Source organism: Nicotiana sylvestris, chromosome 9 (genome assembly GCF_000393655.2).
Source record: "Nicotiana sylvestris chromosome 9, ASM39365v2, whole genome shotgun sequence".
Classification (NCBI taxonomy): Eukaryota; Viridiplantae; Streptophyta; class Magnoliopsida; order Solanales; family Solanaceae; genus Nicotiana; species Nicotiana sylvestris.
Window position 1 is genome coordinate 128160219 of NC_091065.1, and position 72089 is coordinate 128232307.

General features: G+C 40.4%; 2 protein-coding genes and 1 long non-coding RNA gene across 4 annotated transcripts; 2 read left to right on the top strand and 1 right to left on the bottom strand.

Moving 5' to 3' along the window:
- Positions 1–2680: 2680 nt before the first annotated feature.
- Positions 2681–17999, top strand: LOC138877096 (uncharacterized). Its single transcript, XR_011402412.1, has 3 exons — positions 2681–3492; positions 10956–11020; positions 17932–17999. It is a non-coding gene; the product is annotated as an uncharacterized lncRNA (long non-coding RNA).
- Positions 18000–23978: 5979 nt separating this feature from the next.
- LOC104226465 (ADP-ribosylation factor-like) lies at positions 23979–36022 on the bottom strand. 2 transcript variants are annotated; one of them, XM_009778479.2, is made up of 7 exons: positions 35887–36022; positions 34880–35037; positions 33455–33525; positions 24751–24870; positions 24521–24639; positions 24324–24405; positions 23979–24248 (listed from the first exon to the last, which is right to left on the bottom strand). In XM_009778479.2, exons 2-7 carry the CDS (start codon positions 35025–35027, stop codon positions 24243–24245), a joined length of 546 nt encoding a protein of 181 aa, XP_009776781.1. In that variant the 5' UTR covers positions 35028–35037; positions 35887–36022; the 3' UTR covers positions 23979–24242. The 2 variants fall into 2 exon arrangements, with proteins under 2 accessions (XP_009776781.1, XP_009776782.1); XM_009778480.2 differs by lacking the exon at positions 35887–36022 and adding an exon at positions 35126–35256.
- Positions 36023–61204: 25182 nt separating this feature from the next.
- On the top strand, positions 61205–63559 carry LOC138878204 (uncharacterized). The gene is made up of 3 exons (XM_070157870.1): positions 61205–61340; positions 62937–63180; positions 63262–63559. Exons 1-3 carry the CDS (start codon positions 61205–61207, stop codon positions 63557–63559), a joined length of 678 nt encoding a protein of 225 aa, XP_070013971.1.
- The last annotated feature ends 8530 nt before the right edge of the window (positions 63560–72089 follow it).

Here is a 72089-nt window from a genome sequence, read left to right on the forward strand (position 1 = left end):
AAAGAGTAATTGAGTTCGTACCTTAGTAGTAGTACCTCTTTAAGTGCATCACGTTCCAATTGTTAGGTAGTTGTACAGCGTTTCCCGCTTGGAGTTTGTACGAGCCTTTACTAGTAATTCTGACGACTCGATATGGTCCTTCCCAATTCGGTCCTAGCTTCCCCTCGTTCGAGTTCTGGGTGTCCAATGTTAATTTTCTCAACACCACGTCCTCGGTCTTAAAGTGTCAGAGATTGGATCTTCGATTGTAGTATCTTTCTATTCGATGTTTCTGGGCGGCCAACCAGACTAGGGTAGCCTCTCATCTTTCATCCAATATTTCCAGGCACGTGATCATGGCCTCGTTTTTGACTCTTTGGTTGCATATCGAAACCTGAGGCTCGGTTCTCCCACTTTGACTGGTATTAAAGCTTCAACCTAGTAGACTAAAGAATACAGGGTGGCCCGATACTAGACTTCAAGGTCGTACGGTATGCCCACAGGACTTCGGGCAGGATTTCCTTCCATTTTCCTTTGACATCAGCCAAACACTTTTTCAAGTTTTGAAATATGGTCTTGTTCGTTGATTCCGCCTGTCTGTTCCCACTAGGGTGGTAAGGTGTTGATAGTATCTTCTTAATCTTGTGATCTTCAAAGAATTTTTTTACCTTGATGCCGATGAATTGTCTCCCATTATTGCAAATGACTTCGGCCGGTATCCCGAATTGACACATTATATTGTCCCAAATGAAGTCAATGACTTCTTTTTCTCAGACCTTTTCGAACGCTTGAGCTTCGATCCATTTGGAAAAATTATCGGTCATAAAAATATGAATTGATCCTTACGGGTGCCCATGGTAGGAGGCCAACGATATCCATTCCCCACTTCATAAATGGCCACGGGGACAGGATCGAGTGGAGTAGCTATTCCAGTTGATGGATCATCGGTGCGTGTCTCTGGCAGTCGTCACATTTTTTTACAAAGTCCTTCGCATCCTTTTCCATTTCGGTCCAGTAGTAGTCGGTCCAGATTAATTTTCAAACCAAAGAATCTTCACCCGAATGGTTCCGGCAAGTGCCTTCATAAACTTCTCTCAAGGCATATTCGGTATCTCCCAATCCCAAGCATACGGCTAGCAGGCCGTCGAATGATCTTCTAAACAAAGTACCTTCGACCAAGCTAAATTTAGCAACCTTTATGGGTAGGGCCCTCAATTCTTTGGGATCTGAAGGAAATTTTCAATTTTTCTAGTAATCTATATTTGTTCCTCCAATCCCAAGTTAAACTCATTGATTTTACTTTGGCATGCCCTTCTTCTATCACCAATTTCATGAGTTGTACTACTATTCCCGAGCTGACTTCATCAACGTCGACCAACGACCCTAAACTAGTCAGAGCATCAGCCTCACTACTCTGATCTCGGGGCACTTGCTGCAGGGTCCATTCCTGAGTTGATGCAGCGTTACCTGTAATTTGTCTAAGTACCATAGCATTCATTCCTCGTTTACTTCGAACGTTCCATTGACTTCATTTACCACAAGGAAGGAGTCACATTTGGCTTCGATCACCTCAGCCCAAAAGCTTTTAGCAAATTCGAGACCTGCAATCATGGCCTCGTACTCGGCCTCATTGTTAGTCAATTTCACAATTCTAATAGATTTCCTAATTACACTATCCGTAGGTGGTTTCAACACGATGCCGAGTCCAAACCCCCTTGCGTTCGAGGCTCTATCCATAAAAAGGGTCCAAATACCCGAGGTAGTCCCGAAGTTAACAATAATTCCCTTTCGACTTCGGGTATTAAGGCCAGCGTAAAGTCGGCCACGAAGTCTGCCAAAATTTGAGACTTCATGGTGGTCCGGGGTCGATAATCGATATCGTACCCGCTGATTTTGACTACTTATTTGGGCAAACGACCCGAGAGCTCGGGTTTGTGCATGATGTTCCTCAGTGGGTAGGATGTTACGAGACATATGTGGTGATATTGAAAGTACGGTTTTAACTTTCTGGAGGCGCTTTGCAAAGAGAGCACCAATTTTTCCAAGTGAGGATACCTTGTTTCGGCCTCGCTAGAGTTCTACTGACATAGTAAATAATAAATTGCGTACCTTACTCTTTGTAGACATGTAATTTGTGACCCTCCCCAAGATTTTACACTTTTTTAGCGTAAATATTTAGTTTAGGTTTAGTATCACTATTCTAAATAGTTTTGACTCTTTTACTTTATTTTATCACAAAAATAAAAATTACAAAAAAATATTTTTTCTTTTATTTAACTAATTAATATTTTTATATAGTTACTTTTAATTTATCTACCTTACATAAAATTCAAAAATACAAAAATATTTCCAGGGATATTATCTTAATTTTACAATGATTTTTCCATTTTTTTATCTTTTAGTATGATATTTTAAAAAAAATACCAAAAATAGGTTTGTTTTAACGGATAGTTTTATTTTAATAGTTATTTTACTTAAGTAGGATTAGTTGGTAAATGGTGTAGTATTTTTAGTCTTGTTTTAGAAGAAAGAGTATGAAATTTGAGGCTAATTTTGTTTGGTCTTAATTGAAGAGGTCCAAAGAGATGGCCCAATTTTAAAAGTCCAAACCCTAAGACCCACTTCCCCTTCTTCTTATACACCCTAACACACATTTTAAAAACCTGGACCTAGCTAAAACCAAAGGACCTACACCCTAAGAGATAGCAGCCGAGACCATTCCCCTTCATCTTCACCAAACGCTGCTGCTCCTTCACCAAAAATCAGCCACCACCCCACCACCCCTAAGAATTCCAAAATTTTAGAGCTTCACCCACTTGACTACAAGAAAAAGAACGGAGAGACACTCAAATAAAGCTTAGCCGCAACAGGCAACAAAAAATGAAAAGGAAGAACGGCGACCCAATGCAAAGCTGATGTCTTTGTTCAATCTTTGCATTTCTCCAAATGAGCATTAGGACATAGCTGCACAATTTCTGTCACAGTCCACTGAAAAGTTACCCTTCCTTTTCAAGTTTCACTTACCAAAAAATAATTATTCTATGAAATCATGTGAAAAGCTAAAAAGTTTTGGGGTAGTATTACATTTCTCGTGCTCTTCTTCTTTTTTCCAGTTGTACCATATTTTTTGTATTAGAAAAATGAATAACCAAGTTTAAATTATCAAAAGTGATGACAAGATGACTGAATTGAAGTTATAATCTTTCAATTATATCAATCACAAAGTAGAAAAATACACTTTGTCTATAGTTGTTGTATCTTTTTACTGCTCGCAACGAAAGTCACTCCAGTGAAGCCTCATTTTTTCAAACCCATCAACCAGGTTTCAAGCAGGGTCTATTGTCAGATATTTGGAGGTTTTAGTTTATCGTCTGACTGAGGTCGATTTGGGTTTCGAGCTTTCCGGTGTCAATTCGATGTTCCGATTTGTTAATTTCGGTGTTTCAGTCCAAGGATCGTTGCTTTGTTTAGCCCGATTGATTTACAATTTTCAGCTTTGTTCATCAATAAAAGGTCCATTTCTCAATTTTCATTCTCATTTTATTGTGTTATGATAGCTTGGTGCACTTGTTGGTTGATTTGTGATTCTACGTTGTTTGAGTAGCATGTCTTAGTTTTTATTTAAATTGTTTTAATTAGTTTCTATTTCGATTGTGATGCATGTAGTCTTGGTTCTTGAATAAATGTTTTTAATCGGGTAGATGGAAAAATTTGAGTTGTTTCTTTCTTGGAAAGGAATAAGAATGGGTCATAAGGTGGGTCTTGAACTATAAGGAATCTGGCCAAGTAATAGAACATGTCAGTTAGCCTATTTGCTCCCCAATAATATCGTGTCCATAAATTCAGCATCACAACAATCTCAAAAGATAAGGAAAATAATTCAAATGCGCTAGGTTCTTTAGGCGCGAATAATAAATCATCGTGATTATGGGTATGGCTCCCGTGGCATAGTCTCGATACATAATCCTTAATTTGGGTGCACATTTCATGTGACCCGACCACAACTTCGAACAATAAAATAAACATGTTGTAAATTGCGGGTGCATTTCATGTGATGCGGTTCGCAACATGTACAAAAACAAACAAGTCTACGACAATCGTAACTGGTTCCAGAAATAACTCCATAAATAATTAAAAGCGGTCGAAAAGCTAAAAATGCACAATATGTTTAAAATATATAATTAATCAGATAATAGGCCAATTATTAATAGTTAAGTGATCGTGCTCGAACCATGGAACTTGGGATTGTCTAACACCTTCTCCCAGGTTAACAGAATTCTTTACCTAGAATTTTTGGTTTCGCAGACTTTTAAATAAAGTCAAAATTCTCCTCGATTTGGGATTTTTAAAATAAACCGGTGACTTAGGACACCATAATAAATTATTCCAAGTGACAACTCTAAAATTAATTAAATAATCTTATTTCAATTAATGTCACTTTAATTGAAAAAACTCCCCTATATCCTTTCGGGTAGAAAAAAGAGGTGTGACACTCTTCTAAAACCAAGACTCGACTTACTGCCACCTCGAAAATCGCCAAGTAAAGGTACAGCCGTTCATCCGCCTTTGGGGTGTGGAGCAAGGGCAGACCTGAAAGGTACTATTTGAGTTATTCCAAAGCTTGTTGACATTCTAGAGTCCAGGAGAAGTTATTTTTCTTCTTCAATAGTGAGAAGAACCGATGGCTTTTATCCGAGGATCTCGATATGAATCGGTCCAAGGCGGCTATGTGCCCAGTCATCCTCTGAATGGCCTTAACGTTGTCCACCACGGTGATGTCTTCTATGTCTTTGATTGTGGGGATTAATCTTGATTACCCGATTGGATACCATGAACCCAAGGAATTTTTTCGATCCAACCCCGAATGAGCACTTCTCCGTGTTCAGCTTCATAGTGTATTTCTTCAATATGTCGAAGGTTTCCTACAAATGTTTCAAATGGTTCTCTGCTCGTAGGGACTTGACTAACATATCGTTAATATAAACTTCCATTAATTTTCCTATCTGATCTTAGAACATCCAATTTACTAGGCATTGATAGGTGGCACCACCTTTCTTTAATCCGAATGGCATTACATTATAACAATAGGTACCGAATTTAGTGATAAAAGAAGCCTTTTCCTGATCGCTCGGGTCCATTTTAATTTGGTTGTACCCAGAATTGGCATCAATAAAGCTAAGTATCTCATGTCTGGCAGTTGCATTGATCATGCGATCGATATTAGATAAAGAAAAAGAGTCCTTAGGCCATGCCTTGTTCAAGTCCTTGTAATCTACACACATTCTTAGCTTATTTCCTTTTTTAGGCACTACCACTACATTAGCTAGCCAGTCCAGGTACTTAACATCCCAAATGGACCTATTTTAATGAGCTTAGATATCTCATCCTTAATGAATACATGCTTGACCTCAGACTGAGGTCTCCTCTTCTATTTAACCGGGTGGAACTTCGGGTCCAAACTCAGCTTATGAGTGGTTACCTCCGGTGGGATCCTTGTCATGTCAAGATGGGAACAAGAGAAACAATCTACGTTAGTTTTAAGAAAATTAATGAGTTTTTCCTAAGCTCGAGGGCTAACCCTGTGCCCAGGTATACCTTTCGATTCAGTAGGTGCTCGATCAATGTGACTTGCTCCAACTCTTTGACCGTCGATTTGGTGGCGTTGGTATCATACGGAGTTATGAATGATCTAGGAACTCCATAATCATCCTCCTTATCGATGCCTCATCCCTCCAATCTGACCAGGACTGGCATCGATGATTGCTATTTAACTTCGACCTTTCTGGTCGGCTCCGTGCTCTTTAATGTTGAAACGGCAGGCACCGGGAGTACTTCATCGACTGTGAACATCTCTTTTGTAGCTGGATGTTCTCTGTACATCGTCTTGATTCCTCCTGGTGTGGGGAACTTCAACGCTTGGTGCAAGGTCGAAGGAAGCGCCCTCATGTTGTGAACCCATGGTCTCCTGTATAGAGCATTATATCTCATATCCCCTTTGATCACATAGAACTTTGTTTCTTGGATAGTTTCGGCGATGTTCACCGGTAGGGTTATCTCCCCTTTACTAGTTCATATGATATGTTAAATCTGTTCAACACCCGGATTACGGGCACTATTTGATCTTGTAACCCCAATTGCTATACAACCCTCGACCTAATGATGTTGGCCGAGCTACCTTGATCAATCAACACACGTTTAACTCGAGTTTTAATGATAAGTACAGATATTACCAGTGCGTCATTATGAGGTTGCACGATGCCATTGGCATCCTCGTCATTGAACGAAATGGTTTCCTTTGGGATATAATCTCGAGTGTGTTTTCCCTCGTGATAGATACTTTAGTGCATTTTATTATCGGCCCTTGTGGGGCATCGGCCCCTCCAATGATCATGTTCATGATGTGTTGAGGTTCCTCTTGTTTAGTCTGTTTGTTGGCATCCCTATTTCTGAAATGGTTCTTATCTTGATCACTCAGAAATTTTCGTAGGTGCACGTTATTAAACAACCGGGTAACTTCTCTCAATTGCTGGAAATCCTCGGTCATGTGACCATGAATGCCACCATACTTACACATCAAGTTAGGATCTCTCTGGGTGGGTTCGGACTGCAATGGTCGAGGCCACTTGGTATTCTTGATGAGCCCGATGGCCGATACGATATTGGCAGTATCGACGCTGAAGTTATATTCCAACAATCTTGGTGCCTCCCTGGCCCTGAGTGGCATGTTGAAACTATTTTTGCTCATCATAGCTAGTCTATTGGGCCCTCGATCACTTCTCTTTTCGTTCCTCGTAAAGTGGTGCCTGAACCCGTTTCCCGTACAATCTCTACCATATGGTTGATACCTGTCTCGAATTGATCTTGATTCATGATCAACGACTCTCTTAGACCTGTCATCGGTTCTAACTATATAAACGGACACAAAAGGGGCACCGAGTTGGTCGCCCTTGACTTTGATTTTTGATTGATACCCGTTGTAGACGTCGGCCCAAGTTACCACTGGATATTCAAATAAATTTTGTTTTAGTTGTTGCGAAGCCAAGGAACTTCGGGGGTTAAGTCCTTAAGTGAATGCCTGAACGGTCCAATCATCCTCGACTGGAGGAAAATCCATCCATTCCATTAGAAACCTTGACATGAACTCGTTGAGCATCTCGTTATCTCTTTGCTTAATCTTGAAGAGGTTTGATTTTCTAGTCTCGACCTTGATGGCCCCGGCATGAGCCTTTACAAATGCATCTGCAAGCATAGCAAACGAATCAATATAATTTGGGGGTAAACTGTGATATCATATCATTTCCCCTTTTGATAGAATTTCTCCGAACTTCTTTAGCAGTACCGACTCGACTTCATCATCTTCCAAGTCGTTCCCCTTGATCGAACAGGTATGGGAGGTAACATGCTCGTTTGGATCCTTAGTCCCGTTATACTTTGCAATGTCGAGCATACGAAACCTCTTCGGTATCCGTTTCGGTGCAGCGCTCAGAGGGAAAGGCTTTTGGATAAACTTCTTAAAAGTTGGTCCTTTTAATATTGGGGGCGCTCCCGGAATTTGATCGACCCTAGAGTTATACGTCACCACCTTGTTGTTGTTGGCCTCAATTTTATTCTCATCTGATTCTATATGTTTTGTCAATGCTTCCAGCATTTTCAGTATCTCGAAGTTGGCCCCAGGCTCTGCTTCACCTGTCCTCTCTGCGGTTTGCTCGTTTCCTCGGGTGTTCTCCCGGATCGTTCGGGCTCGACCCGACTAGGAGGATGGCCTTGATTCTATAGTTATGCTATCACCGCCTGTTGAGGCTGCAACATTTCAAAAATTAGCCGCAGGCTTATCCTATCACCCTCGCCTTCGAGGTTTTTTTGAACGGTTGGTTGAGGGCCTCCACGAACATTGTTTTAGGGGTCAGTTGGCAGGTGTGTGTTGATAACAACCTGTGAATTACCGTCGATTCGATCAGTAGTTGGGACTCCATTGGGATAAGCAAGGGGCACCTCATTGCTAGGCACCAGGTTGTTATATTCAACATGATGGCCCGACTCAGCCTCAACATTCAAGTGAGCAGACTAAAAATTTGACATTTTTAGGCTGGACTAAAATTGAAACCTTAAAGAACAAGCGTAAAATAGGGTGTGTTATGAAAATTTGTATCAAATCACCACTATTATCCTTAGCTCTACAGTGGGGGCCAAACTATTTACCCTTAAAATGGATAACAGTTCAATTTATATGTGGCTTTAAAGATACGTGGATTCATTCAACACAATCAATTAAGAACATTAGATAAACGAATTAAAGACACAATGAATAATCAAACTAGTCGTGACGTTATGGCCTAGATTGAATTTGGATTAGGCAATACTTCTTTTGCCCTCGGTTAGGTCTTGGGTTCGAAGCCAATCAAGAACAAAGAATAAAAGTAAGGCAAAGACCTTTCAGTAGCCAAACCATAGAAATAATGTTTTATTGCTTTGGTAAGCATGTTACAATGTGTCTTATAAAAGAAAATTTCTCCTTTATATAGTAGGAGAGTTTCATTCCTAGTAAAATTCTAAAAAAGATAAAAATCCTCATTTCTCATCAATTACTGATCCACTGCCGATGTCGGGCGAGATCTGTGTCATGCTATCCAGTAGGGTGCGGATATCACGGCCCTCTATTAGTCGTGTCCAACCATTGCTATGTTTTTCGAGGTCTCGGAGTTTGTTCCGGGTTTGGGGAAGTGTTGTCTTACCAGGCCCAATGGCAAGCACTCCATTCGGGCCTTAGAACCAAAAGTTTCCAGCTTCAATTTTGTAACGACCCGGCCGGTCATTTCGAGAGTTATAGCCCAGTTCCCCCATTTCCTAGTTGTTTTGTGTTCTTCAGCTGTATTTTACTTACCAGGTTAGTCGATTCGGGTCTAGAGTAATTTTGGAGTGAATTTAGACATTTAGTCTCTTATGAGAAGGTTTAAGTTGGAAGAGTTGACCGGATGTTGACTTATGTGTAAATGACCTCATATTTGAATTTTGATGGCTGGATGGCTAACGGGGAGTTTGGAATTGGAAGAATGCAGCTGAAGCTGCTGCTACTGGTTTTTTCGCACCTGCGGAGTGGGAAAGGCAGGTGCGAGGTCGCAGGTGCACTTGGGGAGAAGGAAATGCGGACATAGAGGACTTGGGATGGAATCGCATGTGCATAATAGAGGTTGCATGTGCGAGTGCGCAGATGCGAGACTGAGTCGCAGATGTGGAAGTGAGGAGATTGGCATATTTCGCAAAAGCGGAGGGAGTTGTGCAGGTGCGCAACCGCGGGTGCGAGAGGTTGGTCGTAAATGTGGAACCTGGTGTATTAAGTGAGTTCTGCACCTGCGATGGAAATTTCGCAGGTCCGGTGTCACAGAAGCGGACAAGTGGACCGCAGGTGCAGTTTCACTGGGCAGAAGGTATAAAAAAGGGACTTCGTGATTTTTGCTCATTTCCACCATTTTCAATTCAGACTTTGGAGTTTTGGGGGAGATTTTTGAAGGTGATTCAAGGATATTCACTGAGGTAAGTTGCTTGATCTCTAATATCATTAGCTATGGTGTTTTCCCGTTGATTTCCCACCTAATTAGTAGGATTTTCGAAGTGAAATTTGGGGGTTAGGGCTTGGGATTTTGGAGAGTGGACTTTGGCGATTTTGGGGAGCAAATGATGTCGGATTTTGATGAAATTGGTATGGTTAGACTCGTGATGAATGGGCTTTCGTGTTTTGTGATTTTTGTCAGATTTTGAGACGTGGGCCCAAGGGCCGGGCTTGAGTCGATTTCGGATTTTGGTTAGAATTTAGTATTTTTCTTGTGGAATTGGTTCCTTTAGCCTATATTGATCGTATTGTATTGTGTGTGGCTAGATTTGGGACGTTTGGAGGCTGATTTGAGAGGCAAAGGCATCACGGAGTAGGAGTTTGCTTGGTTTGAGATAAGCAATGCTTTCAAACTTGGTTTTGAGGGTTCGAAACCCTGAACTACGTGTTATGTGGTTAGTATTGAGGTGACGCATATGCCAAGTGATGGGTGTGTGGGCGTGCGGGTGTGCACCGTGATAATCATGAACTGGTTCATTCCATGGCACCGTTTAATGACTCTTTCTTGTTGATATCTATGTTTCCATTATGTGATAAAGTAATTGAGCTATAAAGCATTCTAGATATCATGTTAGAGCTTCACGTTGATACTATTGGGACCCCTAGGGGTCGTTTCTTGCTGTCATTCACTGATTTCACTATTATTTTGTACTCGTTCATATTCATGCATTTCATATCGTATCTTAGTCTCAGTTGTTATTATTGGCATAGCATATCATTATTTCCGGGCTAGTTTCCATGACATTGTGCGCATGTGGGTGAGATTGGAGTGTGATGACTGAGTTAGGTTGAGAGCCTGATTATGAGTGACAGATATAGGGTCGGGCTACACACTACAGCAATTATATTGATTATGATAGCGCTTGGGCCGTAGGATCCCCTCCGTAGTCTGCACACCCATAGTAGGCGCGGATGATATTATTGGGGGATAGATTTCCCTGGACATGGGTTTGTCCGAAGTATTGATATCTGGAGATGGATTTCTCTACGGGGTTGGATTACCCTTTTTCCTCGGTACTGAGTGACTTACAATTAGTGTTGTATATGTTCCGGGATGGATTTTCCTACGCCGGATGGCCATATCCAATACCGAGTGGCTGAGCACTTGAGATTGGGAGCACATTGTGCATTTCATACAGTCTATGCATTGGTATGTAGAGGAAGTTGAGTTATATATCTTAAACTGTTCAGATCTATATTTACCTTATTACTTTGAGCTGTCTATTTAACTGAAAGCATGTTACATTTCTGTACGTTGTTTCTATTATATCTATTGAGGTTGAGTTTGTCACTACCTTTCAGTCCATAGTTTGGACTCGTTACTTACTGAGTTGGTGTACTCACGTTACCCCCTGCACCTTGTGTGTAGGTCCAGGCACTTTTGGACCCAGTGGTAGTTGTTGATCGAGGCTTCAGGCTTAGTAGATTATTGAGGTATGTGCACGGCGTTCGCAGGCCTTGGCTCTCCTTTTTATTCTCCAGTTGTATTTCAGTTGCTCCTTTAGACATTGTAATAGACCATGTATTTCCCTAGACGCTCATGCACTTAGTGACACACTGGTTTTGGGCTGGATTGTATCTTATCTTGGAATTTCTTATGTTTCAAATAGTTTCTTTAAATGTTAAAAGGTTCTGTTAATGTTTTCAAACTTATTGTTGTTGTGTTCGTTATTAAGTTGGGGCTGGCCTAGTTCCACGATAGGCGCCATCACAACGGGTCAGGTTTTGGGTCGTGACAAGTTGGTATTAGAGCCTAGGTTACATAGGTCTCACGAGTCATGAGTGAGTTTAGTAGAGTCTTGCGAATCGGTACGGAGACATCTGTACTTATCTTCGAGAGGTTGCAGAACCCTTAGGAAACTTCACATTCTTGACTTCTTGTCGTGCGAATCTGTTGATTCTGGTAACTAAATTTCTATTATTCTATTCTCTCACAAATGGTGAGAACACGTGCTACCGGTCAGGACGGACAGCCACCAGTACCACCAGTTGGGGGCGCGAGAGGCCGAGGTCGCGATAGAGGTCATAGCAAGGGCAGGGGTGCAGCCCGATCAGCATCTAGGGCAGCGCCTGCAGATCCACTAGTTGCCCTAGTTCGGGATCGGTTCCGGTTGTAGATGTACCATCGGGACCAGCTCAGGAACCAGCTGTGCCCTTCATGATTCCAGGTCTTCAGGAGACCTTGGCTCAGATTCTGACTGTGTGTACCAGTCTTGCTCAGGCGGTCTCTATTTCTACTACAGTAGCCATTTCCTAGGTCGGGGGGCACTCAAACTCCCACCGCCCACACACCTGAGTAGGTTGTTCCGGGACTTCAGACACCGGGGGCACCACCAGCCCAGTTGGTTGCGGCTGCTCAAGACTATGTGGTTCCTTCCATGCCTGATGATGAGCAGCGTAGGTTGGAAAGGTTTGGTATACTTCAGCCTCCAACTTTCAGTGATGCAGAGGGCGAGGATGCCCAGGGTTTCTTGGATAAGTGTTAGAGTATTCTCCGTACAGTGGGTATTTTGGATGCCAATGAGGTCTCATTCACTACTTTTCAGTTCTCTGGAGCTACCTTCACTTGGTGGGAGGATTATGAGAGGCATAGGCCGGTTGGTGCAGCGCCCTTTACATGGCAGCAGTTCTCCATTCTCTTCCTAGAGAAGTATGTGCCACAGTCCCGTAGAGAGGAGCTGCGCAGGCAGTTTGAGCAGTTGCATCAGGATGATATGACTGTGATGCAATATGAGATGAGATTCTTTAAGTTGGCCTGTCATATTATCTGGTTGGTTCCCACATATAGGGAGAGGATCAGGAGGTTCATTTATGGCCTTACATATCAGCTGCGGATTCTTCTAACTAGAGAGAAGGTGTCTGATGCTTCTTTTGAGGATGTTGTTGACATTGCTCGGGATATAGAGTCGGTTCACTGCCAGGAGTGAGTAGAGAGAGAGGCCAAGAGGCCTCGTGGATCTGGTAGTTTTGGTGGTGTTCCTTCGGGAGGTCAGTTTCACCACGGCAGGGGTCGTCCCTTCGGGCATGCTCAGATGGCTCGTCCATCTCACCGTGGTGCATCATTTGGCTATGGTTCTCATAGTTCACATCAGGGCCACTCATCTCTCAATGCCCTTCTAGATCAGAGTTCGTCTCATACACCATCAGGTCAGGGTTCATCTATGCCTGGTCCTTCTAGAAGGTATCCTACTGCTTGGGGCTCCCTTTAGTCCCCATTGCCAGTGGCCAGTAGAGGGTGCTTTGAGTGTGAATATTTGGGTCATATCAAGAGGTTTTGTCCCTTCCTTACGGGAGGTTCATCCCAGTAGAGGAGTCACTCTTTGGCTTCAGCACCAGTTACTTCACCACTCGCCTAGCCATCTCGGGGTGGAGGTCAGTCAATTAGGGATCGCCCTAGAGGGGGAGGCCAATCAAGTAGCGGTCAGGCCCGTTTCTATGCACTCTCTGCCGGACCAAATGCTATTGCTTCAGATGTTGTGATCATAGGTATTATCTCAGTTTGCTATAGGGATGCCTCTGTATTATTTGATCCTGGTTTCACTTTTTCATATGTGTCGTCTTATTTTGCTCATTATTTGGATACGCACCGTGAGTCCCTTGTTTCATCTGTTCATGTATCTACACCGATGGGCGATACTATTATTGTGGACTATGTATATCGATCATGTGTAGTGACTATTGGGGGACTAGAGACTAGAGTGGATGTGTTGTTGCTTAGTATGGTTGACTTTGATGTGATATTGGGCATGGATTGGTTGTCTCCGTGTCATTCTATTCTGGACTTTCATGCTAAGACGGTGACATTGGATATGCCGGGAGTGCCACGGATTGAGTGGCGAGGTTCATCGAATTATTTTCCTAATAGGGTAATTTCATTCTTGAAGGCCCAGGGGATCGTTGGGAAGGGTTGTCTTTCTTATTTGGCCTTTGTGAGGGACATTAATGTAGAGACTCCTACTATCGATTCAGTTCCGGTGGTGAGGGATTTTCCGGATGTGTTTCCTACAGACCTGTCGAGCATGCCGCTGGACAGGGATATTGACTTCAGTATTGATTTGGTGTCGGGCACTCAGCCCATTTCTATTCCATCGTATTGTATGGCACCGGCGGAGTTAAAAAAATTAAAGGAATAGCTTCAGGAACTCCTTGATAAGGGGTTTATTCGACCTAGTGTGTCACCTTGGGGTGCACCAGTTCTATTTATGAAGAAGAAGGATGGCACCATGAGAATGTGCATTGATTACAAGCAATTGAACAAAGACACAATCAAGAACAAGTATCCCTTACCTTGTATTGATGATTTATTTGACCAGCTTCAGCGAGCGAGGGTGTTCTCCAAGATTGATTTGAGGTTAGGGTATCTCTAGTTGAAGATTAGGGACTCGGACATTCTTAAGACAGCTTTCAGGACCCGATATGGTCATTATGAGTTTATTGTGATGTCTTTTGGGCTAACCAATTCCCCAGCAGCGTTCATGCATTTGATGAACAGTGTGTTCCAGCCTTATCTAGACTAGTTTATTATTGTATTCATTGATGATATCCTGGTGTACTCTCGTAGCCAGGAGGAGCATGCACAGCATTTTTGAATTGTGGTGCAGCGGTTGAGGGAGGAAAAGCTTTATGCTAAGTTCTCCAAGTGTGAGTTTTGGCTCAGTTTAATGTCATTCTTGGGGCACATGGTGTCCAGTGAGGGTATTCAGGTGGATCCAAAGAAGATAGAGCCGGTCCAAATTTGACCCAGACTGTCCTCAGCCATAGAGATTCGTAGCTTTCTTGGTTTGGCAGGTTATTACCGCTAGTTCTTTTATGGTTTCTCGTCTATTACATCACCCTTGACCAAATTGACCCAAAAGGGTGCTCCTTTTAGGTGGTCAGATGAGTGTGAGGCGAGCTTTCAGAAGCTCAAGACTGCCTTGACCACAACTCTAGTGTTAGTTCTGCCATCAGCCTCTGGGTCTTATTTAGTATATTCTGATGCCTCTCGGATCGGTATCGGGTGTGTTTGATGTAGGATGATAGAGTGATTGGTTATGTTTCCCGTCAGTTGAAGCTCCATGAGAAGAACTACCCTGTTCATGATTTGGAGTTGGCTGCCATTGTTCACGTGTAGAAGATTTGGAGGCATTATCTCTATGGTGTGACTTGTGAGGTGTTTACTAATCATCGTAGCCTCCAGCACTTGTTCAAATAGAAGGATCTCAATTTGAGGCAGCGGAGATGGTTGGAGCTGCTAAAGGACTATGATATTAGTATTTTGTACCATCCGGGAAAGGCCAATGTGGTGGCTGATGCCTTAAGTAGGAAGGTAGTAAGTATAGGTAATCTTGCATTCCTTCCTATTGGTAAGAGACCCCTTGCAGTTGATGTTCAGGCTTTGGCCAATTGGTTTGTGAGATTGGATATGTCGGAGCTCAGTCGGGTCCTAGCTTGTGTGGTTTCTCGATCTTCCTTGTTTGATCGTATTAGAGAGCGCCAGAGGATGACCCTCATTTTCTTGTCCTCAAGGACAAGGTTCTGCATGATGATGCCAGAGATGTGACTATTGGTGATGACGGGGTATTGAGGATGCAGAACTGGGTATGTGTGTCCAATGTAGATAGGCTTCGGGAGTTGATTCTGGATGAGGCCCACAGCTCGCGGTATTCCATCCATCCAGGTGCCGTGAAGATGTACCTGGATTTGAGACAGCACTATTGGTAGAGGAGGATGAAGAAAGATATAGTTGGGTTTGTAGCTCGGTGTCTCAATTGTAGTAGGTGAAATATGAGCATCAGAGGCCGGGTGGCTTACTTCAGCAGATAGAGATTCCATAGTGGAAGTGGAAGCGGATCACCATGGATTTTGTAGTTGGGATCCCACGGACTTCGAGGAAGTTCGATGATATTTGGGTGATTGTGGATCGGCTGACCAAGTCCGCACACTTCATTCCTATAGGCACTACTTATTATTCAGAGCAGTTGACTGAGATTTACATCAAAGAGATTGTTCGCCTTCATGGAGTGCTAGTTTCCATCATTTCAAACAGAGGCACGCAGTTTACATCGCAGTTTTGCATGGCCATACAGCGAGACTTGGGCACTCAGGTTGAGTTAAGCACAGCATTTCACCCTCAAACGGATGGACAGTTCGAGTGCACTATTCAGATATTGGAGGACATGCTACGCGTTTGTGTCATTGATTTTGGGGGTTCATGGGACCAGTTTTTGGCACTCGCGGAGTTTGCTTACAACAACAGTTATCAGTCAAGTATTCAGATGGCTCCGTATGAGGCTTTATATGGGAGGAGGTGTAGATCTCCAGTGGGTTGGTTTGAGATGGGAGAGGCTAGGCTTTTGGGCACAGACTTAGTTCAGGATGCATTGGGTAAGGTGAAATTGATTCAGGAACGGCTTCGCCCGGTGCAGTCAAGACAAAAGAGTTATGTCGACAGAAAGGTCTGTGATGTGTCTTACATGGTTGGGGAGAAGATTTTGCTGAAGGTTTCACCCATGAAGGGTATTATGAGATTTGGGAAGAAGGGCAAGTTGAGCCCTCGGTTTATTCGACCGTTTGGGGTGCTTTGAAGGATCGAGGAGGTGGCCTATGATGCTTTGCCACCTAGCTTATCGGGGGTCCATCCAATATTTCATGTTTCTATTCTTTAGAAGTATATCGACGATTCGTCCTATGTTTTGGACTTCAACCTGGTTCAGTTAGATGGTGATTTGACTTATGATGTGGAGCCGGTGGCTATTTTGGAGAGGCAAGTTCGGAAGTTGAGGTCAACGGATATAGCTTTAGTGAAAGTGCAGTGGAGAGGTCAGCCTATAGAGGAGGCTACTTGGGAGATTGAGCGGGAGATGCAGAGTAGATATTCACACCTATTTGAGACTTTAAGTATGTTTCTAGACCCGTTCGAGAACGAACATTTGTTTAAAAAGGGGAGGATGTAACGACCCGGTCGTTTCGAGAGTTAAAGCTCTATTCCACTATTTCCTGCTTCTTTTGTGTTCTTCAACTGTATTTTGACTTACCGGATTAGTCGGTTCAGTCCGGAGTAGTTTTGGAGTGAATTGAGACACATAGTCTCTTATGAGAAGGTTTAAGTTGGAAAAGTTGACTGGATTTTGACTTATGTGTAAACGACCTCGGATTTGAATTTTTATGGTTCCATTATCTCCGTTAGGTGATTTTGTACTTTGGAGCGCGTCTGGAATGTGATTTTGAGGTTCGTGGTAGAATTAGGCTTTAATTGGCGAAAGTCAAAATTTTGGCGATTTTGGTCGACAATAGAAAATTTGATATTGGGGTCGGAATGCATTTCGGACGTGGTTTGGTAGGTTTCGGCATCGTTTGCGGAATTTGGATGTTTAGAAGTCCTTAGGCTTGAACCTGAGGGTAATATGGTGTTTTGATGTTGTTTTGAGTGATTCGAAGGCTCGACTAAGTTCGTATGTTGATATATGACTTATTGGCATGTTTGGTTGAGGTCTCGAGGGGCTCAGCGTGATTCCAGATGGCTAACGGGGAGTTTGGAATTGGAAGAATGCAGTTGAAGTTGCTACTGCAGGTGTATTCGCACCTGCAGAGTGGGAACCGCAGGTGCGAGGTCGTACGTGCGCTTGGGGAGCCGCAGATGCGAACATAGAGGACCTGGGCTGGAACCACAGGTGCGTAAGAAAGGTCGCATCTGAGAAGCGTGCAGATGCGAGACTGAGTCGTAGATGCGGAAGTGAGGAGATTGGCTTATTCCGCAGAAGCGGAGGGAGGTGCGCAATCGCAGGTGCGAGAGGTTGGCTGCAGATGTGGAACCTGGTGTATTAAGTGAGTTCCGCACCTGCGATGGAAATTTTGTAGGTGCGGTGTCACATAAGCGGACAAGTGGACCGCAGGTGTGGTTTCACTAGGCAGAAGGTATAAATAGGGGACTTCGTGATTTTTGCTCATTTCCATCATTTTCAATTCGGACTTTGGAGATTTTGGGGAGATTTTTGAAGGGGATTCAAGGATATTCACTGAGGTAAGTTGCTTGATCTCTAATATCATTAGCTATGGTGTTTTCTCGTTGATTTCCCACCTAATTAGTAGGATTTTTGAAGTGAAATTGGGGGTTAGGGCTTGGGATTTTGGAGAGTGGACTTTAGGGATTTTAGGGAGAAAATGATGTCGGATTTTGATGAAATTGGTATGGTTAGACTCGTGAGTGAATGGAGTTTCGGGTTTTGTTATTTTTGTCAGATTTTGAGACATGGGCCTGGGAACCGGGTTTGAGTCGATTTCGGATTTTGGTTAGAATTTGGTATTTTTCTTGTGGAATTGGTTCCTTTAGCCTATATTGATCATATTGTATTTCTTGTGGCTAGATTTGAGACGTTTGGAGGCCGATTTGAGAGGCAAAGACATTGCGGAGTAGGAGTTTGCTTGGTTTGAGGTAAGTAACACTTTTAAACTTGGTTCTGAGGGTTCGAAACCCCGAACTACGTGTTATGTGGTTAGTATTGAGGTGACGCACGTGCCAAGTGACAGGCGTGCGGGCGTGCACCGTGAGAATCGTGACCTGGTTCATTCCATGGCACCATTTAATGACTCTTTCTTGTTGATATTCGTGTTTCCATTATGTGATAAAGTAGTTGAGTTGTAAAGCATGCTAGATATCATGTTAGGGCTTCACGCCGATACTATTGGGACCCCTAGTGGTCGTTTCTTGCTATCATTCACTAATTTCACTATTATTTTGTACTCAGTCATATTCATGCATTTCATGTCGTATCTCAGTCTCAGTTGTTATTATTGGCATAGCATATCATTATTTCCGGGCTAGTTTCCATGACATTATGAGTCCGTGGGTGAGACTGGAGAGTGATGACTAAGTGAGGTCGAGAGCCTTATTATGAGTGACAGATATAGGGTGGGGCTGCACGCCACAGCAATTATATTGATTATGATAGCGCTTGGGCCATAGGATCCCTTCCGGAGTCTACACACCCATAGTGGGCGCGTATGATATTATTGAGGGATGGATTTCCCTGGACATGGGTTTGTCCGAAGTATTGATATATAGAGATGGATTTCTCCACAGGGTTGGATTACCCTTTTTCCTCGGTACTGAGTGACTTACAATCAGTGTTGTATATGTTCCGGGATAGATTTTCCTAGGCCAGATGGCCATATCCAATACCGAGTGGTTGAGCACTTGAGAGTGGGAGCACATTGTGCATTTCATACAGCCTATGCATTGGCATGTAGAGGAAGTTGAGTTATATATCTTAAACTGTTCAGATCTGTATTTACCTTATTACTTTGAGTTGTCTATTTAACGGAAAGCATGCTTACGTTTCTGTACGTTGTTTCTATTATATCTGTTGAGGTTGAGTTCGTCACTACCTTTCAGTCCTTAGTTTTGGACTCGTTACTTACTGAGTTGGTGTACTCACGTCACCCCCTGCACCTTGTGTGCAGATCCAGACACTTTTAGACCCAGTGGCGGTTGTTGATCGAGGCTTTATGCTTAGGAGAATATTGAGGTTTCTGCACGCCGTTCGCAGGCCTTGGCTCTCCTTCTTATTCTCCAGTTGTATTTCAGTTGCTCCTTTAGACATTATATTAGACCATGTATTTCCATAGATGCTCATGCACTCAGTGATACCCTGGTTTTGGGCTGGATTGTATCTTATCTTGGAATTTCTTATGTTTCAAATAGTTTCTTTAAATGTTAAAAGCTTCTGTTAATGTTTTCAAACTTATTGTTGTTGTGTTGGTTATTGAGTTGAGGCTGGCCTAGTTCCACGATAGGCGCCATCACGACAGGTCGGGTTTTGGGTCGTGACAGATTCTGATCCCATGTAGTCATGTCCTTACTTCGTTTGACCCACCGGAAAATCAGGATGTTCATTAGCCCCTGTTTTACCCATATACAATATTGTTAATGAAAAAATTGGAAAAACACTAATTTGGACTTAAGCGTTGCCCGAAAGCTGAAAACATAAGCCATCCTACGTGGGCGCAAAAAGGTGATATTAAAAAACTTTGAACTAATTCATGAGAGTAATAGGATTCCAGTTTGAGGATCCATATATATTATCCAAATTTTAAATGAACAAGAGATTACTATAAAACAATATAAAATAATCATATTGCCACGAATGTTAAGTGAAAACTTATGTCAAAATGAAAGCGTCAAACAATTTAAAAGAATATACATGCGGCTACCGAAGGAGATCAGATGATGAAAAATGCACTCTAGTTCGTTCACTTTTCTTTTACCACTCACCGCTAGCTAGGATTGACTATCGGACGGTACTTGGGTATGAGAGCATGTATTTCACCACCGAACAGAACGTAAATAAGAGAGCGCGCAGTTTCATTGCAGACCCCTCTTTCCATATTTCCATTCTCGTTAAATAGATAGAACAACTTTTCCTAAATATTTTAGGAACCACCCCTAAAAAAAATTATAATGACTCGATCGGTCGTTTTGAGTTCTAGCGTTCCGTTCAGTAGTTCGAGTCTTGAGTGGCTTCATATTGTGTATTATAACTTGTGTCTATGGTCTGTTTCGTTTTTCGAGAGTTCCGGGATTGATTTGGAAGAATATTTTTCATTTTAGAAACTTAAATTGGAAATGTTGACCGAGGTTTAACTTTTGTGAAAATGACTCTGGAACGGTGTTTTGATGGATCTGATAAGTTCATATAATGAGTCTGGACTTGGGCGTATGTCCGGAATTAAATTCGGAGGTCTCTAGGTTGATTTGGCTTGTTTTGCCGAAAGTGGCAATTTGAAGGTTTAGAAATTCCTTAGGTTTGACTATGGTTTGACTTTATGGCTATCAGGTTTGAATTTTGGTTTTGCAACTTGGAATAGGTCCGTTTTGTTATTTGGAACTTGTCTGCAAAGTTTGGCATCATTCCGAGTTGATTTGATAGGAATCGGACGCGTGGTTGTGTTTTTTGAAGTTCTTGAGTTTCAATGTAAATTTCATGCGTTTTGATGTCCAATTCGTGGTTTCAGATATTATTTTTGGTGTTTTTATCGCGCAAGCAAGTTTGTATGATGTTTTAGACTTGTGTTGATGTTTGGTATGGAGCCCCGAGGGCTCGGGTGACTTTCGGATACATTCCAGAGTGTTTGAAAGAGCTTTAGTTCTGCTAGTTTTTGCACAGGTGCTTCAGGTCTCGCATTTGCGAGGATAGGATCGTATTTGCGGGGTTGGTTGAGGGCTACATGGTTCCCTTTTGCAAACTTTTAATCACATTTGTGATGATGCTCTAGGCCGGGGAGTTCCGCATTTGCGATCATGAGTTCGCTTTTGCATAGTGTTCATTGTTCACATTTGCGAATATGTGTTACATTTGCGACATTAGTAGGACTGTGATGGATGTCGCTTTTGGGGGTTCGCAAAAGGTCGCATATGTGACACCTGCGCCTCAACGTAAGGGCTGGGAGACAGGATTTTAGTCTCATTTCCATATGTTAGAACCCTAGACTCGGTAGGAGGCAATTTGCAGAAGGGATTTTCACACAACCATTGGGTAATTTATTTTTGATCAATCTTCAATTATATTACATGATTATACATGAGATTTAACATTTAAATCATGAGATTTGAAGAGGAATTTTGGAAGTTTTTGTCTGTGTTTTGAAATAAAAATTTGGGATTTGAGAGTCGAATTGAACTCAGATTTGAAAACAAAATACATATATGGACTCGTGGGGTTATGGGTAGTCAAGATCTACCCTTGGACCGAGGTTTTGATCGAGCGGACCCGAGGTTGACTTTTGAGAAATTGTACAAATATCGTAACTTTACTTATTGGAATTGGTTTCTCTTGCATTATTTGATATTATTAAGTCGATTTTTGTTAGATTTGAGCCGAGCGGAGGTGTATTATAAAGGAAAAAGGTATTATTGAGTGTTGATTTGGCCTAACTAAGGCAAGTATCTTGCTTAACTTTGTGTGGGGAACTACCCTGTAGGGATTGGCTTAATTTTCACTATTTGAATTATATGGAAGACGTCCATGAGGTGACGAGTGTGTACACGGCCTTATATGTGAAAATTAACTCGTTTAGACTCTTAGACTTTTTTCGTGCATTTAATTAAAGTTTTCATATCATGATATATTCTCCATTGTTAAGTTTACTCTTATATGCTATAATTGAAGTCATCATTACATGTTCTATCTTTTATTGTCAAGCTTACTCTTATATGATTTATTTGAAGTTGCTAGCTCTTTTAATGCTGATTTTATTCTTATTTGAAGTTTCACTATATGTTACCTCTCTTATTGTTGATTTATACTTATTTGAAGTCATCGTTACATGTTATTTCTTTCATTGCTGATTTATTCTTCCATTGCATTGCGTTATTGTAATCCTTGTGTTGATCTACTTACTGCACTTTCGTGTCATTGTTGGTGCTGTTGCACTCAGCGTTGCTGAGTCGTGGGCTATGTTTTGTTGTGGTATTGATATTGTTGTTATGGCAATGTTCTGGAATATGGGCATGTGTGGTACGAGTTGTTATGTGGTGTTGTTCTGTTTTGACACATGTGAAATTGTTGAGAGGATTGTCAGGGTATTTGCATATGAGTTGTCTATGCTATTGTAATTATTGATATTTGCACTTGCAGCGAGACAAGGCGGGCTATATATATATATTGGGTTTGCACATGTGTCAAGACAAGGTGGGATAATTATTGATGCGCGTGCCGCGAGACAAGGCGGGCATTTACTTTACTGTTGCGCACGCGGCGAGACAAGGAGGGATATGTTGGGGGTAATTTATGATGGTATGGGGGCATTGTTATTGATGATATTGTGTGGTGGGTAACTATCTTGCGTGTGTCATCCAATGTGCTACTCAGTGTCTGTGATATTACTTGTTGACTTAAGCTATAATAGTACACTTGCACAAGCATACACCGTAATATGTCACATATATCAATCCAGGATATTAATTTTGATGTTTATTTGATCATGTACATGTATTATTGTATACCTGCTTTTTGTGTGTGGATTGGACTGGTGGCACGTGACTTGTCCGTGCGAATAAGAGATATTGTTACTATTAACATGTGAATTGTCCGTGAAGCATGTGAGTTGTTCGTGCAGTTGTGATTGATAATGTAGGCACAAGGTGCCATGTGATTATTATTTCGTGATTCGGGACTCGTGATTTATGATTATGAAGTGTGATGCCTCGGGATGATTCTTGTGTAAACCTTGTGATAGGACGGTTAATTAATTGGTTGTCATTTGTTTCCTTTATTAGTTTCACTAGTACTTTAACTGTGTTCTAATTACTTGCTAAGTTATCACCTGTTTACTTCTTGTGGCTATTTGTCATTTCTATTTTCCATTGCTAGTATTATATTGTTGCTCTTTCTATGTTTAGCTTTGCCCCTACGTGCACTTATGTTGTGATTCTGTGTTTATGTGCATCTTTCTATGTACAATCAGACCTCTTTATAGCAGCATCCCTATATAATAACACTTCACTACTAAAAGTCAAGCTTTTCCGGAACCAATTTTTATGTTATGTTATAATATTATACTATATGTTATAATAGCACTTCGCTATAACATCAAAAAAGATTCGGAACAAACAAGGCTGTTATAGAGAAGTTTGACTGTATTTTGTTTAAAGAGGCTGTAGCTATTTCAGATATGGCGATAGCTAGCTTGCTCTAAATTTATGCTTTGTTAATTATTCCTCTGTTAGCTTTATATTAACAATTGCTCAGGTTATTATGTATTTAGGTGCTTTGGCTTAAACCTCGTCTCTACCCTACCGAAGTTAGTCTTGATACTTACTGATACCGTTGTGGTGTACTCATGCTACGCTTCTGCATGTCTTTTGTGCAAATCCAGGTATTTCGAAGAGTGTTGGTCGTTAAATAGCCGATTGTGAGTTGCTGCAGAGACTTGAAGGTATACCTGCCATAGCATTCGCAGGCCTCGGAGTCACCTTCTGTTATCTTTCATTACCACTATTTATTTCTATTCCAGAACAGTATTGTATTTAGAGATTTCTAGTGAACTCAGTAGAAGCTTATGACTTCATACAACCGGTTTTGGGATATTGTATATCTATTGATGGTTGTTGGCTATGTATGGCATTTACTGGTTCATGTTTAGTGGTTAGTTTAAATTTGTTAATAACTCAATATGTATTAGGCTTACCTAGTCTTAGGGACTATGTGCTATTACAACATCGCAATGTGGGAATTTGAGGTCGTGACAAAAACAATCTTTATTCCATTGCCGATACGACAATAGACCACTTAGGTAACACCCTCTTCTTTGTAATTGCAAATTTTCGATGCTTTTATTATTCTGTTAGTGCTTTTTTAGATCTACCATTCCAAAATCGGACGCACAGGCCATCAAATGGTGCACACCGCTGCACTAAGTTACAAAAATCGGATATTATACCAAAATATCATTACATTCCCAATGTACATCCAGCAATGTAGTAGCTATGTCATTACTCATTAATGACTAAATCGTAAAGAGCGAAAGAAGGGCAGAAAACATTTTCAGAAATGTATTAACTTCTATCACCACGGATCTGAACAGAGACTTAAACCTCCAAACTAAGAGATTATGAAAAGCAATGATGTTTTTTCCTCCAGAGATAGCAAAGTGAGAAGCACACGACCACATCATTGCATTAGGCCTGAAATTGGACCAGAAGTAAACTATTAGAGAAAATTGAAGAAGCCGAGTACGTTGAAACAATCTTTGCATGTACCTTGCTGGCAATGTTGTTTGAAAGCCAATCTAGTCCCTCATATAGCCCTTCTCCAGAAGTAGCACATGTACTCTGGATATACCTAAGAGAGGAAGAGAGAGGAAGAGAGAGGAGTCTTTTAGGTGCCACTCTTATCTAAGAGGCTACTTGACAGTAAAACCAGGCTGAACAACATGGCGGGTGACCATGTATATTACCAGTGTCGCTGTCTGAGTGAATGAAGGCCAAGCTTGTCCGTGATTTCAGCCGCATTCATTGCATTTGGAAGATCTTGTTTGTTTGCAAAAACAAGCAGCACAGCTTCTCTTAATTCATCCTGCAGATAATGTACTTAGATATCAACAACTGCTGTACCCCAAGGCAGGATGTCTGAAGGTTTATCATAAATTGATTTCTGTAACTTCAACTATAAAAATATCAATATCACCTCATTTAACATCCTGTGAAGCTCATCCCTTGCTTCAATTACTCGGTCTCTGTCATTGCTGTCAACCACAAAGATGATGCCCTGCGTGTTTTGGAAATAATGCCTCCATAGAGGTCTAATCTGCAAATACAACACAAAAGGTAAACAGTAGAAACACACTTTTAGCTCTTCCGCGATCAGACTGTAATACACTTTTAACTCCGTGCCTCTAAATATAAACACATGTAACCACTAACAGATGGTAGAATAGCCAATTCAAAAGAAACATGATAGGTCCACTTATGGCCATATGGATTGGTGCTATAGACAATTCAAATACAAAAGAACCAGTGTAGGTCCACTTATGTCCATTGAGCGTGATACACACCGCCTCGTAGTCATTATTATTTTAAAGACTCAACCAACCAGGTTTAGCCTAAGAAATCATGGAGCTAAAACTACCCTTCTAAGACAAAACATGGAACCAAGATAAAAGTTTTTATTACGGGCATATCAGGCTAATGGACTCCAACGACCAAGCTTTGACGACGGTGCCCCAGTCAAAAGGGTTTCTCTATTGGGGTATTCTCTCTCTTGCTTTTTCTTTTTCTTTTGAACTTGAACAGTTTCATTTTTTGAAATAGTTGTTCGTGAAATACTTTTCCGAAGTAATCGCCATAGTCGACAATCAAGAGACACAACTACAAACTTCTCCAAATCGAACTATTTAATTGGAACAATCCTGCTATCAAATTTACTAAATTTACTGTATAAAAAAAAGATTCGGATTAATAGGAGTTGTTCTTTTGGAAGAATTATGTTAACGTTACTCAAGTTGGTTTATAGCTTTTTGAAAAATCTTTTTATTGTTTCCAAAAAGCAGATATTCAGTTTCCATGGAATCAACCTGACTTGAACATAATCCCCATGGATCTTTAAATTTTTAATTTATAAATTAATAAAATAGCATAAAATATATAAAGTACATTAAAATTTTAAGAAAATTAAAAAGAATAAAAAAAGATCATAATGTCTTATCTTCAAATGATTAAAAGATCATAGTATTTTAAAAATAATATTATTAAACTATATAGTTTACCTCTCTAAAAATTAATAAGCAATAAACTCCATTACACTATAATCTAAAATAATACTACTCATGACAAAATATAAAATTTCTTTCAAATAGTAAAATAATAAAAGCTTGATAATTTCGAGAGACATATAACTAAATATGAATATCTATAGTAAGTGAGATAAAAAAAATTGGTCATTCAAATGATATTCACTCTTTGATGTTCTTAATTAGTAAATATATAATAGTACTATAATCATTATTTTGAGTTACTCTCAATCTTCATAATTCTATAGATAAATAGAACTTTAATTTTTCATTTTATTAAAGAATTTTGAATGTCCGCGGTATAAGTGTGTAGAAAAAGCGTGTGCTTCGTCGCTTTAAGCGCGAAGCGACGCGACCCACTGTCGCTTCCAACTCCCTGAGGCGACTCGATCTGAGGAAGCACGCTCTTCACTGGAAAAAGCGATGAAGAAGAAAGCACTGAAGCGATCGCTTCTGTGCAAAAAGCGATGGGGGGTCTTTTTTTTTTTAAAAAACTTTGGGTCTGTTATTCTATTAGACAAAACAGACCCTCAATCGACAAAAAACCCCTTCCCCTTCGACAAAACAGAGAGTCACAAAACCTAGGGTTTTTTACCTGCTGAAGCTGAATCGAGAAAACAGAGACGCCATTGCTGGCCCTTTCTCTCTTGTTCGAGCTCGACCCATTCTCCTTTCTCGCTCGCTCGCGACCAGTTCAGGACCCAGGTAATTTCTTCTTCTCCTTTCTCCTTTCTTCTTCTATTCTTCAGTTCTTCTTGTTTTTTTTTTTTTTTTGCTTTCTTCTTCTTCTTTCTTTCTCGGTTTCTCCAGTCCAGAACAGAGTAACTATTTTTTTCTTTCTTTTTCCTTTTCATTTGTGTATATTTCAGTATATATATTTAATTATTATATGTATTTCATTTTATTATTATATTTCAACATATAAAATAAATTATATATATGTTATTATTATATTTCAGCATATAAAATTAATTATATATATATATGTTATATTTTCAGTTTATTTGATTAATTTTATATGTATTTCATTTTAGAAAATTCATTATTATTTATATATATTATATGTATTTTCAGTTTATTTGATTATGTATTTTCTTATATCTTAATAGGGATTTCAAAATGTCTCAAAGTTCTAAGGAGAAAGACCCGGCTTGGCGATATGGTGATAGAGTTAATGAGAAGAATACAAATGTTGTATGCAAGTTTTGTAACAAGACGACAACGGGTGGAATTTATCGCTTTAAATACCATCTTATTGGTGGCGATAGAAATGTCACAAGTTGTCTGAAATGCCCACCGGAGGTGAGGGAAGAAATAAAGAATTTTGTTGATATGAAGAAGGAGCAAAAAAATCAAATGAGTCATCAACCAATGGTGACCAATCTTGATGATGATGATGATGATGATATTGAAGAATTGTCACTTCCAACAAAACAGGGAAGAGATGGGTCAAGCCATGGATCATCGACTAAAGGTCTTATAGATTGCTATTTCCCAAAAAAGCCGGAAGCAAAGAGCGGTGGAAAAATGTACAAAAAATTGCTAAAGACATTTTGAGGGATCGTGCAGTTAGAGCTTTTGCACGTTGGGTCTATGATGCTGGGCTCCCCTTCAATTGTGTCAACTATGACACTTTTGGAGACTTTATTGAGGCTGTTGGTCAATACGGACCTGGAATGAAGCCTCTCACTTATCATGAAATAAGAGGTCCTTATCTAAATAAGGAAGTGGAGGAGACTAATAAAATTGTTGAGGAGCATAAAATTGTGTGGAACAAGTATGGTTGCTCCATTATGATAGATAACTGGAGGGCAAGAACGGGGAAAATGATTATTAATGTGTTGGTGAATTCTCCCCGGGGAAGTTTGTTTCTTGAATCCATTGATGCTAGCGACTCATCCACTGACCACATCAAAATGTTCACCTTGTTTCAGAACACCATCGAAAAGATTGGCCCAAGCAAAGTTGTTCAAGTGGTCACTGATAATGCAAGTGAAAATGTGAAAGCGGGTGGCATGATTGAAGGAGTATACAAGAATGTCTATTGGACTCCATGTGCGGCTCATTGTATCAACTTGATGTTCGGGGACATTTTCAAGGAAAAACCCTTCTCTACAGATTTTGGCCAAGGCGTTAGGGTACATTCTTATATTTCTAAGCGGCCCTTGTTATTGAATATGATGAGAAGATTCACCATGCAAAAAAAATTGGTGAAACCGGGCAAGACAAGGTTCGCCACTGCTTTCTTGACTTTGCATAGTATCCACTTGCAAAAAGTAATTTGAGAAAGATGGTCACTTCAAAGGAATGGAGCAAGAGTAAATTTGCAAAGGAAAGTGCGGGGAAAGAGGTTGCGCGCATTATTCTTTCTTATTCTTTTTGGAATAATGTCCTTCATGCTCTTAAAATTGGTGGCCCTTTGGTTAAAGTACTCCGTTTGGTGGATGGGGAGCAAAAACCACCAATGGGCTACCTTATGAAGCTATGGATAGGGCCAAGGAGGCTATTCAAGCATCATTCACTGATGAGCAGAAATATGTAAAGGTCTTTCAGATCATTGATGCAAGATGGAATGAGCAACTTCATAGACCTTTGCATGAAGCTGGAATTATTCTGAACCCGTCACTCTTTTATGATCAGCATGAGAATAATTCATTGGCTAAAGAAGTGTGGACAGGATTCCATCAAGTTGTTACCAAGTTGACCCCAGATGAAGACTTGCAAGAAAAGATAGTAGATCGGCTTGCTACTTACAAGGCAGCTGAAGGACTTTTTAAGCTCTGACTTGCAATTAAACAAAGAAAGACGGAGTCGCCAGGTGACCAAGTGTTTCTATATTTTATAGCTCTAACTTCAATTTATTTTTTATACTTATTAACTCTTGGAAAAAAATTGACTTCTATAGTTGAGTGGTGGGACCAATATGGTGTAGAGAAGAAGTTACAGACTTTCGCCATCAAAGTTTTAAGTTTAACTTGTAGCTCATCCGGATGTGAAAGGAACTGGAGTGTTTTTGAACACGTAAGAAATAAAAAGAATTATTTCGTATTTTGAGATAAAGTAAATTATATCTCAATTGTCCAAACTCCTGCTAATTAGTTGACACATCATTTGCAGATTCATACAAAAAAGAGAAATCGACTAACCTTGAGGCGTCGCTACAACCACTGCAATATAATTGATCCAATTCTTTTGGACAATATTGATGAGGCTAATGAGTGGCTAACCGGAGTCCCCGAAATTTGTGAAGATGAAGTATTTGAAGGTGACTCCGATTTCACTTGGGGTGATGTTGCGGTTGGTAGTGGAGTTGGGGAGAATCCTTATGGTTCAAGGAGATATACTCCAAGTTCAAGCTCTATTAGGAAGGGAAAAAGTGTGGCTACTACAAGTCGATCTCTATCCCTAATTGATGAAGATGAAAGTGATCATGAAGAGGAGGGGGAAGAAGAAGATGACGAGCAACCTATATATATATAATAGAGGGCCACAGGCAAGGCTACGTGGCACTTCTCTTTGCCAAGGAATCACATTTTTCTTTTTTCTCAATTTTTTGCCTTCTTTCTTATTTTCTGATAAATTATTTAAGCAACCATTTAAGACACTTTCGTTCCTCTTTGGGAAACGTCTCCACCCTTCCATATCAGTGCTTTAATAATCAATCCCTCCTATGCCTGTTTCTCCTCACTATTCCATCTTCCCTCTCTGCATTTCTTCTCTTTCCCGTGTAATTCCAAGTAAAGGCCTTATATTTCTCTATATACTCAGACTTTTGGTCTTCTCTATTTTAAGTATTTTCAGTATTATACTTATAACCATTTCTTATTTCTCCATTATTTTCATAACTTGGTATACATGATAAGATTCATGATGGAGGGCTTCCCTCTCCATTTTCAACAGAAGTTTCTGCCTTCAACGACTTTAACGTAAGTTTTTTTTTTTCATCTTTCGTCAATTCTCTGTCTTCGCTTTACGATCAACAATTATATCGCCTTCTTTCTAAAGGCGTCATCTGTTGCACATCAGAGCGTCAATTATGCCGTTAATTTATTTTGTCATTTTATTGTCCATGAATAGCGCACATGTGGGCTTTTTGGCGCAAATTTATTTTGGGACTTGCATGTGGTATTCTTTGCTTAAAATGGAGTTCACCAGGCTTTCTCCTCTAATTCATGATCAAATTAAATAACACGTCATACCTGCCAAACTTCAGTCAAGAATTTCTTTGCACTACAACTGTTATCAAAGTTCATACTAGCATGTTACACTCATAATTACTTCACTGAGTAACCAACATACTTTGACAGAGTAACCTATCATTTTTATGGCACAAGCTTCCCTTAGTTCGTTGTTTCATCACGACCATGTTTCCCTGTCACATTATGTAGCATTATCTCCCTATTGGTCAGGCTTTTGTTTTTTGCTGAAACTTTAAAATTTACGTGTAAATGACATCTGAACCGGATTTTCTTTGAAGAACCATATGTAATTTGCAATTCATTATATTGGACAACCGACTTACGTCTGCAAAAGAATCGTTGCGGCAAGTGTCGATCGATGCATCACGCTATAATTCCTTGCTCCAGTAAAAGGTGGATTTTCAGTAGTTATTATCTAGCATGTGAAATTTCCAGATGTGATATTTTTTGTACAAGACTATGATGTGAGCTGCTAATTATTCGTGTGGGCAAGTACGCGATTTAATTGATAGTAGATCTTATGCAATTTGAAAAACTTCTTTATTAATTATTGTACATTTTAAATATTGAAAAGCACAAGAACATAGATCAGGAGGTGTTGTAACCTGGTTAGTTATTGGTTAATGATATTGTTATGAGGACTTCTAATAAGTAGAAAGGAATTTGTTTCCCTAATTGTGACTTTTTGCATTCATAGACGTTTTGTTTTTAATGGACTTCTAACAAGTAAAACGGAACGACAGATCGGTTATTTCCTAACCTCAATAAGTGGGGAGGTGTCTCTTCAAAATGAGGAGATTTATATTTTGTTATTTAATTATTTAATGAGGTAAACAATTAAAATAGAAAAAATATCCAAACACAAGAGTAAAAAGATAAATGTAATTCGTAATTATTGAGAGGTGTCACAATAGTTTTATCAAGTACTTCATCCGTTCGCTTTTAGTTATTCCCTTTTGACTTTCTACTACCTTTAAGATTTTACATTTTTCCCATAATAATGATAGCATTTCAGAAAGTCTTAGGTTTATTTTGTAATTTTATTGTCCATGAATAGCGCACATGTGGGCTTTTTGGCGCAAATTTATTTTGGGACTTGCATGTGGTATTCTTTGCTTAAAATGGAGTTCACCAGGCTTTCTCCTCTAATTCATGATCAAATTAAATAACACGTCATACCTGCCAAACTTCAGTCAAGAATTTCTTTGCACTACAACTGTTATCAAAGTTCATACTAGCATATTACACTCATAATTACTTCACTGAGTAACCAACATACTTTGACGAAGTAACCTATCATTTTTATAGCACAAGATTCCCTTAGTTCGTTGTTTCATCACTCCCATGTTTCCCTGTCACATTATGTAGCATTATCTCCCTATTGATCAGGTTTTTGTTTTTTGTTGAAACTTTAAAATTTACGTGTAAATGACATCTGAACCGGATTTTCTTTGAAGAACCATATGTAATTTGTAATTCATTATATTGGACAACCGACTTGCGTCTGCACAAGAATCGTTGCGGCAAGTGTCGATCGATGAATCACGCTGTAATTCCTTGCTCCAGTAAAAGGTGGATTTTCAGTAGTTATTATCTAGCATGTGTAATTTCCAGATGTGATATTTTTTGTACAAGACTATGATGTGAGCTGCTAATTATTCGTGTGGGCAAGTACGCGATCTAATTGATAGTAGATCTTATGCAATTTGAAAAACTTCTTTATTAATTATTGTACATTTTAAATATTGAAAAGCACAAGAACATAAATCAGGAGGTGTTGTAACCTGGTTAGTTATTGGTTAATGATATTGTTATGAGGACTTCTAATAAGTAGGAAGGAATTTGTTTCCCTAATTGTGACTTTTTGCATTCATGGACGTTTTGTTTTTAATGGACTTCTAACAAGTAAAACGGAACGACGAATTGGTTATTTCCTAACCTCAATAAGTGGGGAGGTGTCTCTTCAAAATGAGGAGATTTATATTTTTTTATTTAATTATTTAATGAGGTAAACAATTAAAATAGAAAAAATATCCAAACACAGAAGTAAAAAGATAAATGTAATTCGTAATTATTGAGAGGTGTCACAATAGTTTTATCAAGTACTTCATCCGTTCGCTTTTAGTTATTCCCTTTTGACTTTCTACTACCTTTAAGATTTTACATTTTACCCACAATAATGATAGCATTTCAGAAAGTCTTAGGAATATTTCGGATAATGAATAGCTAATAATGAGTGTAAAAAAGGAAAAAAAGAATGTCTTTCTCTTGATTTGATAAAATAGATAGTAAAAATAGAAATATATTTTTAATATAGTGGAAAAGTAAAGGTGAACTGAGAGAGTAATATTTTTTATCTCACACCTGTAATCTCTTCTTAATAGCCATAACTCTCTTAGCATTTCATGTGCATATCTTTCAAATGTTTAATGTATAAGTTAATATCACCTTATGGTGTTCCATTGTATATTTATATAAGTTCATTTTTAGTTATTCTCTTAATACTTCTTTGTTGTTGAATTTCCATTACTCTTTACTCATATTCTACTCCACGTTCATCTACAATTTTACTTTTTGACTTCGTTTCCTTCATAACTTTGGTCTATCTCAAGTTTGTAAGATGACTCAAAACATTTTAAATTCTTAATCATTTTATGAGGATAAAAATAGAGGGGCTAGAGAAGATTGGTATTGTTAGAAGGGAGAATACAGTTGTGGGAGTTCGGAAGATGGAAAAAATCTATATATAAGTTATAACTGCAAGGAAAGACCAACACTCTTTATCTTCAGATAATAAGAGATTCTTTCTTAAGAATTTCTTCTGTTACTATTCTAAACTTAGTGATATATAGAGTGTTAAGAGTAAACCGAAAAAAGTACTATATTTATGATTTAATCTGCTTATAAATTAGTTTTTGTATGAATATTCATGAAATTCATTCTCCTATCTTGACCAATTTACAAAAAATACCGAATATTTTATAGATTCTTTTTCTTGACCGCGCAAAGTGGGGGCAACATCACTAGTATGAAGATAATAGAGGAATTCAAGATTTTAACAATCTTGAAGAAGAAGAAGAAGAAGAAGAGTAGAAGAATAAAATGTTGATTCTAGTAATTTAGTAGCTTTGATTTTGCTTGTCCTATGGTTTGTGGATGATTTGGTGGTACCTAGTACCTACTTTTAAGTTTTTAAATTGATGTTTTTGATTATTTATAATTTTACATTATGTTTTTTAAGAATTGCGCTTCACTTTAGTAAAGTGTGCGCTTTGCTTTTGAAGCGAGGACTATTGGGTAGAATACCCTCATTACCAGAAATGTGAACCATGGAGAACTAAAGAACCGCAAGATCTCAGGTAATATAAAACAAACTTATCAAGGGCATAAGAACTTCTAGTACCTTGTCCTGACCGCCAACATCCCACACAGTAAAGCTGATGTTTTTGTATTCAACAGTCTCCACATTGAAGCCTACCAATGAAATAAAAGATAGTTTAAATTACATTGCAATTAGAACTTACAAATTTCCCATGATTAAGATATCTCTTCGAAACAACACACATGATAAGCATTTGAGTAAAATACAAAATTCAAGGCACAAATAGCAACCAAGGAAAATTGCTTGATTCCCTGACATAGCCTCTTCATTCTCAAAGGTTACAATCTCTCCCATATAACACATGTAAACACAAATGATTCCAAGTAATTTTCAAAACTTCTTCATCAAAAGTAATTTTCAAAACTTAGGCACTCATTGGAAGTACCCTATCAAATAACAGTAGTCGATGGATAGAGACAGCATATTTTTTTGGCCATACAGATCAACATAACCTACTTTCTAGTTTCAAGTAGCAGTAGCACTAGGGGTGCTTATCGGACGGATCGGGCGAATATTTATGCTTAACAGTTTGGCTCATCGGTTATCGATTTATAAATATAGTAATCCGTTAGCCAACCAATAAGACATCATGTGGATTGGTAACAGATTAACGATTAGAGGCGGTTGTCGGGCTATTTATCGGCTAAATCAAAAATAAAATAAAAAAGAATTAGAGAATTTGAGATATGGGAAAATTTAGGATATGACACCTTCGGATTGCATTCAATTACCATAGTGAAGATTTGTCTTGAAACTTATACCTTATCAAACATTTTGTCCTCACCGCTAAACAAAAAGAAGAGATAGCAAAGAATACATAATCCGTATAACATAGGCAACAAAAGGGAACGTATATGAAGCCATATTACAATTTCTGACAAAAAAATTTCAAGATATCAGCCTGGATTTCTACTATTCAAACAAAGGGTCATGGAAACTTGCTTCAGGAATAACTTTCAAGTTCCACCACCTTTAGCTCATTTTGCCCCAGAGATCAATTAATTTTTGGGACTGAAGGTTCTTTTTTGTCTCTTCTCTCAGAAATCTTTTACTGTGTGCCACCCTTATTGGTCTCCCCATAAATTCCTATGGATAAGGATATATGGTTTCAAATAGTACTTTATATACATAGAGTTAAAAGTGTAAATATAAAAATTCTTAACGGATTAACGGTTTATCCAATAAGGAAATTACGTAATCCGCCCCCAAATCGTTAAGCCGCTAACGGTCAATCTGTTACCAACCATTAACCCGATAACCCAATAACCCGATACCAATAAGTCAATTTTTGCGGTACAGTTAACGGTTATGGTTCGGTTTTGAACAGCCCTAAGTAGCACACCCCATGATGAGTTAAGCTTTTAATCATGTGCAATGGTGAAAGTCAATATATGTTAAAAAGAAAAAGAAGGAAAAAGAGAACAGATTTCACAGGACGAAGCATACCAATGGTTGGGATAGTGGTAACAATTTCACCCAACTTGAGCTTGTACAGAATTGTGGTTTTACCAGCGGCATCGAGACCAACCATAAGAATACGCATTTCTTTCTTTGCAAAGAGGCGACTAAAGAGTTTAGTGAAAGACAGCCCCATCTCTGTGAATCTGAAAAAAAAATATAATATGGGGGATCACATTACTGCCTTTCGTAAAAAATCTAAGAAAGCATCTAATTTCCAAACAAAAAAATTACCATATGTAGTATTGCGATTGCCAGGCCAAAACCCTTTTCCAGTTTTCCTGTCCTTATTATGTCTCTATCAATACTTAACAAATATCTACTGCTGATGATACCCACTAACGCCCATCAATTTCTTCTCAATTCTAATTTGGGTAACCAACAGACAAAAGTTTGCCACTTTAACCACAATTAGCCTTTTCTGGTGACAACTTCACAGCATAGCAATTACCCTATTACAATTATCTTTTGACACACTTTTCCATTATGATCTATGAATCCAAGCAAATTATCAGTTATAATGAAACAAATAATGGTACATGTAATCGTGGAGATCGCGAAGGAGAGCAAGGAGCATCATTTAGTGACTGATGTTCCTCAAAAAGAAAAAGAAAAAGAATCATAACATTAGCACCAGATATTACATTTTGTGAATTTAAAAACCACACTGCAATGTCATCCCGTAGAACATGAAGGAACATTCAAACCCACATTCAGTTAAGGAAATTTAAGTTACATCGCTTTTATTTGAATTTAGCTGAGATAATCAGATCAAAAACAAAACAGACAAAAGAGATGCGGCAAGAGAAGTGGAAGTAATTAATCGTGAAGTTGCAAAATCATAACATGACCTTATATTAAACGGATTCCAATAACAACGTCCATAAAATCGGCAAATTAAGAACAGATAGAAGGTAGATCTCAGATCACATATAGGTAAAACTAGGTTTTCATGAAGCTGTGGGAGAAATAGGAAGAGGGAAGTATGGGATTACCTAAGATCGGCCGATCAGAGAGGATAAATGAGTAGATCTCGATCGGGAAGCTGCCCTTCACCACCACTCTCTTGATCGGCCACGGAAAAGGAGAGGAATGAGATCATTTAAGCCGGTTTGTCCCCTAGCTTCTCCGAGCCAAAACTTTTTTTCTTTAAAATGTGTTTTTTTTTTTTTTCAAAGTTGAACCGTTTGGCCAAGTATTTTTTTTAAAAATGTGTTTTTATTTCATTGTGCTTTAAAATCTATTGTTTTTTTTATTTTTTCAAGTTACGTTATTCTAATCGTGTATGGTGTATGGTTCGATTGCATGTCATGTGGTTGCTTTGAATGTTCTACGTTTGTGGTGAATTTTTTTCTAATGTGTCTCGGTTTACCCGTAAAACGGTATAGTTAAATTTATACGTGGTTTCTAGACAAGTGAATTAATTCGATCCTAAAATAATAAAAGAATTGAAGAAATATGCAATACTTAGCCTTGAGATGAAGATGAAATAGCAGAAACAGTAACTCCGGGAGCAAGGCTTCCGGGCACAACAGTAATGAAATCAAAAGGTAAGAAGGTGAATTTGTATAAAGCTTTGAATAGATTATAGCATAAGTTTGCCATAAATTCGTGTTCCTTACAATGATAATAGAGCTCACTATTTATAGTTGCACATAGGGAACAAGGTCCAAGGATCATGCCCCTTTTTAATATCAATTATGAGCGCCACTAAAGAATGTGTAACAGCGGGAATGAATGACAAATTCTTTGTAACGGGCAGTATACTAAATGTTGTAGAATATTCGCCATTAAATGCTACCGGGTAGCAGGTATTTATTGCATCTTTATAGCATCATTCTTTCCAGTAACAAACGGAACAATTATCTTCGATTTCAGCTATCCTCTGCCTTCGCCCATTTCAGCAACTCGATGGGTTCCACCTAGGTTGAAGGCTTGACTGGTGGGTCCAGAAAATCTTGGACGTCACTTCCCCCAAAACACGCACGTGGAAAGAACTGACCTTTAAATATAGATGGAAGGCCAAAAATCATAGTAACTTAAACTTATTTCGCCTCTTGTTTTTTGGTGTGAGGAAATTAATTAATTATTTTTCTCTTTGCCGAATTCAGGTCTACCGCGGGCTCGGTTGTCGTCACCGATGAGGATGTTTTGGCTGATCATGTTTATGCGGCAAGGCTGCTTCAGGAGACGCTTACTCGAATCGGTGTCTCCAGGCCTGCTTCGGGTACAAGTGTTTCTTCACGGAGTCCCTGGCCGGAGAACAAGCAACCAAAAAGAAAGTGTTCATCCACGGACGGGGGAAAGAATAAGAGGGCAAAGAATTCCGCCCCCGAGTCATCTTCGGAATACGTGGTGACGAGCCCTCTTCCCGAGCCGGCCATAGACACCATGATGATTGATGATGATGGAAAAGATAGTGATAAGAAAGCTTCTCTACATGGAAGACGACGATCCTTATCAACTCAAACAGAATGCGCAAATACGATTTGCAAACATAACCTCGCAATTGCAATGAGGGAGTTAGAAGAGCTATCTTCGCAATTGCAAAATCGGAATCGCATTTGCAACCCTCGCAATTACGAAGATGGTATCACATTTGCGACTTTTGTGTCTCAAAAGGCACTTCGCATTTGCGACTATACAACAACAACAATAACAAACCCAGTGTAATCTTATAAATGAGGTCTGGGAAGGATATTGTGTACTCGGACCTTACCCTTATCCTATAAAGGTAGAGAGACTGTTTCTGATAGACCCTCGGCTCAATGAACAATGAAAATAAAGCAAAAAATAATAGTAACAACAATGTAATAGGGTAATGGAAGCAACAATGCAACATATAATAATAAAGAACTAGGAACAAGAAAATACAAGAATAGTACTAGTACTATTCATAAGCCTAGGAGAAACACACGGCTACATGTCCACCTTCAACGCTAATCCTCGACCTCTACACCTTTCTATCGTGGGTCATGTCCTTAGCAAGCTGAAGTAGTGACATGTTCTGTCTAATCACCTCTCCACAATACTTCTTTAGCCTACTCCTACCCTTTCTCAAACCCCCCATGGTCAACCTCTCACACCTTCTGACCGGGTCATCTATGTCTCTCCTCTTCATATGCCCGAACTATCATAGCCTCGATTCCCGTAACTTGCCTTCCATAGTGGACCCTCCTACCTTCTCCCTAATAACTTCATTCCTTATTTTGTATATCCTAGTATGTCCATATATCCATCTCAAAATCCTCATTTCAGCTACTTTCATCCTCTCAACATGGGACTTCTCGACGGGGCAACACTTAGACCCATACAACATAGTCGGTCTAACCACCACTCTGTAGAACTTGCCCTAAAGTCTAGGCGGCACATTCTTATCGCACAAAAGCCACGAAGCGAGCCTCTATTTTATCCATCCCACTCCAATACAATGAGTAACATCCTTATCAATCTCCCTGTTGTCTTGGATTATAGACCTAAGATGTCACGACCCAATTCCCAATATAGGCCATGATGGCGCGCAACGTCACTGCTAGGCAAGCCAGCGGTGAACTATCCATGTAATTGTTCATTTTAATATTTTAAAAAGCATTGATTTTGTTTAATAATAGAACAATTAATAGGTGATTGTAGTAATGTAAATCATGAAATAAACGAAAGAGTGAAGTGATGAACTTAATAATCAAAACCATAAAATATCTACTAAAATCTCCCAAAACTCGGTGTTACAACTGCATGAGCAAACTATACAAAACCTCTTATACTACTGTTTGGACTAAGATAGATAGAAAAATAAATACAACAAAAGGAGACTTCGAGCGCTGCAGAACGAGCACATAAAGCAGCTCACCACTAAGTCTTCGAGTAACGGGGGTACGCGCTGGTATGGCCGCCAGATGCACTTGCCTCAGATCTTGCACGATTAGTGCAGAAGTATAGTGTGAGTACATAAATAACATGTACCCAGTAAGTATCTAGTCTAACCTCGAAGGGGTAGTGACGAGGGGTCGACATCGACACTTATGTATGAGGTTAAAATCGGGGAAGACCGATTTTAAGGTTTCCATGGCGTTTTCGAGCCCGGCCTCGATAGGATAAAAACACAACCCAAGGCACGTTCTCGAAGCACTCACCTTGGCACGGCATATCGAGGACTTATTATGACGTGCCTTAAGGCATCAATGGAAATTGACGACCATTATGAAAAGGCGGAAGACCCCTAAAGGCACATGACGAGGACTGACAGAGTTTGCAAAGAATAGTACAAATCCACATTGAACCGTTATACAACTGTACCAACGGCATTTCCCCATCATGATTAGACATATACTATGTAAGGGGGCCCCTTCCTATATAAAGGGGACCCTTATCATCTTGTAAACTCTCTAAGACATTTGTATTGATTACACAACATACTTAATACAATACAATGTTCTCTGTTTTCTTTACTAACACTATTGTTCTTCATATTTATTGCTTATTCTTTTATTGTTCATCTATTGTTCATTTATTGCTCTTTATTTATTGATCATTATTAACCGTAAAAGGCCATCTTTGAGGCCCTTATTGTCATTGATCCTTCGTTGATCGTTCATTACTATTGGCCCATCTAGACCTCGAGGCCCCGCTCCAACCAACTCGAGGCTCTGTCTTGTGGCCCTGTTGGTTTTCATTTCTTATTCTCTTTACTCACACTTAGCATCTATTGCCTAACAACTAGCATTAAGATACATCACGTATTTTTAGAACCACAAAATAAAATATAATTGTAGTTACCATTTTTAAGGTAAACAATTTGGCGCCCACCGTGAGGCTAAAAATAATAATGATTGTTTTGGTGCTAGTTTTCTGAAAACACAAGTTACTTTTCACGTTTTTTTTGTCCAAGGTCTTTGATTTCAGACCAAAATGTGTAACTCAGCAAATGCACATGAAAACAACGGTATTGGGCTTCATGTAAAGAATGGACCAGAAGACAGAGGCAGTGGTGGAAAAGCTCGGATTGTTCGACCAAATCGCGCCCACCTCTCGAATCCTCCATGGATTAAACATGGCAATCGAGACAACGAAGGGGAAAGTCATCCTCCCAGTCACCGTGTCCGGTACAGTTCAGGACACCAAGTTTCATATCATCAAAAGTGACATGGGGTATAACGCCTTACTTGGAAGACCATGGATACACAACTGTCGCACCCTTTTTTCCCTCTTTGCTCAGGTTTATGATATTTTGGGTATGGGACAACTCATTCCTTTTGGGAACTGGGTTTGCATTTGAAAAGTCGCCACCTAATGATTTAAGGTGCATTAGGACACCTATAGGGTTCATTTCTAAGTTTGGTTGATAACCAGAGATAGGGTAAGGGCTTGAAATTATCCTAAGGGGAAGGTGTTAGGCACCCCTCAGGATCCACTAGTGTGGTTCCCAGCCAAACAGTTCTTGTGAATTTTGTACAATTAGCAGATAGACAAATATAGGCTCAAATAGTAGAGGATTTAAGTTTGAACACATAAGAGTTTGAAAACAATTAAAAGGCAAATTTTGAAAATGAGTTATAGTTCTACAAATACTCAAGAATATAAAAGGAGGGGGTCATAGGTTTATTTATAATATGGATCACATCAATGCGATACCCGGTATGACACTCCTCAGAAGAGGGGATACACGTGGTATTAGCGCACCGGCCGTCATATCCATATCTACCCTTCCCACCCCATTAAGGTATTAAAACGCGAATTGGTCTCGAGCTTTATCACATGCTATTACCCGTCCCATTCCTATTAGTCCCGGAGGAATTTAGGACTACTATTCCTATAAGAGGGAGGATTTTAGGCTGACTCTTGGGTTTTAAAGGTAAAAAGGCTAGGGCGACATACAAAACACGTAGGACTGCACATTAGGGAAAAACATATAAACAAATAAGAGGCTGATGTATACCTCCGCAGACAATACACATAAATAGCATGACTTAAACACAATTAAGGTCAGAATTTAAAGTACTAAGACAGGAGTGTCGACGCCCCTTTTTTCTAAGAGTCGAATCGGGTATACGATATTTGGAAGGACAACTCTATTCCCTTTCGAGAATTGGGTTTAGAAGTTGAAGAGTCGCCACCTAATGATTATAGTGCATTAGGACACTTTAAGAAAGAATTGAGATGAAGAACCAAAGGTTGGGTAAGGGCTAGAAATTATCTCGAGTGGAAGGTGTTAGGCACCCCTCAAGATCCACTGGTGTGGTTTCCGGCCATGCTACAATTGTGACTTTAAGCAGACAAGTAGAAAACAAAAGGATTTTTCACATAGTTTTGCAAACAAGTTTAAGAGTTGAAGGAGTAGAGAGTTTGGAAAATTAATTTAAAATAAAACTTAAAAATTAACAAATAAAGGGGAGAGGGGTCCTAGGTTTACAAATAATATGGATCACTTCAATGCAATATCCAGCAATCACTCCTCAAAAGAGGGGTCACAAGTGATATTAGCGCACCGGTCATCATATCCATATTCTACCATTCCCACCCCGTTAAGGTATTAAAGCGCGGAATGGTATCGTTACTTATTGCATGCTATTACCCGCCCCAATCCTATCAGCCTCGGAGGCATTGAGACTACTAATCCTAAAGGGGAGGGAGTTGGGGCTTTTCAGAGTTAAAAAGGGTAAAAGTCTAAGGCGACAAACAAAAAAAAACACATAAGCAGTTAGGGGAAAACAAATAGCAGTTAAAGGCTCAAACAAACCTCCTCACTTAAAGACAGATTGTTTAGCATGTCTTGCATGTACTGATTAGGTCTGAATTAAACATAGAAAAAAATGCATAAGGCAGACTGATTTATTACATATTTCAGATAAGAAATCCGAATCAGACCTGCCTGCTGGTTGGGATTATCAAAGACTGATGCAATTATGGTTTTACCCTAAAGCTTGCCTAGGTGAAACCTATAGGCATGATATCTAACAATGCAGGAGAGAAATATACTAACTTTACAGAGGGAGACTTATTAATTGCAGGAACATGAGTTCTGCAGATGTTCAAGCATTGCTATTTACCGATTTTATACTTATAAGCGAGTTGAACGATTCTGATTTAGTTGATAGCTCCTATAGGCATGCTTTCTAGGCGTTATTGATTTTGAACGTTTATAGGAGTGCAGAAGTCCTATACATGGTATCTAAAATACTGATTGTTATTTAAACCTATATGCATGTTTGCCTAATGATAGATGCATATGCAGAATTCAGGAAGCTCTATAGATATGTCCTCCATATGATAGGCAGAAATGTAGAAAACCTATAAGCATGGTCTCTATATGAGATGTAGAAGATATAGACATGATATCTATGTATAAAATGCAGAGACCTATAGACAGGATTTCTAGAATGCAAAGTGCAGAAGTTTATATATAGGATTTCTACATGAAAATGTAGAAGTGCAGAACCTAAAATAGGATTTCCGAAATGCAGAACTTGCCATGATTTGCAGAAATAAAGACCTAATGAGCATGATATCTACCCTTATGCATACATGAGTGACCCTCCCCCTTTCACTAAAACCCCATAAGTTATTACACTTTATTACAACCCAAAATGAATAAAGAAAAGTAAAATAAAGTTACATCTGAAAGCTAAAAATCCCAACCAAGGAGAGCTTGATTCAGACTTCTGTCTGAAGCATGAAGTAAACAAACTCCAAAGATCAAATTCCAAAGCCTTTCTCTGATTTGGGATGTATCAAAGTTCCCAAGAGCCTCAAAGGGACTCAGGGCAGTGCTTACACCCCAAATATATTGCGGAATTAGATTATAGTGCAGTATGGAAATGCCAGCTCTCAGATGTCCAAGTTCAGAGGGAACTTAAGGTCCCAAAGCAAGGCTCAAAAGAGAGGGGCAGAACTTAAAATCTAAGAGTAGGTGTAGGGGGAGGGGGAGTGATAAGCTGGTGGTCATGCCAAGCAACTTGAAGTACTGGCACACCCCTGACCAACTTGTCATTTCAAGTTGAGGAGTTAGGGCTTATTGAAAGCCAGGCTCAGGCCTGGGCGGCCATTTAAGAGGCTACCAGACCATGAGCCTTAACTCAGCATACATAGGGAGTAAGGGTAGGGGATTCATAACAGAAACAGTAGACAAAGGAAAAGTGGGCAAAGGACATGATCAACAATAAAACATACTGACACCTTTTACTTGGGGTTAAAATTCAGTTCATAGACAACAACTCATGTTGTCATGCCCTGAATCCCCATTTACAAACACATAGAGGGTAAAGGTATAGGGATCAAACATTCGCAAGAAAGTAAAAGCAAACAGCAGCATATGAACATGTCAAACTTTGCAGGTAATAGGCATAGATGTAAAGGTTCTAAGTAAACACATTAGGATGATTGCTAGGAACTGAATCAAGACATACCAGTAAAAAAGCAAGAGTAGAGCAAAGACAAAGTAGTAGTAGTATATTAGCCTTGACTTTAAGCCAGCTAATAATAAGCTAGATCAGAGAACAGCAATAGAGAAAAGAGCAAGAAGGAATGCAAGTTTTGAGAGTAGTAGTGTGTGTAGGAGTATGCAATTTGAAGTGTTGAAAAAGTATTGAATTGTCAGTGTCTTAAAAATGCGGAAGGGTAGTCCCTTTTATAGTGCAGAGAAACAAGTAAGAAAGGTAAGAAAATAACTTGCAATCAAACACATAGAATTTCCTTCAGTTAAGGGATTTGATTTCAAACGGGTAGAAGGTAATTAAGGAAAGAATTTTGGTTAAAAACTTTTCAAAGTAGCACAAAAGGGGTAAATACATAAAGGATATTTAAGGACAGGGTCTTGACAGTACATGGTTGTAACATTTAAGGAAAGAAAATCAATTAACAACCAAGAAATCAGAAGTCGAAGATTTTGTATGAATGAACCAAGTCAGAAAGAGGGGAAAGATTTCAACAAAAATTAGCAAACAATGAATTAAACCTTTTTAACAGGAATTCTGAATCAATCACTAGCTTGAAAACCCTTTTGAAGAAAGATTCGTCACATATAAAAGCATACAGACACGGGAAAGAAAGATCGTCATGCTCTTGTGAAATCAGTAGAAAGAATCTAGTGTAGGAGAATTTAAAAGTCCAGAATTGTATGAAAACAAAGGGGTCCTAACTCAGTTCAAAGACTCAAAAATTAGTTTGAAAGAGTCAAAAGTTCTCAAATAGAACCCTAGTTCAATCGCACGATCAAACCTCGGCAGAGCCTCCAAATTCTAGGGTTTCCACCTCGAGTCAAATACATAGATGAGCAGGCAAGTAGTCGAAGCAGGCTCAAAGATTTCTTTCAGAAACTCATGAGAAAACAAGCAAAAATAGTAGAAAGTTCAAAGCAAATAGAGTGAAGAAACTAATTCGAAGTATAATGAGAGTAGAAGAAACAGTAGAGGAAAACATGCTTAAGCAGGTCTTTTTAGAAGAAATTTAAAACAAGGTAAAGTAGAAGAGAAAACAGTAAGCACTTAAGAACATGGTAGAAGGGTACAGTAGGCGAAGCATATCAGAATATAGCAGAACATATTGAAAAAGCATGTGAGACCATAACACAATAGAAGAAAGGACGGAAACATAAGAACACAGTAGGAAAACATGCGCAATAAAAGGGAAACATAAGAACACAGTAAAAGAACATGCGTGGTAAAAAGAAAACCTAAGAACATAGTAGAGACAAATACACACAAAGAAAAGGAAAAGAAAAGTCAGAGAAATATTTTAAGCATTTCCAGAAAACCCTAAATCGAAAAGATGTGATTTTGAAAGTAATTTTTGAAAGAAAAGTTGGGGAAATCGTTTGAACACTCAAGTAGAGCATAGATACACAACAGATCTAAAAGAAAATTGGAGAAAACCTCTGAGGGTTAGGGTTTCAGAAGAACCCTAGAAAAAGCTTTGAAAAGGTCACCGAACCCTAGAAAAAGCTTTGAAAAGGTCATCGATCTGAGTCAGAGAGGTCAGAACCAGGCTCAAAATACCATGATATGCAGGAGCAAGGCCGACGATGACTCTGGAACCTTGAATCGGCAGAGATCTGGGTGCAAACCTTCGAAGTCTGGCCTCGATTCCTCAGGTATCATGCATGTAAGAGAAAAGGTAGGTGAGTATAAGGTTTCCATGGCCTGAGAAGCCATGGATTCCGATGGGTTTTGAGGTAAGGATGATGGGAGGCTGCTAGGGTTAGGGGAAGGTTCGAGAAAGTTTGAGAGATGAGAATATCCAAAGGCGGCTATCAGAATGAAATGGGGGGGGGGATTAGGGTAGGGTTAGGTGAATTAAAATGGTAAGGGATGATCATGGCCGTTGATCAAAATGATCAACGGCCTGGATTAAAAGAAAGGCCGGGCGGGTTAGTGAATGGGTTAAGGGGGTCGGGTTAAAATGAAATTGGGCCGGTCCAATTGGGTGTTAAGATTGGGTTAATTTGAGGGCTAAAATTGAAATTTAAATAGGTTGTAATTGAAATAAAATGAGGCTAAATGTTAAATAGCCAGTTTTTCCTTTTTATTTTATAAAAATAATAAATATGATTTTAAAAGCAAATTAAAAGTACTGACCCAATTAATAATATATAAATATTAATTTAAAATATTGGGACCAATTTTACAATTATAAAATGCTATTAAATCTTAAAGGAGGCTAAAATTGCAATTATATGCAATTTAACTTTAAAAATACCAAATAAATTTGTAAAAATATGCAAAAATCACCTTTATTATATTTTGGTATAAATATGGGAATAAAATAAATTATTCACCAAAATGATGATTTTGGGAATAATTATAGATTTTGTACTGCTAAAATAGACAATAAATTGATTTTAAAAATCTTTAAGAATTAGGAAAAATACCAAAACTCTTGGGGCATGCTTATATATGCATGTCCATGCTATTTTGAAAGTATTTTGTATAGAAATACATATGAAAAAATTGGGTATCAACAGTTGCCCCTCTTTACCCGAGGAGGATGAAAGAGTTGTCATGTAAAGATATGATGGCCAATTTTGACCGGAAGTGGCGATTTGAAAGGAGTTTTGACTGAGCTCTGGTCACATATCCCTGGTCTTACAGGAATCAGGCCATATGTAGTTCAGGAATCATTGACGGAATATGCCGATAGAGATTTGAAACGGACGAACGCGATGTTTAGATTGAGAGAGGTTTCTGAAAATCGATAGGCTGCGGGAACCGGAGCGAGATCGCTCCTGATGAGACGGCCGTTGCTATCCGATTTACCTGCAAATGAGCAATACGAACATACATTGTGCATAAATTTAAACGTGATGCAAATTCCCATTGGACCATGAATGTTGTCTTTGGACGGTTAGGATGACGTCCTTGGACCATGACATCCCGGGCTATGAAGAGCGTAAATAAAAATTCGCAGGCTATGAAATGATGTTCTAGGGCCATGTAGATGATGCCTCCGAACTATGATGCCTTTGAATAATGATATGCAAAAGATAAAATGGGGTCCTCAGGCCATGACATGGCGTTCTCGGGCTATGCAAATGGTGCCTCCGAACAATGACGCCTTTGGACAATTTGGAGATCTTTCAGCCCATGAAATGCAGAAGGTGGCGATCTTTCAGCCCATGAAATGTAGGATTTGGCGATATTTTCAGCCGATGCAAGACGTAAATAAAAGGTGGCGATATTTCAGCCATGTGAGAGGGATAAGGTGGCGATCTTTCAGCCGATGCAAGAAAATAAAGTTCGATATTTCAGCCATGCAAGATGGAGACAGAGCTTAGTCTCGGAAGGCAGAAAGGTAGCCTTATGCAATGCAGTAAATGCAGATGGAGGTAGAGCTTAACCTCGAAAGGCAGAAAGGTAGCCTTATGCAAAATGCAGATGGAGACAAAGCTTAGTCTCGAAAGGCAGAAAAGTAGCCTTATGCAGATGATGATGGAGGTAGAGCTTAACCTCAGAAGGCAGAAAATTAGCCTTATACAAAATGCAGATGGAGACAGGGCTTAGTCTCGAAAGGTAGATAAGGTAGCCTTATACAATGCAAGGAAATGCAAGATGGAGACAATGCTTAGTCTCGGAAGACAGAAAGGTAGCCTTATGCAATGCAGAGAAATGCAGGATGGAGACAATGCTTAGTCTCGGAAGGCAGAAAGGTAGCCTTATGCAATGCAGAGAAATGCAGGAGGGAGACAATTCTTAGTCTCGGAAGGCAGAAAGGTAGCCTTATGCAAATGATGAGAAATGCAGGATGGAGACAATGCTTAGTCTCGGAAGGCAGAAAGGTAGCTTTATGCAAATGATAATGGAGGTAGAGCTTAACATCGGAAGGCAGAAAAGTAGCCTTATGCAATGCAAAGATATGCAGATGGAGGTAGAGCTTAATCTCGGAAGGCAGAAAAGTAGCCTTATGCAGTGCAAGAATGTAAAAGGACGATTAGTAGTAAGATCTCTTAGCTGATAGCCGATTATGACAATATGACTGCTGGGGAGATTGTGCATGGATAGCAATCGCAGGCACGTGATGGTTCTGAGAAGTTGCATTCTTGGGAAAGTGTGAGTGCATAAATATATCTAATGATATTGCAAATTGAGTGCCTGCAATCCAAAGAAAACTCGTGAGTTCTGTAAGGGGAAAAGGTTAGTTCGTCTTCCCCGGGCTCTTGACGTTGTGTGTCATTGGGGTAGCGTCGCTAAACAACAGCAATCCGGATAATAGTTATGCATGATTTAGTAAATATAACTTAAGTATATAATCGAAAATAGTTTTCTTTAGATGAACCAACGACTGCGACGTGGTTCCAGACATTGCAACCTCTTTCGCTCCGGAATTTTGAGGGTCCTCCTCAAAATTCTGCCCCAGTTTGCTGAGCGGACATTTCTGACGGCTGTGCTGGATGACTAAAAAAATCATCTTCGGAATTTTGAGGGTCCACCTCAAAATTCTGCCCCAGTTTACTGGGCTGGCGCTTCTGGCGATGCATGGACTAAAATCAACTTCGGAATTTTGAGGGTCCTTCTCAAAATTCTGCCCCAGTTCCAATAGCGGGGAAAAATGGAATTTTTATTAAATTATGACCGAACCCATAGGGATACCTACGTATCCCCTCTTAAACGGGAATCAGGTCAGGCATAGTTCAAATTACATCATAGAGGGAATCATAAGTGGTTACACATAATATCGTTTTACTGCATCTGAATTGATCGGCTTTGGCCAGACTTCTCCGTCCATTTCTACAAGAATAAGGGCTCCTCCAGTTAGAACCCGGTGAACCATGTATGGACCTTGCCAATTGGGAGAGAACTTCCCCTTGGCTTCATCTTGATGTGGGAATATTTTCTTCAACACTAGCTGCCCCGGTGTAAACTTCCTTGGCTTAACTCTTTTGTTGAAGGCTCTCGACATTCTGTTCTGATACAACTGACCGTGGCAAACTGCATTCATCCTTTTCCCATCTATAAGGGCTAACTGCACGTAGCGTCCTTTTACCCATTCTGCATCATCCAACTCTGCTTCTTGTATGATCCTTAAGGAGGGAATTTCTACCTCGGCGGGGATGACTGCCTCTGTACCATAAACCAACATGTAGGGAGTTGCTCCGGTAGATGTGCGGACTATGGTGCGGTACCCCAATAAGGCGAATGATAATTTCTCATGCCATTGTTTGTGCCTTTTGACCATCTTCCTTAGTATCTTCTTGATATTCTTGTTGGCTGCCTCCACAGCTCCATTCATCTGAGGCCTGTAGGCTATAGAGTTCTTGTGTTTGATCTTGAATGTTTCACACATTGCTTTCATCAAGTCATTGTTGAGATTGGAACCATTATCGGTGATGATTGATTCCAGAATTCCGAACCAACAAACAATGCGGTCGCGGACGAAATCTGCCACAACCTTCTTAGTGACCGCCTTGTATGATGCTGCTTCGACCCATTTGGTAAAATAATCGATTTCCACTAAGATGAATCTGTGCCCATTTGATGCGAAAGGCTCGATAGGTCCGATAACATCCATTCCCCAAGCGGCGAATGGCCATGGTGAGCTTGTTGTAAGCTCGTTTGGAGGCACTTTTATCATATCTGCATGTATCTGACAGTGATGGCATTTGCGAACATACCAGATACAGTCTGTTTCCATAGCCATCCAAAAATACCCTGCTCGGAGTATCTTCTTTGCTAAGACAAAACCATTCATGTGCGGCCCGCAAGTCCCTGCATGCACTTCGTCCAATAGCCTGGATGCTTCTTTTGCTTCGATACACCTTAGTAAACCCAGATCGGGAGTCCTCCTATACAGGATTCCTCTACTGTGAAAGACGTTGCTGGATAACCTACGAAGTGTGCGCTTCTGAGTAGCGTTGGCAAGTTTTGGATATTCCCCTGTTGTCAGGTACTCCTTGATGTCATGGAACCATGGTTTTCCATCCGCTTCTTCCTCAACGTGGGCGAAATAAGCTGGCTGATCATGAATCTTTACTGGGATGGGATCAATGAAATTTGTATCTGGATGTTGGATCATGGACGAAAAAGTACCTAATGCATTAGCAAACTCGTTCTGGACTCTAGGGACGTGTTGAAATTCTGCCTTTGTGAACCTTTTCCTCAACTCCTGTATGTGATGCAAGTAGGGAAGTATCTTAGAGTTCGTGGTTGCCCACTTTCCTCGAACCTAATGTATGAGCAAGTCTGAATCCCCGATCACTAGCAACTCCTGAATGTTCATGTCAATGGCCATTTTGAGCCCCAAGATGCAGGCTTCATATTCGGCCATATTATTAGTGTAAGGGAACCTGAGCTTGGCGGATACTGGGTAGTGCTGGCCGGTTGCTGATACTAGGCCTGCTCCTATGCCAACTCCTTTAAAATTTGCAGCTCCATCGAAAAACAACCTCCAACCATCATAGGATTCTGCAATATCTTCTCCTATGAAAGATACCTCTTCATCGGGAAAATACGTTTTTAGGGGCTCGTATTCTCCATCCACGGGATTCTCGGCGAGATGATCCACCAAGGCTTGCCCTTTGATTGCTTTTTTGATCACATAAATAATGTCGAATTCGCTTAGCAGGATTTGCCACTTGGCGAGCTTGCCAGTGGGCATGGGTTTCTGGAAGATATACTCCAAAGGGTCTATTCTAGATATGAGATAAGTAGTGTAAGCACAGAAGTAATGCCTCAACTTCTGCGCGACCCAAGTCAGAGCACAACAAGTGCATTCTAAAAGAGAATACCAGGCCTCGTACGGTGTGAACTTCTTACTGAGATAGTAGATGGATTGCTCCTTTCTCCCTGTTTTATCATGTTGTCCCAGAACACAACCGAATGCTCCATCCAATACCGCAAGGTAAAGCAATAGGGGTCTTCCTAGCTCAGGCAGAACCAAGACTGGTGGCATTGACATGTATTCTTTGATTCTGTCGAAGGCTTTCTGACAATCATCAGTCTACTTGGTAGCAGCATCATTTTTCAATATTTTGAAGATAGGTTCACAAATGACAGTGGACTGAGCTATGAACTGACTGATATAGTTGAGTCTCCCCAGGAAACTCATCACGTCCTTCTTGTTCTTTGGCGGCGGAAATTCTTGAATAGATCTGACCTTTGATGGGTCCAATTCTATTCCTCGACGACTCACGATGAAACCCAATAATTTTCCAGCAAGAACCCCGAATGCACACTTGGCGGGATTCAGTTTCAGATTGTACCTCCTCAGTCTGTTGAAGAACTTTCTTAAGTCTTCCATATGATCCCTCGATCTCCTTGTGTATCATGTCACGAAAGATGGTAGTCATGGCTCTCATGTAAGTGGCACCAGCATTTTTCAAACTGAATGGCATCATTTTGTAACAGTACATTCCCCATGGCGTGATGAAAGCCGTTTTCTCTGCATCTTCCTCATCCATCCATATCTGATGATACCCAGCGAAACAATCAACAAAATACTGCAACTCATGCTTGGGGCAGTTGTCGATAAGAATGTGTATGTTAGGCAAGGGGAAGTCGTCTTTGGGACTGGGCCGATTAAGATCCCGGTAGTCAACACAAACTCTAACTTTCCCATCCTTTTTTGGCACTGGCACGATGTTGGCTAACCATGTCGGATACTCTACTACCTTGAGAATCTTGGCTTTGACTTGCTTGGTAACCTCTTCTTTGATTTTCAAACTCATGTCGAGTTTGAATTTCCTGAGCTTCTACTTTACCGGCAGACATATTGGATCTGTTGGCAGTTTGTGAGCTACAATGGATGTACTGAGACCAGTCATATCATCATACGACCAGGAAAATATGTCTTCATATTCCTTTAGGAATTCCGTGTACTCTTTCTTTTCTGATGGTGATAGGTGAACACTGATGCGCGTTTCTCTGACATTCTCTGTATCTCCTAGATTAACGACCTCAGTTTCGTCCAAGTTAGACTTAGGCCTATTCTCAAAATTCTCAACCTCTCTGACGACCTCTTCTAGTATATCATCCTCTTCTGAATCCATATCTGTTTGTTGCGTTGTCTCATTGTATGTCACAACCATTAGTTCATCAAGATAAGTAATAGTAATGTTGTATAAATAAAGTAATGAGAGAAAAAATAATAAGAGTAAGATTTGTAAGGAAACCGAAATGATTTGATAAATTTCATAACTTTTTTGAACATTGGAAGATCTTATTGAAAAACTTCAAAATGTTAAAGGAAAGTCAACTAGTAAAAATGAAAGATAGTGCATGATGCTTGTTCAGCCTTGCTACCCCGAGGCTTTCCGGGCTCTGGTGGTTTTGATGGTCCAGTTATTAAGGCATGCTCCTCGGTTTACGGCCTGTATGGAAGGGTCTGTTGATCTTGTGGAATATGATGACGATGCTAGAGTGCACGAACTAACCTTTGGGGAGGGGAATAATAAAAGAAAAACAAAAAAGGTAACAAGTTAGTGCGGATTATGAAGAAAAATGTCACAGTATTTAAACACATTGTGCAAGGATGTAAATCGTGTCCTAATTTGGGTGTCTCGTTGTGCTTGAGGTAGGCCTAGCGACAAATTAATTTGGAGAACTTATAATGCTAAATGCCTCATTTTATTGATAAAAATAAGACAAATCCAAAACTACACTAAATAACAGCAAGTAAAATGTCACTAGTGGCCATCGGCCTTATTACATCGTTAAAGCAAAATAAAATACTCCTAACTACTTGGTCCCAGAAGGACCTTCTTCAGGTTGAATGTTCTCGTTGATCAAGTCCTCCAGCTCGCGCAGATTTTCCAGTAAAAATGCTATCGCCAGACGTTCTCCTTTGCCTTCCTCAGCATTTTGACAGTCGATGACTCTTTTCCTCACTTTCCCTTCCAATTCCAGCAAGTTGTACTCCAGGTATTCTAGCTTCTCACTAGCCTTGGTGACTCTCTCTTTCCATTCGTTGATTTGGTTGCTCGATGGGAGGTTTCTCCACCAAGTCTGCAAGAGTGAAGGTATGTTTACCATACCGAAGTCAAGAACTTTGTCATTCATTTTCTGCAAAACAAAAGGGTTAAGACCTCACCCCCACCGGACTCGACTATTTAATACCAATAATCAGCATAAAAAGCATTTAGTTCTCCAAATAAATGCATAGAACATGTAGGTGTCCGTTTGGGTTTCAAGGAAACCCAGTGGACTTCGGATAAGGTTATCTTAATGAGTCATTATGTGGACAACATAACTGACTCGGCTAGGTTTGACCATAATGCATGCACAGTTAAATAGAGTAAGGTTTCTATTGTGGTATTAGACAGGTACCCTTGAGCGGACAACTCAAGAGGGAAAGGCAAGGAACCGTCGACTGCACCGCTGATCGACTGGTTTTACCGCAAATACGCCTTTGCCAAATTTAAAGGGTGATAATATTGGAAGAGCTCAACCACTCATTATAAGCGTTGCTATGGTATTTGTTTGGCACGAGTGGAATATGATGTTGAAGATGCAGTTTACAAGAATGAAACAAATTGACATGTATTTCCACGTTCATAAGATAAATGATTATAATAATTGTAGTAATTACAACAGTATTGAAATAAATCAGTAAAGGAAAGTAGTTAAAGGAAAGAAAAGACATGAAGAGCCAAGTCAGTTTCGTAGTGAAAGAATAAAAGACAGTAAATAAAGCAATTAATGAGATAGTAAAGTCACAAGCAATATGCAATGGTAAAAGCCTAAAGAAGTTCCCCAGCAGAGTCGTCATGCTGTCGACACCCACTTTTTCTAAGAGTCGAAATCGGGTATACGATATTTGGGAGGACAACTCTATTCCCTTTCGAGAATTGGGTTTAGAAGTTAAAGAGTCACCACTTAATGATTATAGTGCATTAGGACACTTTAAGAAAGAATTGAGATGAAGAACCAAAGGTTGGGTAAGGGCTAGAAATTATCTCGAGTGGAAGGTGTTAGGCACCCCTCAAGATCCACTGGTGTGGTTCCCGGCCATGCTACAATTGTGACTTTAAGCAGACAAGTAGAAAACAAAAGGATTTTTCACATAGTTTTGCAAACAAGTTTAAGAGTTGAAGGAGTAGAGAGTTTGGAAAATTAATTTAAAAGAAAACTTAAAAATTAACAAATAAAGGGGAGAGGGGTCCTAGGTTTACAAATAATATGGATCACTTCAATGCAATATCCAGCAATCATTCAGAAGAGGGGTCGCACGTGATATTAGCGCACCGGTCATCATATCCATATTTTACCCTTCCCACCCCGTTAAGGTATTAAAGCACAGAATGGTATCGTTACTTATTGCATGCTATTACCCGCCCCAATCCTATCAGTCTCGGAGGCATTGAGACTACTAATCCTAAAGGGGAGGGAGTTGGGGCTTTTCAGAGTTAAAAAGGGTAAAAGTCTAAGGCGACAAACAAAAAAAAACACATAAGCAGTTAGGGGAAAAAAACAGCAGTTATAGGCTCAAACAAACCTCCAAACTTAAACACAGATTGCTTAACATGTCTTGCATGTACTGATTAGGTCTGAATTAAACTTAAAAAAAATGCATGAGGCAGACTGATTTATTACATATTTCAAATAATAAATCCGAATCAGACCTGCCTGCTGGTTGGGATTATCAAAGACTGATGCAATTATGGTTTTACCCTAAAGCTTGCCTAGGTGAAACCTATAGGCATGATATCTAACAATGCAGGAGAGAAATATACTAACTTTACAGAGGGAGACTTATTAATTGCAGGAACATGAGTTCTGCAGATGTTCAAGCATTGCTATTTACCGATTTTATACTTATAAGTGAGTTGAACGATTTTGATTTAGTTGATAGCTCCTATAGGCATGCTTTCTAGGCATTATTGATTTTGAACGTTTATAGGAGTGCAGAAGTCCTATAGACACGGTATCTAAAATACTGATTGTTATTTAAACCTATATGCATGTTTGCCTAATGATAGATGCATATGCAGAATTCAGGAAGCTCTACAGATATGTCCTCTATATGATAGGCAGAAATGTAGAAAACCTATAAGCATGGTCTCTATATGAGATGCAGAAGATATAGACATGATATCTATGTATAAAATGCAGAGACCTATAGACAGGATTTCTAGAATGCAAAGTGCAGAAGTTAATATATAGGAATTCTACATGAAAATGTAGAAGTGCAGAACCTAAAACAGGATTTCCGAAATGCAGAACTTGCCATGATTTGTAGAAATAAAGACCTAATGAGCATGATATCTACCCTTATGCATACATGAGTGACCTTCCCCTTTTCACTAAAACCCCATAAGTTATTACACTTTATTACATCCCAAAATGAATAAAGAAAAGTAAAATAAAGTTACATCTGAAAGCTAAAAATCCCAATCAAGGAGAGCCTGATTCAGACTTCTGTCTGAAGCATGAAGTAAACCAACTACAAAGATCAAATTCCAAAGTCTTTCTCTGATTTGGGATGTGTCAAAGTTCCCAAGAGCCTCAAAGGGACTAAGGGCAGTGCTTACACCCCAAATATATTGCGGAATTAGATTATAGTGCAGTATGGAAATGCCAACTCTCAGATGTCCAAGTTCAGAGGGAACTCAAGGTCCCAAAGCAAGGCTCAAAAGAGAGGGGCAGAACTTAAAATCTAAGAGTAGGTATAGGGGGAGGGGGAGTGATAAGCTGGTGGTCATGGCAAGCAACTTGAAGTACTGGCACACCCCTGACCAACTTGTCATTTCAAGTTGAGGAGTTAGGGCTTATTGAAAGCCAGGCTCAGGCCTAGGCGGCCATTTAAGAGGCTACTAGACCATGAGCCTTAACTCAGCATACATAGGGACTAAGGGTAGGGGATTCACAATAGAAACAGTAGACAAAGGAAAAGTAAGCAAAGGACATGATCAACAATAAAACATACTGACACCCTTTACTTGGGGTTAAAATTCAGGTCATGGACAACAACTCATGTTGCCATGCCCTGAATCCCCATTTACAAACACATAGAGGGTAAAGGTATAGGGATCAAGCATTCGCAAGAAAGTCAAGCAAACAGCAGCATATGAACATGTCAAACTTTGCAGGTAATAGGCATAGATGTAAAGGTTCTAAGTAAACACATTAGGATGATTGCTAGGAACTGAATCAAGACATACCAGTAAAAAAGCAAGAGTAGAGCAAAGACAAAGTAGTAGAAGTATATTATCCTTGACTTTCAGCCGGCTAATAATAAGCTGGAGCAGAGAACAACAGTAGAGAAAAGAGCAAGAAAGAATGCAGGTTTTGAGAGTAGTAGTGTGTGTAGGAGTATGCAATTTGAAGTGTTGAAAAAGTATTGAATTGTCAGTGTCTTAAAAATGCGGAAGGTTAGTCCCTTTTATAGTGCAGAGAAACAAGTAAGAAAGGTAAGAAATAACTTGCAATCAATCACATAGAATTTCCCTTCAGTTAAGGGATTTGATTTCAAACGGGTAGAAGGTAATTAAGGAAAGAATTTTGGTTAAAAACTTTTCAAAGTAGTACAAAAGAGGTAAATACATAAAGGCTATTTAAGGACAGGGTCTTGACAGTACATGGTTGTAACATTTAAGGAAAGAAAATCAATTAACAGCCAAGAAATCAGAAGTCGAAGATTTTGTATGAATGAACCAAGTCAGAAAGATTCGTCACATATAAAAGCATACAGACACGGGAAAGAAAGATTGTCATGCTCTTGTGAAATCAGTAGAAAGAATCTAGTGTAGGAGAATTTAAAAGTCCAGAATTGTATGAAAACAAAGGGGTCCTAACTCAGTTCAAAGACTCAAAAATTAGTCTGAAAGAGTCAAACATTCTCAAATAGAACCCTAGTTCAATTGCATGATCAAACCTCGGCAGAGCCCCCAAATTCTAGGGTTTCCACCTCGAGTCAAATACATAGATGAGGAGGCAAGTAGTCGAAGCAGGCTCAGAGATTTCTTTCAGAAACTCATGAGAAAACAAGCAAAAATAGTAGAAAGTTCAAAGCAAACAGAGTGAAGAAACTAATTCGAAGTATAATGAGAGTAGAAGAAACAGTAGAGGAAAACATGCTTAAGCAGGTCTTTTCAGAAGAAATTTAAAACAAGGTAAAATAGAAGAGAAAACAGTAAGCACTTAAGAGCATGGTAGAAGGGTACAGTAGGCGAAGCATATCAGAATATAGCAGAACATATTGAAAAAGCATGTGAGACCATAACACAGTAGAAGAAAGTACGGAAACATAAGAACACAGTAGGAAAACATGCACGATAAAAGGGAAACATAAGAACACAGTAAAAGAACATGCGTGGTAAAAAGAAAACCTAAGAACATAGTAGAGACAACTACACACAAGGAAAAGAAAAGTTAGAGAAACATTTTAAGCATTTTCAGAAAACCCTAAATCGAAAAGAAGTGATTTTGAAAGTAATTTTTGAAAGAAAAGTTGGGGAAATCGCTTGAACACTCAAGTAGAGCATAGATACACAACAGATCTAAAAGAAAATTGGAGAAAACCTCGGAGGGTTAGGGTTTTAGAAGAACCCTAGAAAAAGCTTTGAAAAGGTCACCGATCTGAATCGGAGAGGTCAGAACCAGGCTCAAAACACCATGATATGCCGGAGCAAGGCCGGCGATGACTCTGGAACCTTGAATCGGCAGAGATCTGGGTGCAAAATTTTGAAGTCTAGCCTCGATTCCTCAGGTATCAGGCATGTAAGAGCAAAAGGAGGTGAGTATAAGGTTTCCATGGCCTGAGAAGCCATGGATTCCGATGGGTTTTGAGGTGAGGATGATGGGAGGCTACTAGGGTTAGGGGAAGGTTCGAGAGAGTTTGAGAGATGAGAGTATCCAAAGGCGGCTATCAGAATGAAATGGGGGGATTAGGGTAGGGTTAGGTGAATTAAAATGGTAAGGGAGGATCATGGCCGTTGATCAAAACGATCAACGGCCTGGATTAAAAGAAAGGTCGAACGGGTTAGTGAATGGGTTAAGGGGGTCGGGTTAAAATGAAATTGGGCCGGTCCAATTGGGTGTTAAGATTGGGTTAATTTGAGGGCTAAAATTGAAATGTAAATAGGTTGTAATTGAAATGAAATGAGGCTAAATGTTAAATAGCCAGTTTTTCCTTTTTATTTTATAAAAATAATAAAAATGATTTTAAAAGCAAATTAAAAGTACTGACCCAATTAATAATATATAAATATTAATTTAAAATATTGGGACCAATTTTACAATTATAAAATGCTATTAAATCTTAAAGGAGGCTAAAATTGCAATTATATGCAATTTAACTTAAAAAATACCAAATAAATTTGTAAAAATATGCAAAAAATCACCTTAATTATATTTTGGTACAAATATGGGAATAAAATAAATTAATCACCAAAATTGATGAATTTAGGAATAATTATGGATTTTGTACTGCTAAAATAAATAATAAATTGATTTTAAAAATGTTTAAGAATTAGGAAAAATACCAAAACTCTTGGGGCATGCTTATATATGCATGTACATGTTAGTTTGAAAATATTTTATATAGAAATACATAGGAAAAAATTGGGTATCAACAAGGAGGTATTTTAATTGTTGAAGCAGACCCAAATTATTACATAACTCAGATAAGAAGTCCGAATCAGGCCTGCCTGTTGGTTGTAGCAGTTACTAATTAACAAAGGCGGATTTCAGTTTTATCATTATTACATAAGGCTTTCCTAAGTGTGTATTGGTGATGTCCTATAAGCATGATGTCTATTACTGATTAGGAATGTAGTAAAGCAGTGGTTAATTTTATAAAGGCGATTTGGATCCTACAGGCATGCTTTCTAAACCATATTAATTAACACGAAGAGAGTGAACTATTTAATCTGATTCAGACAGGCATGAGTCAAACTGATTTTAACTAGACTGATTTAGAACCTATAGCCATGATCTCTATTATAGCTGATTTTAATTCCTATAGACATGGTATGTACGTATTAAAAGCTGATTTTGGTCCTATAGGCATGGTATCTAATTGAACATGCAGTGAAGTAGGCAAGATTTATTTGATTAAAGCAAAATTCCTATAGGCATGATTTCTATTAAAATAAATTTTAATCCTGTGGGTATGATCTCTATTTGTGTGAAAGTAAAGCATACAGAACTTGAGTTTAAATAGAGCAGATCCTATAGGCATGTTATCTATTTTGCGTGAAAGTAAAGCATGCAGAACTTGAATTAAAATAGAACAAATCCTATAAGCATGTTCTCTACCCTTCTAATAACTAAAACATGCATAATTACCCCATCCCTTTTCACTAGCCAACCCCAATATTTGTTACAAATTATTACAGACCAAATACTGAATTACATCAGAAAAGTATAAAATAAGAAGTTACAACCATGGGAAGCCTGATTTTGACTTCCTCTCCGAGTTATGGAATAAATCACCTCAAATGCCACTGTTTCAAAGCCTTTCTCAGACCTGGGTGTTTCAAAGTTCCCTTACACCCAGGTTTGCATAACCAGATAGAGATGAACGTAGTGTGGAAGGGCCAGCCCTTATGTATCCAAGTTCATAGGGAGCTCAAGGGTCCCAAGGCAAGGCTCACAGAAGAGGGGCAGAACCTAGGTTCTAAGAATATAGTGGAAGTGCAGAAACAGAGATTTATTTAAAACTGGATTGAGAATAGTAAGTGGTAAGGGTGATTTGAAAACAGTAATAATAAAACTCAAACTACATAGAATCAGCAGTTACACAAAGGGGTCAGGGGTTTTGGGATTATATTGCATGAAGCATATGACCCTAGAAAGGGTCAGGTTTGGTCATGTACGTCAATAGATGATGCTGGCATGCCCACAAACCAGCCAGAGAACACAAACATATAGGGGGATATGAAGGTTTGGGATTCATAAGTCGGCAAATCACATAACAAGTGACTGAGAGAGTACATACATAAGGGAAAACATTAATTTAGAAGGTAAGGGAGCAGATTACAGCATGCTTAGTGTCTTGGGCGGCTTTTAGCCGTGCCCCATGACCCCTTGGGCGTGCCCCGTAGTGTCCTAGCAAGCCTTCCAATGCCTAGCGCCACGGACGACCCCGTGGTCTTGGCCGCGCCAAGTGACAAGCGTGCATGTGCCTCTGTCGCCCCACCGATATCCCTCGCCAGCGCCCAACCGCAGGCAGATGCCAACAGCGCCGCGCGCGCAGACCCTGATGCCAAAGACTATGATGCTAACAACGGACCTATTTATGTCTTATAGCAAACTAAGTCTTTTTCATTGTAAATATAGAGTAGTTTTATTCCATGTACTTCCATTATGTTTCTCTAGCTTAATCAAGTCTAGTCTTGTAGCTTTGGATTATTTTTTTAAGCATTATGAGGGGGGATCAAGTAATCAAACTTTCTAGCAAGCAAACAATTCTCTGTACTGGTGTCTCTCCCCCTCGACACCGCGTTGCCTTTCTGTAATAGCTTTCATTAATGCAATCAAGCTTTCTTTCATTCTCAATTCTCATTCCTGTTCTCTCAATTTCTCTTGACATTGGTTTTCCCGTACGGCACTGACAATCTAGTCTAGCGTACGGAGGGGACCTCAGTTGGCGGACAGCAACTGCACTGACATCAGTTGCTTAGCCTTACGTCGCCCTTCCAAGGAATCTCAGGAAGGCGCCGCGTAACAGTTGGTATCAGAGCCTAGGCTCGACATCGGACGAGGGAACGCATTGCCATTACCACCATTTCTGACCATGGTGAATCATGGGGACCGCATTGCGGCCCTTGAACAGACGGTTGACGGATTACTGCCCATCATGGATACGGTGCCTGAACTAAGAACCAGCCTAGGGCAAAGGTTGGATGACCTGGACCGCAGGGTGCTCCAGGCCGAAGTTGACATAGAAAACATCAGTCGTGACTCCGAGGGAGATCGGCAAACGGCAGCCACAGAGGCAGCCGAAATTTTTGGCAAATTCGAGGGACTCCAACAGGAGCGTGCCGAGGATTTAGCTTACAGGGCACAAGAGGCAGATAGGGTGACTGCCATGCAACAAACTATTGACGACTTGACAGACAAGCTCAATGTTGTCAATGCTGCCTTACAGGGCCTACTGCGAGGCGGTGGAAACCAGGTCGGGGGCGCTGCAAACCCCACCTCCGCGACACAAAAATTGAAAATTCCTGAGCCAAAGCCATACAGTGGAGCTAGGAATGCCAAGGAAGTGGAGAACTTCATTTTTGATGTCGAACAATATTTTGATGCTGTTGGGGGCCTAGAAGAAGCCAAGAAGGTAGCAACTGCTGCCATGTATCTTCAGGGTGATGCTAAACTCTGGTGGCGGGTGAAATACGAAGCCATCAAGGCCGGTGAAGATGCTCTCGAAACATGGGCAGAACTGAAGGCAGCCATCCGCCTACAATTCTTCCCCGAAAATGTTGAATACAATTCAAGGAGAAAGCTACGGGAGCTCCGTCAGACCAAATCTGTGCGGGACTACGTGCGGGAATTCTCCGCGCTCATGCTAAGCATACGCGACATGGGGGACAAAGACAAGCTCTTCACTTTCCTAGAAGGGCTGAAACCTTATGCCCGTATGGAGCTACAAAGGCAACGGGTAGATACCCTGCCCAAGGCGATCCAAGCAGCTGAATGCCTTGGGGACTATCAAATGGAAGCCCGGAAGGATAGGCCTCAACCGCCTACCCGAGCGGGATTCAAAGGGGGCCAGTCTAGCAATGGTGGCCCTAGCAGAAGTGGGGGAGATCGAAGCTCAACCAAACCTAAGGCTCCCTCCACAGGCAGCAACAGTGCTGCATCTAACAACAATGATCGGGGGAGGAAGCCTCCTTCAGGGTGCCGTCATTGTGGCGGACCACATTGGAACAATGAGTGCCCACATGCACAGATGAATGCCCATCAGACTTTTGATGATGGGACAGATGACGATTCAGACGATGCGGATCAGACTGAACCCGTAGGTGCCTTCAATGCAATTGTTGGCTCCATTTCTGAGGCATTAGCAGAGACTAGTGCTGGTATCCGTAAGAAGAAGGACCCATGTCCCGTCACCAAGAAAGGGAAAAAGAAGGCGGATGATGAGACTCCTCTTAAGCACGAGAGGACCTTAATGTTCGTTGAGATGAAGGTGAATGGCAAGCCCATTCGGGCCATGGTAGACACGGGTGCTACCCACAACTACTTAGCCTCGACTCAGGTGGAGCGCCTTGGTCTAGTTGTAGGGAAAGGTAGAGGCCGTGTCAAGGCTATCAACTCACCTCCCCAGCCAGTGGGTGGAATAGCCAAATAAGTACCGGTGAAGCTTGGCCCTTACGAAGGAAAATTCAACCTGCGCATGGTGATCATAGATGACTTCGAGTTGATAGTTGGATTGGAATTCCTGAGGCAAACCAACACCATGCCTGTACCGTATACTGACATGTTACTGATGAAGGGAGCAAACGGGACCAAGCCCTGCATTATCCCGTGCATGCCCATAAAGATGGCCGTTGAAAACATCTCGGCCTTGTAGTTGAAGAAGGGGGTCAAAAGAAACGAATCTATGTTCCTGGCAACCCTCTGCATCGAAGATGTAGAACGCTCATCGGGTCCCATTCCTGAACTCGTGAAGGAGCTACTATTAGAGTTTGAAGATGTCATGCCACAAGACATGCCAAAGTGACTACCGCTTTGTCGCACCGTGGACCATGAAATTGAGTTGGTGCCGGGTGCAAAGCCACCCGCCCGGGCGCATTACAGAATGTCACAACCCGAACTCACCGAGCTTCGGAGACAATTGACGGAAATGCTAGACACAGGGATTATCGTGCCCTCTAAATCCCCATACGTGTCCCCTGTGCTATTCCAAAAGAAGCATGATGGTAGTCTACGACTCTATGTGGACTATCGGGCTCTAAACAAAATTACTGTGAAGAACAAGTACCCTATTCCGCTTATGGCAGACTTGTTCGATAGACTGGGTGGTGCGACGGTGTTCACCAAAATAGACCTGAAGACAGGTTATTGGCAAGTCCGGATTGCAGATGGTGATGAGCACAAGACGACCTGTGTGACAAGATATGGGTCGTACGATTTCCTGGTTATGCCATTCGGCTTGACTAACGCCCCAGCTACGTTTTGCACTTTGATGAACCAAGTCTTCCGAGAGTACATTGATGAATTCGTGGTGGTATACTTGGATGACATTGTGGTATATAACCAAACATTGGAGGAACACCTGATGCACTTGCGAAAGGTCCTAGCTCGATTGCGGGAGCATGAACTATATGCAAAGCTATCTAAGTGCTCCTTTTCTCAAAAGCAAATTGACTTCTTGGGACATGTCATCGAGGAAGGGCGGATCAAGACGGACCAGCAGAAGATTCAGGCAATCACAGATTGGCCGCCGCCTAAGGATATCCACGCCTTGAGGGCGTTCCTTGGTCTATGCAATTTCTATCGGCGATTTGTGAAAAACTACTCCCTCATTGCAGTACCATTGACAGAACTCCTCAAGAAGGTCATGCCTTGGGAATGGGGACCCAAGCGAGCGGAGGCCTTCAACGCATTGAAAACGGCTATGTCTAGTAGCCCCGTCTTGGCCCTTCCTAATCTGGCCAAGCCATTCGAAGTACAAACAGATGCATCTGACTATGCCCTCGGTGGAGTCCTGCTACAAGAAGGGCATCCTGTAGCGTACAAGAGTCGGAAGATGAAAGATGCAGAACGGCGCTATGCCGCCCATGAGAAAGAATTATTGGCTGTCGTCCACTGCTTGTGCCTGTGGAGGCATTATCTGCTGGGGACCCCGTTCATGGTCAAGACAGACAACACAGTTGTTAGCCATTTCATGACCCAACCGAAGTTGAATGGTCGACAGGCCAGGTGACAGGAACTCCTAGCTGAATTCCACTTCAACCTAGAGTACCGAAGTGGGAAGACCAATCATGTTGATGATACGCTCAGTCGGAGAGCTGATCTAGCATCGGTGTGCCTACTCGCCACCCTAAGGGGGAGCGAAGTAGCCACCTCCATCAAGGACCAGATACAGGATTTACTCATCAAAGATCCTGCTGTACAGTATTTGGTTGATTTGGTAGGACAGGGCAAAACTCGCCAGTTCTACATGGAAGATGGTTTTTTGAAAGTGAAAGGGAACCGACTTTATGTTCCTAAAGGAGGAGATCTACGAAGGATTCTTCTGGCTGAATGTCATGATACTCTGTGGGCTGGCCATCCCGGTGAAGAACGCACCATGGTGTGACTTCGCCGTGCATATTATTGGCCTCAAATAGCCGATGACGTTGCTCAGTATGTGAAGACTTGTCTAGTATGCCAGAAGGACAAGTCAGACTGCTTAACACAGGCGGGACTCTTGGAACCACTAGCTGTCTCAAAGAGACCTTGAGAAAGTGTTTCCCTGGATTTCATCACCAGATTGCCCAAGGTCGGAGATCTAACAACTATCTTGGTTGTGGTAGATCGATTTTCCAAGTATGCTGCCTTTATTGCTGCCCCACAATATATATCAGCAGAAGATACAGCTCGACTCTTCTTCTCTCATGTCGTCAAATATTGGGGCCTGCCCAAAGACATTGTTAGTGATCGTGACTCACGCTTCACTAGTAACTTTTGGACCCAACTCTTTCAGTGCCTTGGGTCGAAGCTGAGTCACAACTCAAGTTTTCATCCGCAATCTGATGGCCAGACGGAGCGGTTCAATGGTATGTTGGAGGAATATCTCCGTCATTTTGTAACCGGATCGCAGAAGAATTGGATGAAGCTTCTGGATGCTGCTCAACTGTGTTTCAATTCACAAAAGAGCTCTAGTACAAACAAAAGCGCTTTTGAAATTGTTACCGGATAGCAACCGCTACTCCCACACACAGTCAATGCACCAAATATGTCTAAATCTCCTCGAGCTGCTAGCTTCTCTAAAGAGTGGAAGCAAAATTTGGAGATAGTGTGGAGCTATCTTGTCAAGGATCAAAAGCGGATGAAGAGGCATGCTGATCAGAATCGTCGCTTTGTTGAATACCAAGTAGGAGACAAAGTGATGGTCAAAATTCCAAAGCGTTACTTATTTGCAGGGGTCCATGACCCTCGCCTATTGCAAAAATACATTGGACCCTTATCCATTGAAAGACGCATTGGGAAAGTTGCATACCGGGTGGATACCCCAGCTTGGTGTAAAATTCATCCTGTCTTCCATGTCAGCCTCCTGAAACCTTTTTGGGAGACACGGAGGATCCTTCAAGGAGCCATCTCACAATACCCAGTATTCGAGGGCCCAATTCAACTGGGAAAAGGCGTGTTGAAGCTATCCTTGATGATAGAGTGATTAATGCCTCAAGGAAAGATCACCAAGAGTTCTTGGTAAAATGGCAGGGCTGTGATGCAGAGGAGAACACTTGGGAGAGGGGAACAAACCTCAAAGCCTACAAGAGCCTAATTGAAGATTATCTTGCAAGTAAGGTGCCGAAGACGTTGCCAACTCAGGTGGGGGAGAATGTCATGGGCGGCTTTTCAGCCATGCCCCATGACCCCTTGGGCGCGCCCTGTGGTGTCATAGCAAGCCTTCCAATGCCTAGCGCCACGGATGGCCCCGTGGTCTTGGCCGCGCCAAGTGACAAGCGCGCATGTGCCTCTGTCGCCCCACCGATATCCCTCGCCAGCGCCCAACCGTAGGCAGATGCCAACAGCACCGCGCGCGCAGACAACGCCGCGCGCAGACCCTGATGCCAAATACTATGCTGCTGACAACGGACCTGTTTTTGCCTTATAGCAAACTAAGTCTTTTTCATTGTAAATATAGAATTGTTTTATTCCATGTACTTCCATTATGTTTCTCTAGCTTAATCAAGTCTAGTCTTGTAGCTTTGGATTATTTTTTAAGCATTATTAGGGGGGATCAAGCAATCAAACTTTCTAGCAAGCAAACAATTCTCTGTACTGGTGTCTCTCCCCCTCGACACCGCGTTGCCTTTCTGTAATAGCTTTCATTAATGCAATCAAGCTTTCTTTCATTCTCAATTCTCATTCATGTTCTCTCAATTGCTCTTGGCATTGGTATTCCTGTACGGCAATGACAATCTAGTCTAGCGTACAGAGGTGACCTCAGTTGGCGGACAACAACTGCACTGACATCAGTTACTTAGCCTTACGTCGCCCTTCCACGGAATCTCAGGAAGGCGCCGCGTAACATTAGTAATGTAACTTGATTGCATAAACATAAGCAGAAGCAGACAAGAGTGAAGGAAAACTGAAACAACTAAAGAAACATGTTGTTGTTGATGCTTGAAGATTAACTAGGACATACCAGTAGAGAAGGAAAGTGCAGAAAGAAAGAAATAAGCAAGATTCCACAGTCTAGCTTTGGCTTTCAGTTGGCTAGACAAAGTAGTAGCACAAGTAGTAGTAGAGAAAAGAGAGAAAGTTTTGAGTGTAAGTGTGTGTTCCTGAACTCAATTTGTTCGTGTGTTTGAAAGAAAAAGGTTGCAGGGTATTTATAGCTTCTGAAAACGAGTGAAAAGTAAGGTAATAAGTAAAGTCTTAACACAAACATGAAAACAATCACAAGTCAGAATCAATTAACACAAGTGATTCCCTTTAATTAAGGAATCACTGCTTAACAGATACTAATAGTGATTAATTAAGGAATGAAATCAGCTTGATACAGATTGATTATTATCATATATGGGGCAGTAAAAGCATGAAGTAAACAATCAAGTCTAAGTACAAAATATGCTTATTTTGGGAAAAGATTCAGCAAGGTAAAACATCACAGTAAAGGGAAATGAATCAATTAATTTTTAGGCGAGTGAAATTAGGGTTCATAAAAGAAAAGCTTTTGTAATCAGTCACAAGATCAAGATCAAACAAGGAAGAAACTTCAGTATATAAATAGAGTGAACAGAAACATCAGACATGCGAGACCAAACACATTGGCAAAAGAGATAACACAAACATATAGTAGTGGCAGAAATAAGCTAGGGTTCAGTAGTAAGGAAAATATTCGAAGCACAGTAGTTAAGTAGGTCAAGTAGTCACATAGAATCAACAGTGAAGAAGAACATAGTAACAGGCAAAGAGAGTTAAAAAAGGTAAAGGTCTCACAGTAGTAATAGGTGAGAAAAACCCCTTTAAGAAATTAGGGCTTCGATAGTAGTCGAGTTTGAGAGATGAAAAGAACTCAAATCAGATAAGTCAAACAAGGAGAAGAGAGTCAGAAACAAAGAACTTAAAATAAACATATGTTTAGGCAAACAATTTCAGAACTCGGATAGGACAAAGAGGGAACTAGGGTTTTCAGCATGCTGAAATAGATAGAAGAACAACATGAGCAAGTCCTTTTAAACATAGCAAAATCACAAACAACATTAAAATCAGAAAAGAGATCTTTTGAAAAACTTAAAGGAAAACCTTAATCGTCGGAAAATGGAGAGTCATTTTGAATGAAAAGTTGAAGAACCTTCGAGAAAACAATTAAGAAATTCATAGCAAGCATAAATCTATGGTAGATGTAAAAAAAATGAAAGATCTTAAAGATTAGGGTTTCGGAAAATCCAGAAAAGGTGAGAAAGACCTTGAAAGTCACTGATCTAACCAGGAGAGTCAAGGATCTGCCTTGAAAGGCCATGGGTGGCCGGAGAAAGGTCATGGATGGCCGGAGAAAGGCCATGAATAGAAGTCGGGCAAGAACGGGACCAGATCCCTTCGAGGTCTGGCCATGAAACCATAGAAAAAAACACCCAAGAGCTAATAGGAGACTGATACACACCTCCAATAGCCATGAGAGGCTATGGATTAGGCAGGGGTTAAGGCGGATTGGGGTGAAATTAGATGGCGGCGACTAGGGTTCCTGAGGGGTTTTAGAGAGAGTTGAGAGAAGAGGGATTCAAGGGCGGTGTTTGGTGAAGAATGAGGTAGGTTTAGGGGTATTTTGGGTTTAATTATGGAAGGGCGAATGGTGGCCGTTGATCTGAATGATCAACGGCCTGGATTCAAAAGGGTAGGTAGGGGAATCTGGGTTGGGTCGTTTAATTGGTTAGGGGTCGGGTTTAAATGAAATTGGGTCCGGGAAATTGGGTTTAATTTGGTGTCGAATTTAGGCTAAAATTGAAATGTAATTGGGCTATTATTTAAATAGCCAATTTTTCCCTTTTAAAATTATAAAAAATAGTAAATTAATTTCTGGAAATAAATTGAAAGCCCTAAAATGATTTATAACATATAATTAACAATTTAAAAATATTGGACTTATTTTTATGAATATAAAATACAATTAAATCTTAAAGGGGCTAATATTGCAATTATATGCAATTTAGCTTAAAAATACTAAATAAATTTGTAAAAATATGCAAAATTACATTAGCTATATTTTAGCATAAATATAAAAGTCCAACAAATGAATTCCCAAAATAATAATTTTAAAAATAATTATTGGATTTTTTATGGATAAAAGAGGGAAATAAATTGATTTGAAAACCTTTAAAAATTATGAAAACAAAACACTTGGATATTCTTACATATGCATATATATGCTATTTTGAAGGTATTTTGCATATTGAAAATATATAGGGAAAATTTGGGTATCAACAGCTACCCCTCTTTATCCGGGAAGGATGAAAGAGTTGTCGGGTAAAGATATGATGGCCAATTTTGACCGAGCGAAACAGTTTGAAGAGGTTTGGGCCGCACCTTGGCTTATGAGCTGCCTACATATCCCTGGTTTTACAGGAATCAGGCCATATGTAGTTCAGGATCCGTCGGCGAAGTATGCCGATGGAGACTTTTCAAAACGGACACAATATCTAGGGCCGGGTGAGTGAAAGGTTTACGGGAATGGTTAAGGTTTGATATGGCTGTAGGAACTGGAGTGGGGCCAATCCTACCGGGATGGTCGTTGCTTGCCGGTTTACCTGCAATTAGAAACAATACAAGCGTATATCGCGCATAAATCTAAACATGATGCAAATTCTCGTCGGACTATGAATATTGTCTTCGGACGGTTAGGATGACGTCCTTAGATCACGACGTCCTTGGCTATGAAGCATATGATAAAGGATTTACAGGCCATGAAATGATGCTCTCGGGCTATGAGGATGGTGCCTCCGAACCATGGTCCATTTGAATAATGATATGCAAAAGATTGAAAAGGATCCTCAGGCCATGACATGGTGTTCTCGGGCTATGAAGATGGTGCCTCCGAACGATGGTAACTTTGGATAATTTGGCGATCTTTCAGCCCATGAGATGCAGTATGAGGCGATCTTTTAGCCTATGAGATGCAGTAGCATGATGCAGACAAGACAGAGCTTAGTCTTGCGAATTGAGGGGCAGAGCTTAGCCCGTAAGAGAAACAAAATAAACGATGCTTGAGATAGTGCTTAGCTTCAAAGAAAATTGGAGGCAGAGCTTAGCCTCGGAACAGAATGATCGCCTTATGCAAAGATGCAAATGCGGAGAGAGGTAGAGATTAACCTCGGAAGGCAGAATGGTAGCCTTATGCTAGAATGCAGATGGAGACAGCATTTGGTCTCAGAAGGCAGAATGGTAGCCTTATGCAGGAGTGCATATGGAGGCAGCGTTTAGTCTCGGCAGGAAGAATGGTAGCCTTATGCAATGCAAATGTAGATGGAGACAACATTTAGTCTTGGAAGGCAGAATGGTAGCCTTATGCAATACAAATGTAGATGGAGGTGGAGCTTAACCTCGAAAGGCAGAATGGTAGCCTTATGCAATGCAAATGCAGATGGAGGTAGAGCTTAACCTCGGAAGGCAGAAAGGTAGCCTTATGCAATGCAAATGCAAATTAAGGTAGAGTTTAACCTCGGAAGGCAGAATGGTAGCCTTATGCAATGCAAATGTAGATGGAGACAGCGTTTAGTCTCGGAAGGCAGAATGGTAGCCTTATGCAATGCAAATGTAGATGGAGGTAGAGTTTAACCTCGGAAGGCTGAATGGTAACCTTATGCAAAAATGAAATAACGAATGATAGTAGAGTTTTCTTAGCTGATAGCAGATTGCGGTGTTGTGTTTACTAAGAGAATTGTGACATAGAAGACATCACTGGTGGATAGCAAATGCTGGCAAGTGCAACGGTTTGGAGGGTCGTGTTCCTGAATAATGTTTGTCCCATGAGTGTATAGTATGTTTGATGATTTCGCAATCCAAGTGCCTGCATCCAAAGAAAAATGGTGAGTTTTGTAGAGGGGGGAGGTTAGTTCGTATCCCTGCTGGCTTTACTTGACCTACTAGTCTTTGGATCTACTGATACTATACGTATCATTGGGGTAGCGTTGCTAAACAAAGCGATTTCAATAATAAATATGAATGATTTCGTAAAGATATGACATAAGTGTATAGTAAAAAAATAGCTTTTAGATGAAACGACGACTGTGACGCGATTCGAGATATTGCAACCTATCTTGCTACGGAATTTTGGGGGTCCCCCTCAAAATTCTGCCCCAGTTTAATGGGTTGATGCTTCTGACTGTTGCTTGTGCGACGATTGGCTGAAGTTTCTTCGGAATTTTGAGGATCCTCCTCAAAATTCTGCCCCAGTTTCCAATTGCAGGGGAAAATAAAATTTTTATTGAATTGTGACCGAACCCATAGGGTTGCCTACGTATCCCCTCTTAAACGGGAATCAGGTCAGGCATAGTTCAATTTACATCATATAAAGAAAGCATAAAGATTACACATAGTAACGCTTGACTGCATCTGAGTTAGTCGGCTTCGGCCAAACTTCTTCGTCCATTTCTGCAAGTATGAGGGCTCCTCCTATCAGAACCCACTGGACCATGTAAGGACCCTGCTAGTTGGGAGAGAATTTCCTCTTGGCTTCATCTTGATGCGGAATTTTTTTTAACACCAGCTGCCCCGGTGTGAGCTATCTCGGCTTAACTCTTTTGTTGAAGGCTCTGGACATTCTGTTCTGATAGAGTTGACCATGGCAAACTGCATTCATTCTCTTTCCGTCTATAAGGGCTAGTTGTTCATAACGACTTTTTACCCACTCTGCATCATCGAGCTCAGCTTCCTGTATGATCCTTAGGGAAGGAATTTCTACCTCAGCGGGAATAACAGTCTCCGTATCGTAAACCAACATATAGGGGGTTGCCCCGGTTGACATGCGGACTGTGGTGCGATACCCCAATAGAGCAAATGATAACTTTTCGCGCCACTGTTTATGCTTTTCTATCATTTTCCTCAATATCTTCTTGATATTCTTGTTGGCGGCTTCTACAGCTCCATTCATTTAAGGTCCATAGGCTGTGGAATTCTTGTGTTTGATCTTGAAGGTTTCACACATAGCTTTCATCAAGTCACTGTTGAGGTTGGAGCCATTATCAGTAATGATCGACTCTGGAATCCCGAATTGACAAACAATGCAGTCGCGGACAGTCTGCCACGACTTTCTTAGTTACTGCTCTGTAAGATGCTGCTTCGACCCATTTAGTGAAATAATCGATTGCTACTAGGATAAACCTGTGCCCGTTGGAAGAGGTAGGATCGATTGGTCCAATAACATCCATTCCCCAGGTGGTGAAATGCCATGGTAAGCTTGTTGTATTAAGCTCATTTGGAGGTACCTTTATCATGTCTGCATGTATCTGACAGCGGTGGCATTCCGGACATACTGGATGCGGTCCGTTTCCATAGTCATCCAAAAGTAACCGGCCTGGAGTATCTTTTTTGCTAAGACAAAACCGTTCATATGTGGATCGCAGGTCCCGGCATGAATTCCCTCTAGTAGCCTGGATGCTTCCTTTGCATCGACACACCTTAATAGTCCCAAATCAGGAGTCCTCCTATACAAGATTCCTCCACTGTGAAAGAAATTGTTGGACAATCTCCGAAGTGTGCAATTTTCTGAGTAGGATTTGCAAGCTCTCGGTACTCTCCTTTTGCCAAATATTCCTTGATATCATGAAACCAAGGCTTTGCGTCTGCTTCTTATTCAACATGGGCACAATAAGCTGGCTGATCATGGATATTTACTGGAATAGGATCAATGAAATTTTTGTCTAGATGTTGTATCATAGATGACAAAGTAGCTAGTGCATCGGCGAACTCATTCTGGATTCTGGGAACATATTGGAACTCCGACTTCGTGAACCTTTTCCTCAGTTCCTGTACATGATACAGATACAGGAGTATCTTGGAGTTCTTGGTTGCCCATTCTTCTCGCACCTGATGTATAAGTAGGTCCGAATCTCCAGTCACTAGCAACTCTTGAATGTTCATGTCAATGGCCATTTTGAGCCCTAGGATGCAAGTTTCATACTCGGCCATGTTGTTGGTGCACGTGAATCTAAGTTTGGCAGACACCGGATAATGCTGACCGATTTCTAATACTAGGATTGCTCCTATGCCAACCCCTTTGAAATTTGCTGCTCCATCGAAAAACATTCTCCAACCGTCATAGGATTCTGCAATGCCCTCTCCTACGAATGATATCTCTTCATCAGGAAAATACGTTTTCAGGGGTTCGTATTCTCCATCCACGGGATTTTCAGCAAGGTGATCTGCTAGTGCCTGTCCCTTGATTGCTTTTTGAGTTACGTAGACAATGTCAAACTCACTCAACAGGATTTGCCACTTGGCCATCTTGCCAGTGGCCATGGTCTTCTGAAAGATGTACTTCAAAGAATCCATCCTTGATATGAGATATATAGTATAGGCGCAGAAGTAATGTCTCAGCTTCTGGGCTACCCAAGTCAAAGCACAACAGGTGCGCTCTAATAGAGGATACCGGGCCTCGTACGGGGTGAACTTCTTACTGAGGT

Coding starts and splice junctions, on each gene's coding strand:
- LOC104226465 (XM_009778479.2), bottom strand. CDS start 35,027: ATGGGGCTGTCTTTCACTAAACTCTTTAGTCGCCTCTTTGCAAAGAAA. Junction 24,871..33,454: donor ATGTTGGCGGTCAGGACAAG/GTACTAGAAGTT, acceptor TTGTATTTGCAG/ATTAGACCTCTATGGAGGCA. Junction 24,640..24,750: donor TTCACAGGATGTTAAATGAG/GTGATATTGATA, acceptor CATTATCTGCAG/GATGAATTAAGAGAAGCTGT.
- LOC138878204 (XM_070157870.1), top strand. CDS start 61,205: ATGAATGCCCATCAGACTTTTGATGATGGGACAGATGACGATTCAGAC. Junction 61,341..62,936: donor AGAGACTAGTGCTGGTATCC/GTAAGAAGAAGG, acceptor AAGTACAAACAG/ATGCATCTGACTATGCCCTC. Junction 63,181..63,261: donor TTGAATGGTCGACAGGCCAG/GTGACAGGAACT, acceptor TGATACGCTCAG/TCGGAGAGCTGATCTAGCAT.